General features: G+C 45.7%; 2 protein-coding genes and 1 long non-coding RNA gene across 4 annotated transcripts in view; 2 read left to right on the top strand and 1 right to left on the bottom strand.

Annotated features, from left to right (window-relative positions):
• Positions 1 to 22,673, top strand: part of slc8a1a (solute carrier family 8 member 1a) — a gene marked incomplete at its 3' end in the record, with an annotated part of 47,280 nt that extends 24,607 nt beyond the window's left edge. The window contains 6 exon segments of the mRNA XM_080721174.1: positions 8,599 to 8,667; positions 9,402 to 9,532; positions 9,790 to 9,889; positions 13,913 to 14,191; positions 18,024 to 18,166; positions 22,440 to 22,673. Coding sequence (XP_080577300.1) covers positions 8,599 to 8,667; positions 9,402 to 9,532; positions 9,790 to 9,889; positions 13,913 to 14,191; positions 18,024 to 18,166; positions 22,440 to 22,673 — 956 coding nt within the window.
• Positions 22,674 to 36,601: 13,928 nt separating this feature from the next.
• On the top strand, positions 36,602 to 69,176 carry LOC308281874 (uncharacterized protein). 2 transcript variants are annotated; one of them, XM_080722203.1, is made up of 8 exons: positions 36,609 to 36,886; positions 37,017 to 37,067; positions 57,733 to 57,852; positions 60,758 to 60,804; positions 66,888 to 67,053; positions 67,173 to 67,309; positions 68,461 to 68,576; positions 68,955 to 69,176. In XM_080722203.1, exons 1-8 carry the CDS (start codon positions 36,649 to 36,651, stop codon positions 69,082 to 69,084), a joined length of 1,005 nt encoding a protein of 334 aa, XP_080578329.1. In that variant the 5' UTR covers positions 36,609 to 36,648; the 3' UTR covers positions 69,085 to 69,176. The 2 variants fall into 2 exon arrangements, with proteins under 2 accessions (XP_080578330.1, XP_080578329.1); XM_080722204.1 differs by lacking the exon at positions 68,461 to 68,576 and having other exon boundaries at positions 36,602 to 36,886.
• LOC308281086 lies at positions 50,210 to 51,627 on the bottom strand. The gene is made up of 3 exons (XR_013961814.1): positions 51,533 to 51,627; positions 51,094 to 51,208; positions 50,210 to 50,280 (listed from the first exon to the last, which is right to left on the bottom strand). It is a non-coding gene; the product is annotated as an uncharacterized lncRNA (long non-coding RNA).
• Positions 69,177 to 72,089: the final 2,913 nt, after the last annotated feature.

The raw sequence follows: 72,089 nt of genomic DNA, 5'->3' as shown, positions 1-72,089 counted from the left end.
TGGTAGGTAGACTAAATCATGTCTTTTTCACCCTTTTAACGCATTCACGGGCCTCTCCAAGGTAGACAACATTATCAAAAGCGGGAAACAGGCGTGATTTAGTCTACTTACCAGCGAGTGAAAATGCCTGGGTTATAATGGGGGTGGACAAGGCTGAAGAGCAGCAAAGGCTCGCTAAGAATGAGAACAGGCTCCAGTAAGCTAGGCTAAGCTAGCTACTTCCACAGCTTTCCACGCTTACAATGAGAGTCGACGTAAGTGGCGTAACTCTCCATTCTACGGGTCTGGTAGTTCCTACTTCCTGTCACGTGTTTCCTGTCACCTGACCCCACAGGAAGCCAATCAGAGTGCGCGTTGTGGACCAGGGCTCGTACGACCGACACAACACCTTCTACATCCTGTTGCAGGAGCCAGGATGGAAGATCCTCAAAGGTCACCGACCTCCCTGACCTCTGACCTCCTGTCACCTTCCACACTCTGCTGTCTCGTCTTCTTCTAATTTTTCTCCTTCTTCTTCTTCTTCTACTTGTCTTCTCGTCGCCCCCAGCAGGCCTATATTATAAACTCTCCTATATATATATATATATATATATATATATATATATATATATATATATATATATATTTAAATTTTTATCCCACAATTTTGTAACATTTTTTCACCCAGTGCCAATTGTCTATGTAATCCTTGGCTCTGCTCTCCCTCTGCTGCGCCTGGGGAGACAACGGACTGACCTCATGCTTCCTTCTATGCATGATGAGGCCAAGTTGCTTCTTCTCACCTGACAGTGGGGATTTCCCCGGTGTGGACGTAGCGCGTGGAAGGAACACGTTATTCCAACCAGTTCCTTTCCCCTCCATCAGGCGCCCCGGCTGGCCAGGGGGAGGCATTGTTGAGACCAGGATTACTGCATGTTTTTGTGAGGGTATCAACCCTAGGAGACACGGGGAGAACATGCAAACTCCACACAGAAAGGCCCTATCGCCAACCCCACTCTCCTATATTGAAGTTGACCAGAAGCTTCTCATGCCGTAGATAATCCGGGATGTGCCGCCACCCAGCGGACCTCCGGCCGTTGTGCCTTCAGAGCCGGTGAAATTCAGACGGAACAACGTTCCAAGGGAAAGGGAGAGGCTGAGTTCCCCGACAGTCCACTAGGGGGATCCAAACCGCTGTGTACCGGAGGACTGGGGGATCCAAACCGCTGTGTACCGGAGGACTGGGGGGTCCGAACCACTGTGTACCAGAGGACTGGGGGGTCCAAACCACTGTGTACCGGAGGACTGGGGGGTCCAAACCACTGTGTACCAGAGGACTGGGGGGTCCAAACCACTGAGTACCAGAGGACTGGGGGGTCCAAACCACTGAGTACCAGAGGACTGGGGGGTCCAAACCACTGTGTACCGGAGGACTGGGGGATCCAAACCACTGAGTACCGGAGGACTGGGGGATCCAAACCACTGTGTACCGGAGGACTGGGGGGTCCAAACCACTGTGTACCGGAGGACTGGGGGGTCCAAACCACTGAGTACCAGAGGACTGGGGGGTCCAAACCACTGAGTACCAGAGGACTGGGGGGTCCAAACCACTGAGTACCAGAGGACTGGGGGGTCCAAACCACTGAGTACCAGAGGACTGGGGGGTCCAAACCACTGTGTACCGGAGGACTGGGGGATCCAAACCACTGAGTACCGGAGGACTGGGGGATCCAAACCACTGTGTACCGGAGGACTGGGGGGTCCAAACCACTGTGTACCGGAGGACTGGGGGGTCCAAACCACTGAGTACCAGAGGACTGGGGGGTCCAAACCACTGAGTACCAGAGGACTGGGGGGTCCAAACCACTGAGTACCAGAGGACTGGGGGGTCCAAACCACTGAGTACCAGAGGACTGGGGGATCCAAACCACTGTGTACCGGAGGACTGGGGGATCCAAACCACTGTGTACCAGAGGACTGGGGGGTCCAAACCACTGTGTACCGGAGGACTGGGGGGTCCAAACCACTGTGTACCAGAGGACTGGGGGGTCCTAACCGCTGTGTACCAGAGGACTGGGGGATCCAAACCACTGTGTACCAGAGGACTGGGGGGTCCAAACCGCTGAGTACCAGAGGACTGGGGGGTCCAAACCGCTGTGTACCGGAGGACTGGGGGATCCAAACCACTGTGTACCAGAGGACTGGGGGGTCCAAACCACTGAGTACCAGAGGACTGGGGGGTCCAAACCACTGTGTACCGGAGGACTGGGGGGTCCAAACCACTGTGTACCAGAGGACTGGGGGGTCCAAACCACTGAGTACCAGAGGACTGGGGGGTCCAAACCACTGAGTACCAGAGGACTGGGGGGTCCAAACCACTGTGTACCAGAGGACTGGGGGGTCCAAACCACTGTGTACCGGAGGACTGGGGGGTCCAAACCACTGTGTACCGGAGGACTGGGGGGTCCAAACCACTGAGTACCAGAGGACTGGGGGGTCCAAACCACTGAGTACCAGAGGACTGGGGGGTCCAAACCACTGTGTACCAGAGGACTGGGGGGTCCAAACCACTGTGTACCAGAGGACTGGGGGATCCAAACCGCTGTGTACCGGAGGACTGGGGGATCCAAACCACTGTGTACCAGAGGACTGGGGGGTCCAAACCACTGTGTACCAGAGGACTGGGGGATCCAAACCGCTGTGTACCGGAGGACTGGGGGATCCAAACCGCTGAGTACCAGAGGACTGGGGGGTCCAAACCACTGTGTACCGGAGGACTGGGGGGTCCAAACCACTGTGTACCAGAGGACTGGGGGGTCCAAACCACTGTGTACCAGAGGACTGGGGGGTCCAAACCACTGTGTACCGGAGGACTGGGGGGTCCAAACCACTGAGTACCAGAGGACTGGGGGGTCCAAACCACTGAGTACCAGAGGACTGGGGGGTCCAAACCACTGAGTACCAGAGGACTGGGGGGTCCAAACCACTGTGTACCAGAGGACTGGGGGGTCCAAACCACTGAGTACCAGAGGACTGGGGGGTCCAAACCACTGAGTACCAGAGGACTGGGGGGTCCAAACCACTGAGTACCAGAGGACTGGGGGGTCCAAACCACTGAGTACCAGAGGACTGGGGGGTCCAAACCACTGAGTACCAGAGGACTGGGGGGTCCAAACCACTGAGTACCAGAGGACTGGGGGGTCCAAACCACTGAGTACCAGAGGACTGGGGGGTCCAAACCACTGAGTACCAGAGGACTGGGGGGTCCAAACCACTGTGTACCAGAGGACTGGGGGGTCCAAACCACTGTGTACCAGAGGACTGGGGGGTCCAAACCACTGTGTACCAGAGGACTGGGGGATCCAAACCACTGTGTACCAGAGGACTGGGGGGTCCAAACCACTGTGTACCAGAGGACTGGGGGGTCCAAACCACTGAGTACCAGAGGACTGGGGGGTCCAAACCACTGAGTACCAGAGGACTGGGGGGTCCAAACCACTGTGTACCAGAGGACTGGGGGATCCAAACCGCTGAGTACCAGAGGACTGGGGGGTCCAAACCACTGTGTACCAGAGGACTGGGGGGTCCAAACCGCTGAGTACCAGAGGACTGGGGGGTCCAAACCGCTGAGTACCAGAGGACTGGGGGGTCCAAACCGCTGAGTACCGGAGGACTGGGGGGTCCAAACCACTGAGTACCAGAGGACTGGGGGGTCCAAACCGCTGAGTACCGGAGGACTGGGGGGTCCAAACCGCTGAGTACCAGAGGACTGGGGGGTCCAAACCGCTGAGTACCAGAGGACTGGGGGGTCCAAACCGCTGAGTACCGGAGGACTGGGGGGTCCAAACCACTGAGTACCAGAGGACTGGGGGGTCCAAACCGCTGAGTACCGGAGGACTGGGGGGTCCAAACCGCTGAGTACCGGAGGACTGGGGGGTCCAAACCGCTGAGTACCAGAGGACTGGGGGGTCCAAACCGCTGAGTACCGGAGGACTGGGGGGTCCAAACCGCTGAGTACCGGAGGACTGGGGGGTCCAAACCGCTGAGTACCAGAGGACTGGGGGGTCCAAACCGCTGTGTACCGGAGGACTGGGGGGTCCAAACCGCTGAGTACCAGAGGACTGGGGGGTCCAAACCGCTGAGTACCGGAGGACTGGGGGGTCCAAACCGCTGAGTACCAGAGGACTGGGGGGTCCAAACCGCTGAGTACCAGAGGACTGAGGGGTCCAAACCGCTGAGTACCAGAGGACTGGGGGGTCCAAACCGCTGAGTACCAGAGGACTGGGGGGTCCAAACCGCTGAGTACCAGAGGACTGGGGGGTCCAAACCGCTGAGTACCAGAGGACTGGGGGGTCCAAACCACTGAGTACCAGAGGACTGGGGGGTCCAAACCGCTGCCTCCATCCAGGAGGCTGAACGCAGGAAGAGAGACACAGTTCTGGACAGGGACGTGCAGAGAATGTTAGAGAGGCAGAGTCTGACATTTCTAAAAGGACCTTTCGGTGAAAAGATGTGGACTGTTCCCAAAAGGAAATGGACATTTTTGTTTGTTCCGTCCAGGAGGCATTTCAGGTCCGCCTCCGTCGCTGACAGAGAATTTTGTCCGCGTGCAGCTCACCGAAAAGTGTAGATATTTTACTAAGCCCACGTTTTCAGGAAGCCACTCCTTTCCAACGGTTTCAATAAGTACCATTATGTTCCATAGATCTAAAGTTAGAAGCCTCCTCCACCGCTGCAGTTCATTGGAGGCGGGACCTCCGGGAGTGCTGGAGACCACGCTGCCCGTCAAAGTGACTACTGGCCAATCACAGCGTGTCTGGCACGTCTCCATCCAGTTCCGAAGTTGCGCAGCTTCAGCTGTTCTTTTAGAGGCTGCGTACGAAAAGACCCGCCTCCCCCACCTGCCTCTGATTGGCCCACCAACGTCCCTAACCCTAACCTGTCTCCGGAAACAACCGGTCTCCGAGTTCCGCAATGCATAAATTATGCCCCAGAGCCGAAGGAGGCGTCTACCTTTCTATGTCTGTGGTTGTGTTTCTGCTGCTCTCCGTCGCCCCCTGCTGTGTGCTGTGTGTGTGTCATGTTAAAGCTGCTCAGTGGTTCTCAATCTGTGGGTCGGGTACCTATATTATTTTGGGGGGTCCCCAGATGATTAACTTAATGTGCAAAATTGTTTTCTCACTCAACAGTAAACAAACCAACATAAAGTTTAAGTGTATAGACTAGATAGATAGAGGGTACCTGCACATTTCTAAAGTGACATTTTAAGGACGTTTTAGCACCTCTAAAATGACAAATTAAACATTGGCCAAATTATCAAATATTAGGGGCAGAAATTGTGAAAATAGCAGATCTACATGCTCACAACGCCTCGTTGCGAGGCGTTGTGAGCATTTAGATCCGTATATAAAATTTAGAACCGTATATAAAATGCTCGTCAGGGTGCGGGGGTCCCCAGTTAAAATATGATTATTTTGGGGGGTTGCGGCCTGAAAAGGTTGAGAACCACGTCTCTATACTGCCCTCTGCTGTATGTTTCATTTCCTCTCTTCTCTTCTCTCCATCAGCTGTGTTGCTTCAGGAAGCTGGTAAGAATGCACTTGTCAATCATTCTGACAGCTGTCAATCACTCTGCTGTCAATCTCCATGTTTTAATTACTTACTTAATTACTCACTTTTTCTTTTCTCTGATTACAATCCAAAATATTAACCCTTGTTGTAAAAAAACAAAGTTGTCCTTTAAATGAAGGTGATCCTATTGTGCAGACGGTGTGCACTCATCACAGCTCTTCTGACAAAACCTCCTGACTCCATTGGATCCTCAAACTGTCAGTCAAAACATTCTGACTCAATTTGCGGAGAGAGTTGCTTTTTCCATCCTTGATTAGAACGGCCAAGTCATTAATGGTGGAAAACCTCCTAACTCCATTGAGCTGTATGTTGGTTAAGTGATGATAATGTGAAAACATCCTAACTCCATTGAGCTGTATGTGGGTAAAGTGATGATAATATAAAAACCTCCTATAACTCCATTGAGCTGTATGTGGGTAAAGTGATGATAATATAAAAACCTCCTAACTCCATTGAGCTGTATGTGGGTAAAGTGATGATAATATAAAAACCTCCTAACTCCATTGAGCTGTATGTGGGTAAAGTGACGATAATATGAAAACCTCCTAACTCCATTGAGCTGTATGTGGGTAAAGTGACGATAATATGAAAACCTCCTAACTCCATTGAGCTGTATGTGGGTAAAGTGATGATAATATAAAAACCTCCTAACTCCATTGAGCTGTATGTGGGTAAAGTGACAATAATTTAAGGATACACAAGTATCTGACCATGTATAAAGTAACCATAGCAACTTTGATGAGGCAGTGTTGTTTCAAGCTTGTTAGATTAATTTAAACATTAATCAATCAAATAATGCCTAATAAAATATAAGATAGTTGCAGCCTCATCGCAAAATATCTGTTAAGTTTCCACTAATTTGATTTCTTTCTCTTTTTTTAGGTGGATTTGTGAAAACAGGTATGCTTTATTTATTTTAATTTTTTAACAATGAATATAATTAGCTAATTAAAAAATAAATGTTTTCAGATGCATTAATCAACTGCTGCTCTTTGTTAATTCCTAATAGATACAAGACAGTATGGTAAGATATTGATCAATTGATTGATTGATTGATTGATTGATTGATTGATTGATTGATTGAGTTTGTATTATGATGCTTATGAGCAGTGGTTTTCTGACCCTTTTCATATCAAAGTCCATTATTTATTGGCCATTGGAGCCACAGATGTTTAACAATAATTTAGCACTTACACCTCAAGAGTTATAGATCTATTAGCAGCTCTCCATCATTGAGCTGGGGACCACCTGGAACCCCCTCAAGGACCACGGGTGGACCCCGGACCACTGGTTGAGAACCACTGCTTGTGAGGACACTAACACTTAGGATAGTGGTTATATGACTGACATGTTTGTGCCTTTTAGTTTTTGTATTCTAACCCTGAAAATCCAAAAATAACAGATCTCCAAGCTGGGACACGTTGGTGCACAACGCGTGTGTGCAAAGAAGTATAATCCTATAATATTATATTGATTAATATCAATCGATTAAAAGATGTAATCTTATTAATCGCATGATTGTCCATATAGTTAGGCCTAATGATTAATTGCAAATGAATTGCATATTTTGTATCTGTTCTAAATGTACCCTAAACAGATATTAATACTCATATCGACATGGGAGACAAATACTTGCTTTATGCAAATGCAGAATGTTTATTATTATTGGAACAATGACAAATACTGTCCTCAAGTAATGAACTTGAAACACAATATCTGTTTACATTAGAACAGATTTAAATAAACTTTTATACTTTTAATTGAATCACTTAAACCCCAGCATCAGTATTCTGTGGGGAACATTCACCAAAAATAGACAACCTACAAGCTCACAACAAGACGCATTGGTGAGCTTGTAACTCTGCTTTTTTTTGGTGAAGACTCAAGAGAGTTGGTGTATGGAAAAATTACTCAAGTACAGTGCAACTTTGTAAAACGCAAAGGTGTGTTTTACAAATTAAGCAGTCAGTGCAATCGGCCGAAGTCCCCATGCACTCCCCGTCAAAACAATGCAACGTAACCCAGAGGTAACTGTGATTACTGAGTGAAGTCCAAGTCACCAGTGAGCGCAACTCTGGTTGTCTGCCCCAAAGCCTCCACGACTTTGGCTGTCTCGTTGTTTACTACTATAGACCTTATTCACACCGCGGCCATCTTGGATCACATGACTTCCTGGGATAGCAGCCTGCATTACAAACCATTGGGAACAATGGAGCGATGGTCCCAAAATATGAGTTCTATTCAACCAATTTCTTTTTACCAAATTGACAAATGGGCAGATGACAACATCAACATCACCAAAATGATTAAATAGAAGGGCTACAGTAGATTGATTACATCCATGGTAACGATATTCAAGGTAAGTTAGGTTGCAACCTTACTGTGTACAAAGACTTGCTATCTTTGCAGTGCTTGCTCCACCATTATTAACTATTTGTTGTTAGATTGTTCCTGATTAATGTGCAAAAATCACGATACAGTAATATTAACTATATGATGGCAGAGCAAGCACTAGTCTGCACAGATACTGTAGCAAGTCTTTGTACAGAGTAACAGTGTAACCTAACTACCATGAATATTGTGGATGTACCCTTCTATTTAATCCTTTTGGGGATGTTGATGTTGTCATCTGCCCATTTCTCGATTTGGTCAAAAGAAAATGGTTGAATAGAACTCATATGTTGGGACCATCGCTCCATTGTTCCCAATGGTTTGTAATGCAGGCTGCTATCCCAGGAAGTCATGTGATCCAAGATGGCCGCGGTGTGAATAAGGTCTATAGCCATGCTATAGCGGCATCTCGCGTGTCGCTGCATTCGCTTCCTGATTGTCCAAACTACGGAGTGGACCAAGGTTCAAACATCACAGATATAATTGTGTGTCAAAAAAGGAGTTTCTCATATTCTACTATACCTGTATAGCGTGTCTCCATGTCTGTCTGTCTGTCTGTCTGTCTGTCTGTCTGTCTGTCTGTCTGTCTGTCTGTAGGTAAGGACATCTACAGGAAGATCCAAGGCAGAGAAAACCCTCCACCCTCCACAGTCATCAAGATCACAGGTAACTTAGAAACTATATGGATAGAAGTAGGGCTTTAACACTTATGTTGCTATGATTTTTTCTCTTCAATGTCCCACGTTGCCATGGTTACCACTTACCATAGACTTCCATGTAATTGCGCAATTGTGTAAAAAGTGCACGCCCATGCCTAGATGATGCACCACGTGTGTTCACACTGTTCACAGCTTTCAAACAAAAAAATCCGCTTGGAAATCCGTTCAGGCATTCATGATTTATCAGCCATTATGTTTTCTTCAGATGTAAACAAACATGGCTGCCATGTTTGAAAGAATGGGTTGGTATGGGGGTTAAACATGCAATTTCGCGATCGCAATTATGCCTAATACATTTCTGGAGGTCCAAAAAAGATTAACATTTTTTTTTTTTTTTTTTTTCAAAAACGGCCCAAACTCGGGAAACTCGGGGTTGGCACAGCACTAGTACCTTTTCAAACTCGGGAAACTCGGGGTTGGCACCAGATGTGAAACAAGTTAAATACTGAGATACTGAGCGGTTTCTGCCTTGACAGCAATGCAATGTGGCCCTCTAGTGGCCCTCTGGAGTGAGTGTGGAAATAAAGTGGCCCTCTGGAGTGAGTGTGGAAATATAGTGGTCCTCTGGAGTGAGTGTGGAAATATAGTGGCCCTCTGGAGTGAGTGTGGAAATATAGTGGTCCTCTGGAGTACGTGTGGAATTATTATTATCTTTTTCTCTCCTTTTGTTTGTGTCCTCAGAAGAGAGAGGGGGGGAGGAGGTTCTGAACCAGAAGGAGGAGGAGGAGAGGAGGATAGCAGAGTTAGGGCGACCCGCCCTGGGGGAGCACAGCAAGATGGAGGTGATCATAGAGGAGTCCTATGAGTTCAAGGTATCCTTACTTTACAATACAGTTACATATAACCTAGTTCAAGTTATCCTTACTTTACAATATATACAGTTACATAATATATAACCTAGTTCAAGTTATCCTTACTTTACAATATATACAGTTACATAATATATAACCTAGTTCAAGGTATCCTTACTTTACAATACAGTTACATAATATATAACCTAGTTCTTCGAGAGAGAGAGAGAGAGAGAGAGAGAGAGAGAGAGATTAATTTTCATATTTCTATATTTCAGAGTACCGTAGATAAACTCATCAAGAAGACTAATCTGGCTCTGCTGGTTGGAACCCATACCTGGAGAGAACAATTCATAGAAGCCATAACCGTCAACTCTGGTAATTATAGTTTTTGTTATTATTATTAGTAGTAGTTGTAGCATTATCAATAATCTAACTATTATTACTTTACGGAATGTCTATCCGTCCGCCATCTGTCGTATGTCTGCATGCTGACATCACTGATACTAAACAGTGTCGCCACCATGGTAACAGCCCCATGCTGAAACAATGGCCAGATTTGGAGACGAGTAACAGCCACATGCTGAAACAATGGCCAGATTTGGAGACGAGTAACAGCCACATGCTGAAACAATGGCCAGATTTGGACATGAGCATGCTGACATCACTGATACTAAACAGTGTCGTCACCATGGTAACAGCTGCATGCTGAAACAATGGCCAAATTTGGACATGAGCATGCTGACATCACTGATACTAAACAGTGTCGTCACCATGGTAACAGCTGCATGCTGAAACAATGGCCAGATTTGGAGACGAGTAACAGCCGGATGCTGAACCAATGGCCAGATTTGGAGACGAGTAACAGCCCCATGCTGAAACAATGGCCAGATTTGGAGATGAGCATGCTGACATCACTGATACTAAACAGTGTCGTCACCATGGTAACAGCTGCATGCTGAAACAATGGCCAAATTTGGACTTGAGCATGCTGACATCACTGACACTAAACAGTGTCGCCATCATGGTAACAGCCGCATGCTGTAACAATGGCCAGATTTGGAGACGAGTAACAGCCGTATGCTGAAACAATGGCCAGATTTGGCGATGAGCATGCTGACATCACTGACACCAAACAGTGTCGTCACCATGGTAACAGCCGCATGCTGTAACAATGCCCAAATTTGGAGATGACTGACATATCACTGATATGTCTGAGTTCTCCAACATTACTTCAAGGACTCCTAGATTCAATCCTTCATGCAGCACACACCCCGGGCACAAGGACTCCTAGATTCAATCCTTCATGCAGCACACACCCCGGGCACAAGGACTCCTAGATTCAATCCTTCATGCAGCACACACCCCGGGCACAAGGACTCCTAGATTCAATCCTTCATACAGCACACACCCCAGGCACAAGGACTCCTAGATTCAATCCTTCATACAGCACACACCCCAGGCACAAGGACTCCTAGATTCAATCCTTCATACAGCACACACCCCAGGCACAAGGACTCCTAGATTCAATCCTTCATGCAGCACACACCCCAGGCACAAGGACTCCTAGATTCAATCCTTCATGCAGCACACACCCCAGGCACAAGGACTCCTAGATTCAATCCTTCATGCAGCACACACCCCGGGCACAAGGACTCCTAGATTCAATCCTTCATACAGCACACACCCCGGGCACAAGGACTCCTAGATTCAATCCTTCATGCAGCACACACCCCGGGCACAAGGACTCCTAGATTCAATCCTTCATGCAGCACACACCCCGGGCACAAGGACTCCTAGATTCAATCCTTCACGCAGCACACACCCTAGATTCAATCCTTCATACAGCACACATCCCGGGCACAAGACTAGTTATTATTAGGGAAGGAGCTCAGAACCAGGGCCCGCTACAAACTTGATTACAAATGTATTGATTACCCGGTATCAATAAGCGTTGGGCTTATCAAGCCCTGTTATCGAGCATAGCGTCATTTTTAAACAATCAAGACAAGAGGCGACGAGAAATTATTACAGTACTATTCATAATATAAAGTAATGTAAGGGGCTAAATCAGAAATTAGCCTACAAAAACAAATATTTTGCTACATACTGTACATGTACTGTAGCCCCTCCCAAACAGCAAAATGTGTTCCCGGCCTGAATGGGTTAACACTTATTGCACACTAATGAATGATTGTTTTAATGATATTTAATGATAATATTTATAACTTTTGTCAATTGTCATATTCATAGATGGTGGTCAGCCACAACTAGTGGCCAATAAAAAAAGATACCAGCTCTGTTCAGAATTGATTGTCTTTGGCCGGGTTTCCCAAAGCAATTTTAGCCCATCGTAGCTCACACATGGTCGTAGAGACCAAGCCCCAACGGTCATGTTCCTGTGTTTACACTGGTTCGGGCAGAGCGACTTATTTAGCCCCCTACAACTACACCATCATTCAGATTTCACAAACAAAGTGCTTAATAAAATCTCACTTCTGTCTAAATACGGTATGGCTTTCTATAATTACCCGTATCCTCCGTGTTCTTTAATATGAAGCCTTTTTATCCGATCACTGTCTTTTTATCTCAATGGGGTTGTTGCGCATGGCTCTGCTGCCACTCGCGACTGTTATTCCGCAGACGTCAGAAAAGTCCGCGAATGGCCGAGAATCCAGAAATCCGCGGGTGGTCGCGAATTACGCATGAAATTCCGTATCGCAGAATCGCGGATGCCTAATTGTGGGCTCGCCTGGAAGGCGAGCACACGTATGTTATCTTCATTATTTATCTATCAGTCAGTCAGTCAGTCAGTCAGTATCTCCTCAAAACTTTGGCGCGCTTCATCTCTTAAACGCTTACACCTTTCAACACCATTCAAATTTTTATGTGTTCAGCTTACTGAGGACACGTGTGCTTGTACTTTTGGTTTTGAAATGTTTTGTAGTATAAATATAAAAAAATAAAAATGTTTAACTTTAAGCACCCAATGCATTTAGTGAGTGGGGACAGAGTGGAGAGAAGGATAATAGACCCATGTTTATGTTAAGGCGCTGTGGCTGCAGTGTTCACACTTCAGATATGCTATCTATATCATTGCGTTCACACAGGTCTGCTCTCTGATTTGATCCAAATGTCTAAGCTGTGTGATGTATAAAACTATAGTTATAGTTAAAACTATAAATAAATGTCCCTCTCCACTCTACTGATTACACAGCTGTGATCAAGAATCAAGTCCGGGCGATGGGATGTAAATCCCATAGCCATATATCCTAGAGCCCGCAGGGACAGTCAGCCATATTAGTGGTTGTTGTTGGTTGTCAGGGAGATATCAAAACCAATGCATTTCCAAGTCAGATCCACAAACACAATAAAAGCCATGCTCCACTCCTCAGTCTGGAGTGGCCACATAGAAGAACGCCTTGGTTATAGACATAGTGGAGGACAGATGTGATCTGGGATTGTTAGCCTACAGTATATGCACTCAATATACTCCACTACAGTTGGAGTCCATTTGACAGTTGCTGGTTCCCAAACACAGAATCAAAAATGTAGATCTAGAACACATAGAATATGTACAGTACAGTAAGGTTCAGTCCACTACAGTTGGAGTCCATTTGACAGTTGCTGGTTCCCAAACACAGAATCAAAAATGTAGATCTAGAACACATAGAATATGTACAGTACAGTAAGGTTCAGTAGAGTACAGTAAAAGTACAGTAAGGTTCAGTAGAGTACAGTAAAGTACAGTAAGGTACAGAAAGGTACAGTACAGAAAGGTACAGTAGAGTACAGTACAGTAAGGTACAGTAAAGTACAATACAGTACAGTAAGGTACAGTAGAGTACAGTAAAGTACAATAAAGTACAGTAAAGTAGAATAAAGTACAGTAAGGTACAGTGGAGTACAGTAAAGTACAGTAGAGTACAGTAAAGTACAGTATAGTAAGGTACAGTAGAGTACAGTACAGTAAGGTACAGTACGGTACAGTAGAGTACAGTATAGTATAGTACAGTACAGTAAGGTACAGTACAGTACAGTAAGGTACAGTAGAGTACAGTACAGTAAGGTACAGTAGAGTACAGTAAAGTACAGTAAGTTACAGTAGAATACAGTAAAGTACAGTACAGTAGAGTACAGTAAAGTACAGTAAGTTACAGTACAGTACAGTACAGTACAGTACAGTACAGTACAGTAAGGTGCAGTACAGTATAGTAAGGTACAGTACAATACTGTAAGGTACTGTACCTTACAGTACCTTAAAGTATCCTATTTGTTGGGTTGGAATCGAGCCCACACTGTTTCGAAGGAACAGTATTTCTAGTTATCAATAAAATGTTCGCGTTCCATCTCTGGTTATTATTGATCAATCAATCAATAAATCAATCAACATGTGTGCAGGTGATGAAGGTGAGGATGAGGAGGGCGGGGGGCGGGGCTCGTCCCCGTCAGGGTTCGACTACGTCATGCACTTCCTGACGGTGTTCTGGAAGCTGCTGTTTGCGCTGGTCCCGCCCACCGACTACTGGAGCGGCTGGGCGTGCTTCACCGTCTCCATCTCCGCCATCGGCCTGCTGACGGCCTTCATCGGGGACCTGGCGTCTCACTTCGGCTGCACCGTGGGCCTGAAGGACAGCGTGACCGCCGTGGTGTTTGTAGCGCTGGGGACGTCCGTCCCAGGTTGGTACCAGGGGCAGAGTTCCGCCGATTTAAAATGATTCCAATACGGAACTAAAACTTCCTATGGTTGGCCGCTAGTTGCGCTGTTTTCCCCCCCCGGCCGATCGCAAAAAAAATTGTTCTCCATTGGACCCCATTCATTTTCCCCTTTTGTTTTCTAACCTTAATTAACATTTTCATAAATACTTTATGGTTCCTATCGCTAGTTAAAAATTGCCTTTCAATTACCATGATGTGTGTTTTGTGAAAATACGGTCCCATTTATGTTAAAATTGATGATAAAGTTGCGGGGGGCGTGGCCAACTAAGCTGATACCAGCCGGCTGCGTTCTTCTTCGTGTGCTGTATTTCGGCAGAGCTCAACACATTCCTTGCGGTTGCACGTGACCTTTGGCAGCCAATAGCATCCTCTGATGCCTTTACAATCTATTATAGCAACGCCCATGCCAAGGACCCATATTGTGTAATTTGCGCTGCATAGAAACCAATGGCGTCGCTTTGTCCATTTCTTTTTACAGTCTATGGTTGGTACCAGTGGACAGTGGTGTAAAGTAACCAAGTACATCTACTTAGGTATCGTATTTAAGTACAACTTTGAGCTGGGAGGCTCTCTCCATTCTGACATGTCGCCACTCCGACATTGACTTCTTATTGTCGGAGTGGCAACACGTCCATAGAGGTTAAGGTTAGGGTAAGAGATAGGGTTAGTGTCTGTCGGAAAAGAGACATGTCGGAATGGAGAGATGCACCCCTTTGAGCTACCTGTACTTTACTTGAGTATTTACAATTTACAATACTTTTACTTCTACTCCACTACATCTCAGAACCAAATGTTGTACTTTTACTCCACTACATTTATTTGAAAACTTTAGTTACTATTACTAGTCTACAAGCTCACAACGCGTTGCCATGCGACGTGTTGTGAGCTTGTAGATCTGCTATTTTCAAACATGTTTTACTTTTACTTTTGGTAGTTCATTTTGATGCCAATACTTTCATACTTTTACTCAAGTACATTTTGAATTCTGGACTTTTACTTGTAACAGAGTATTTCTACATTGCTGTATTGATACTTTTACTTAAGTATAAAATGTGAGTACTTTTTACAACCCTGGTTGGTAAACACCTAAGGGTCATTCATATGCTCCACTTTTACAGCCTAATTTATTTGGGTTCGGCTCTGTCTTATGGCGTTATTCAGAGGATGGGGTGGGGGTAACGTTGTTAATTCGGCTCTGATTGACGCCATATCACTGTTTAGACAGAGCCGAACCGAAATAAATTAGGCTCTAAAAGTGGAGTATGAATCAACCCTTATACACACCCATTATAAACATGTACACCAGTAAGACTCCCTAATCGGGAGATAAGCGACAGTCAGGTCGCATGTATGTTGTCTGCAAAAAGCTACCTCATAGTGGCGCTAGAAGAGGGGCATGTGAGAAATCAGGGGCGGAGGTTGTGGTTTGCCAGCCAAAGAGTGTGTGGGCAGAGTTTGGCATGGATAGGGGCAACAGTAGGGCCAAAAGTCTCATTATACAGCTCTGGTACACACCAAATACACACCCTTTATAAACACTATATGTACACACTCACATAGACACTCATTATAAAGCTCTAGGGACGTACACACTATATTGCAGAGATTTCCATGAGTCTTTGAGGGTGGAGTCCGAGTGGAGTCTGGAGGCTTTGGCCACCGGTCCAAGTGGAGTCTGGAGGCTTTGGCCACCGGTCCAAGTGGAGTCTGGAGGCTTTGGCCACCGGTCCAAGTGGAGTCTGGAGGCTTTGGCCACCGGTCCAAGTGGAGTCTGGAGGCTTTGGCCACCGGTCCAAGTGGAGTCTGGAGGCTTTGGCCACCGGTCCAAGTGGAGTCTGGAGGCTTTGGCCACCGGTCCAAGTGGAGTCTGGAGGCTTTGGCCACCGGTCCAAGTGGAGTCTGGAGGCTTTGGCCACCGGTCCAAGTGGAGTCTGGAGGCTCATTTTAACTCAGACTTTAATATCCCACTGACGTCCAAATGCCATCAATTTTCAGTTTTTCTTTCCTTTTAAAGTAGTCACAGCGTATTTATCTCAACCGCTCACCGTTTGAAAGATATCTGCTAGTTTGTGCGCGTTTGGCCTGTTTTATGTTCTATGGACCATAACTTACACAAGGATAATCATGTTTTCTATGGACCATAACTTACACACAGATCATCATGTTTTCTATGGACCATAACTTACACACAGATCATCATGTTTTCTATGGATCATAACTTACACACAGATCATCATGTTTTCTATGGATCATAACTTACACACAGATCATCATGTTTTCTATGGATCATAACTTACACATGTGACAGATCATCATGTTTTCTATGGACCATAACTTACACACAGATCATCATGTTTTCTATGGATCATAACTTACACACAGATCATCATGTTTTCTATGGATCATAACTTACACATGTGACAGATCATCATGTTTTCTATGGACCATAACTTACACACAGATCATCATGTTTTCTATGGATCATAACTTACACACAGATCATCATGTTTTCTATGGATCATAACTTACACACAGATCATCATGTTTTCTATGGACCATAACTTACACACAGATCATCATGTTTTCTATGGATCATAACTTACACACAGATCATCATGTTTTCTATGGATCATAACTTACACACAGATCATCATGTTTTCTATGGATCATAACTTACACACAGATCATCATGTTTTCTATGGATCATAACTTACACATGTGACAGATCATCATGTTTTCTATGGACCATAACTTACACACAGATCATCATGTTTTCTATGGATCATAACTTACACACAGATCATCATGTTTTCTATGGACCATAACTTACACACAGATCATCATGTTTTCTATGGATCATAACTTACACACAGATCATCATGTTTTCTATGGATCATAACTTACACACAGATCATCATGTTTTCTATGGACCATAACTTACACACAGATCATCATGTTTTCTATGGATCATAACTTACACACAGATCATCATGTTTTCTATGGATCATAACTTACACACAGATCATCATGTTTTCTATGGATCATAACTTACACACAGATCATCATGTTTTCTATGGATCATAACTTACACATGTGACAGATCATCATGTTTTCTATGGACCATAACTTACACACAGATCATCATGTTTTCTATGGATCATAACTTACACACAGATCATCATGTTTTCTATGGATCATAACTTACACACAGATCATCATGTTTTCTATGGACCATAACTTACACACAGATCATCATGTTTTCTATGGATCATAACTTACACACAGATCATCATGTTTTCTATGGATCATAACTTACACACAGATCATCATGTTTTCTATGGACCATAACTTACACACAGATCATCATGTTTTCTATGGACCATAACTTACACACAGATCATCATGTTTTCTATGGACCATAACTTACACACAGATCATCATGTTTTCTATGGACCATAACTTACACACAGATCATCATGTTTTCTATGGACCATAACTTACACACAGATCATCATGTTTTCTATGGACCATAACTTACACAAGGATCATCGCGGTTGCATTTTTTCTTCACCGCGTGAAAGAAAAGACGTTCTAGACTCGACACAAGTCTCTCTCTCTCTCTCTCTCTCTCTCTCTCTCTCTCTCTCTCTCTCGCTCTCTCTCTCTCTCTCTCTCTCTCTCTCTCTCGCTCTCTCTCTCTCTCTCTCTCTCTCTCTCTCTCTCTCTCTCTCTCTCTCTCTCTCTCTCTCTCTCTCCCCCCAGTGTTAAAGTAGTGTCTCTCGCCCCCTCTCAGACACCTTTGCCAGCAAGGTGTCGGCCATCCAGGACCAATATGCCGACGCCTCCATCGGTAACGTGACAGGAAGCAACGCCGTCAACGTCTTCCTGGGGATAGGCGTGGCCTGGAGCATCGCCGCCATCTACCACCAATCACAGGTCAGTATACTGGAGCTTCATCATCTAACAACCAATCCCAGGTCAGTATTATATCTGACCTGTTCTGATATCACAATGATGACTCGACCAGCTCAGCGTTCTCAATGAGCCCGAAAAATTAAGGCCTGGCCCTAACATGGGCCCAAACTGGGCCCTAACATGGGCCCTAACTGGGCCCTAACTGGGTCCTGACATGGGCCCTAACTGGGTCCTAACATGGGCCCTAACATGGGCCCAAACTGGGCCCTAACTGGGTCCTAACTGGGTCCTGACATGGGCCCTAACTGGGCCCTAACATAGGCCTTAACTGAACTTTAACTGGGCCCTAACTGGGTCCTAACATGGGCCCTAACTGGGCCGGCCCGAGGCCCCTTCTGGCCTTACTAATTAGCTTACATTTTATGCCCTACCCGGCCCGAAAACATAATTTTTTTTCGCGAGTGCAAAGTCCTTAAAGATATTCCCCCCCCACCCCCCCCAAAACATGATGATCAGGTATTATGATTGATTATACTAGGAGGAAGATTTTATAGAAAGTGTGTATAGAAAGAGTTAAAATTGTGTTTTTATGTGTCCACACCCACCAGTTCATTAAGTATGCCTGGTTGTCATGGTGCGTGGTGACCACACCCACCAGTTCATTAACTCTTTTACTGCCACAGAATTGAACAAAAAGCTCCATCCACTGCCAGAATTGTCGCTCATCTTTGAAGGCCTACTGGAGAAATTTGGTTTCGACTATAAAGACAACAATTATATGGCAACGTAGAATAGAATGTCTACTTTGCAACAGAAAAAGATTTCGAGCTTTTATCTTGTTCTGTTCATTAGCTAGAAGCTGCAGAATGTGGCCTAAAAACAGCTCTTTGAGAACATAAAGCTGAGAAAAATGCATTTTTGTGAAGAATACATTTTCAGGCAGAAATCTCTCTTTAGCCTTTTATTGTTGGCTTCAGTAACATCACACCTATGATCAGTGGTTGTTTACAAACAAATTCAAAAAAATAAAAACAAGAAAAAGTGTCTTTTTACACACTTTTAGTGTGTAAGAGAAGTAAGAGCAGTAGTAAGAGCAGTGCAGAACATTGACACAGTGACATGAGCTTCAGCCTGAATCCTGCTTCAGCTTTCAGGGTTCTCTTTATCTCACTGTGACACTACATGTCTACAGAGTGTATATGTGTGTGTGCGTGCGTGCGTGCGTGCGTGCGTGCGTGCGTGCGTGCGTGTGTGTCATTCAGCCTGCACAGGGCCTGGGGCTCCATTCTGTTTCACTCCAGCCAGGCTCCTCCGGAAGGGCTCCACCGGGTCTGCTGAACTCGTACACGAGCCCATGGTCGATCTGTAAATTATACAAATACATAATTACTATAAAATACATGAAAAATAGTACACCTTCAAGCTCACAACGCGTCACAGCAGAATGCGTGACGCCCTCTCTCTCACACACACACACACACACACACACACACACACACACACACACACACATCCTTGTGTGACTCGTACACGAGCCCATGGTCGATCTGTAAATTATACAAATACATAATTACTATAAAATACATGAAAAATAGTAGGCTACACCTTCAAGCTCACAACGCGTCACAGCAGAATGCGTGGAGGTTGGGGGCCTACTATTTTCATCAAAAGGCCGTTTTAGAAATGTCAACCCCTGCCTCTCTAACATTCTATGCACTTCCTGCTTACCACACAAATATATATACCGGTATATATATATATATATATATATATATATATATAGTAATTATGTAAAAACAGCATTCATGGTCTGGAGAGGGCACTTTTTACAGATGGATAAAAGGGCAGGGGCTCAAGCCCCCTTTGATGTCTATGTGAGCATGTGCATGGTACTAAGTCTGATTTACAGAAAAAAGTTTGTTTTTTCTTTACCTATCCTTGTCCTTGGACGACCACGATGTGGAAATGAAGAAGTAGGCTCATCATCATCGTCGACTCATCATCTAAAATCATAGCCAGGAAAATATCAAATAGTTTATATCTAAACAAATCAATTTACAATTTTGACATTTAGCAAATGACTTACAATAAGTTCATATATAACATAAAATGCAGTTATAGTAAATAGTTACCATGCATTTACTGTCACAGTGAAATTCCCTTTATACCCTGTATACCTATATAAAATGTCACAATGCAACATAGCTCTGTTTACACAAAGCTGTACTCCCTCCAACTATGTTCCCCATTTTCAACAGTTTTTATTTGTAACACTTGCTTTGGCAATGTAAACGTATGTTTTCTCATGCCAATAAAGCTCCTTTGAATTGAACTGAAAAGCTACATCATCAGCTACTGATGATGATGATGATGATGACGATAAAAAGAAACCTCTCCCTCTCTCTCACACACACACACGCATCGTACGCACGCACACACAAACTAAGCCAATAAATCCTAAATTCCCATCAAATAATCTTAGTAGGCTGTGCAGTGCACGTACACTACACGCGGTACGTGCACGCGCGTGATAGGAACTCCACGTGTGTCCTGAGTAGCGACAAAAACAAACAAAGCACGTGGATCCTAACTGCTTGGATCAAGTTACTGATCCGGTCCGGATACGGAAACATTTCTTGCATGTATGTGTACGTGTAAATAGCCGGATGCAGTAGGCGGGCTCTAGACCGGATCCCAATGTCGGAGTGGCAACACGTCGCAATGGAAAACCGTTACCCACTGACCATCCCCCCATCCCAGGCTTCCAGTTCCACACGGATGCTCTGTTATCACACAGTATACAACTATATACAGTATACAACTATACAATACATACATGCACTGGATTGGAAGTCTTACTTTGGACAGTAGAATCGTGGCCTCTGTTCTCCGAGGGGTCTCTACGCGGAAGCCATTCTTCATTGGCCAAATCGCCCAGTTTGTCCGTCTTTTCGCGGCGGTACATGGGTCTCTGCTGCTGCGGCGATGTGAGCCCCCGGGCGGGGGGATCCATCCTACACGGGGGTCGAGCTCCGTCGGGATCGGTTTCCACAATATCACGAGGCTCTTGATCCATTTTTGGACCCCGGTTCTTCGCGACTGGCACCATCTTAGTCTGGGATCGCTTCCAATTTCGGGCTTTTGATCCGGTCGGGAGCGGATGACGTCCTACGTTCTTCAATCTTTTTATCTTCAATAACAATGGCTACAGTGATCTTTTTCTCTTCTTCATCATCATTATCATCATCATCATCATCGTCATCATCACGACCACCACCACCATGGGCGCTGGTCCTGGGTCACCAACACGGGTAGGTTGTGTAATCCTAATTCTAACAAAGTTTATTTCTATCGGTCAGGGGGGGTTGGGTCGCACTTCGGCGGAATGATACCAGCAAGTTGAGGCTGAGTTGGCCTAATACATCTCAATATTCTAGTACTGCTAAATACTACTACCTACTACAATTACTATACTACTAATACTATAAAACAACTGATTTCCGACAAAATGATCGCTTTTACCAACGTTTCTCTCTCTCTTTCTCTACTAACAGCCCGATGCATAAAACAATATAGTCCCTCAATGCTGCTAGCAGCTAGCAGTGGCGTCAGTTCAGAACAAGCTAAGGTATGGCAACATGACTGGTGTCTGGTGAAGACACCAGTCATGTTGCCATACCTTAGCAACAGGCACGATGAAAAGTACATTTTTATTATTTCCCCCTGTCAAGGTATGGCAGCTGCATACCCCTGCCATACCCAATTGACGCCCCTGGCAGCTAGTCGCTCTGGGCAGGCGGAGCCAGGACAGTCTGTTTACTTTTTTTTTTATGAAAGGTTTCCGGCTGTCCTCAAAATGACACAGACGACCAATTATGCATTCAAAAGTTGCGCAAGGACGACTTTTATCATAATCCATAAAAAACATCAAACGAACGAACGGGCGTATTGGCACAGACGTCCCTGGAGGATTGGGGCGAACAGGAACGTTCAAAGCAGTATAAGAGTTAAGTATGCCTGGTTGTCATGGTGCGTGGTGACCCAGCTGAGGTTAAATGTCGAAGATTATGGGGTCACATGTTTTCAAAAAGGCTGCATAATCGCATATTTCCGACCGCATATTTCAGAACTACCTGCATAAAATCACAAAAACCCTGCTTATTTCACATCTTTTCGCATATTTCACGACTTTCTGCATGTTACATATGCATGTATTGTATTCCAGGGTGTCCATTCCGGGTAGAACCGGGTACCCTGGCCTTCATATAATGTTATATTATGTATATTATTCCAGGGGCGTCCGTTCCGGGTAGACCCGGGTACCCTGGCCTTCTCCGTCACCGTGTTCTCCATCTTCGCGCTGGTCGCCGTGGCCGTGCTGATGTACCGCCGCCGGCCGTCCATCGGAGGGGAGCTGGGAGGTCCTAGAGTACCCAAGATTCTCACCACCACCTTCTTCTTCAGCCTCTGGATAATGTACATCGTCCTGTCCTCCCTGGAGGCCTACTGCCACATCAAAGGCTTTTAGATGTACCCTACTGTACCCTACTGTATCCTACTGTATCCTACTGTACCCTACTGTATCCTACTGTACCCTACTGTACCCTACTGTATCCTACTGTACCCTACTGCCACATCAAAGGCTTTTAGATGTACCCTACTGTATCCTACTGTATCCTACTGTACCCTACTGTATCCTACTGTACCCTACTGCCACATCAAAGGCTTTTAGATGTACCCTACTGTACCCTACTGCCACATCAAAGGCTTTTAGATGTACCCTACTGCCACATCAAAGGTTTTAAATCTACCCCACTGCCACATCTTTTTTAAATGTACCCTGCCACATCAAAGGCTTTTAAATGTACCCTACTGTATCCTACTGCCACATCAAAGGCTTTTAGATGTACCCTACTGTATCCTACTGCCACATCAAAGGCGTTTAAATGTACCCTACTGTATCCTACTGCCACATCAAAGGGTTTTAAATGTACCCTACTGTACCTTACTGTACCCTACTGCCACATCAAAGGCTTTTAGATGTACCCTACTGTACCCTACTGCCACATCAAAGGGTTTTAAATGTACCCTACTGTACCCTACTGCCACATCAAAGGCTTTTAAATGTACCCTACTGTACCCTACTGCCACATCAAAGGCTTTTAGATGTACCCTACTGTACCCTACTGCCACACCAAAGGGTTTTAAATGTACCCTACTGCCACATCAAAGGGTTTTAAATGTACCCTACTGTACCTTACTGACACATCAAAGGGTTTTAAATGTACCCTACTGTACCTTACTGTCACATCAAAGGGTTTTATGGTTTATTAATTATCCCGCTTCTGGTCACATAACCCACACAAAGCATGCTGGGAAGCATTTGTCTAGGTTTCCAGGGACATTTTTTAAGCTTTCGGGAGCTAAAAATTATAAATGTGTCAAATCCATGTGTCTGCCTTGGCAAGCTGACAGGCATATGTCAGAATTTGATTTGTTAGTATTTGAGCCTAAACCCTAACCCTAACTGCTAGGCTGGTAGTTTATGGTTGAGCTCCCTCCCCCAACATGTTTGAAAGAGAATAATCCGTAGTAACTCTGAGATTACGATGTTAATTTTCTCTAAACTATTTTGATTAGAGTATTTTCACCATTGTTGCATACATAATGATTATATTCACCCAATGTTAAATTGCTAGAACTTGGAACAAACCATAAAGGTTAGCATGATATGAGAGGCAAAACCTGAACATTTCAACCAATAGCTTGAGGCAAATGAACAACCCAGTGTATGGTTCACATTTAACCGAGCAATATAGTTAATTTCAATCACTATGTTGGGTCAAATGATCAACCCAGCACATGGGTTAAAGGGATCCAACCCAGCACATGGGCTGAGACAACCCAGTGCTGGGTGTGTCCCATAGTGACCCAGCAGCTGGGTTACCTACGGGGGGACTGCCCCATAGGTCGAACTCCCGTTGGGTCGAACAGCGTCGGCAGGTTAGATAATCACCCACGTCACGGTTACTGAGGTTAAGTTTAGGGTTAGGGTTAGAGTTAGGCATAGTTTTACTGAGGTTAGGATTAGGGTTTGGGTTAGAGTTTGGTGGTCGATATAAAGGGTGTTCGACCTAATGACATGTTACCGGGTTAGGGTTGGGTTATTTTTAAACCCAGCAGTTTTAAGTGTGTACCCTACTGTACCCTACTGCCACATCAAAGGGTTTTAAACGTACCCTACTGTACCCTACTGTATCCTACTGCCACATCAAAGGCTTCTAAATGTACCCTACAGCCACATCAAAGGTTTTAAACGTACCCTACTGCCACATCAAAGGGTTTTAAATGTATGTGTGTATAACTTATTGCCAAAGGTCCAGGCCGCCACCGACGACTTTGACGACTTATCGCTGTCCGCTAGCTTATGACTCATCACTTTGACGACCTATCGCTGTCCGCTAGCTTATGACTCATCACTTTGACGACTTATCGCTGTCCACTAGCTTATGACTCATCACTTTGACGACTTATCGCTGTCCACTAGCTTATGACTCATCACTTTGACGACCTATCGCTGTCCGCTAGCTCATGGCTCATCACTTTGACGACCTATCGCTGTCCGCTAGCTTATGACTCATCACTTTGACGACTTATCGCTGTCCGCTAGCTTATGACTCATCACTTTGACGACCTATCGCTGTCCGCTAGCTCATGGCTCACCACTTATTTCCGGGGTAACCAGGAGGTCACCGACCGGACACGTTCATGACAAACAGCTTTTCCCTTTTTATTGTAATGAAACTGAAAAAAGCCATCATGTGTACGGCTTTTATGAACGTATATGGGAGAGGGGCTTTATTGTCAGTTAGTTTGTAGATCGGCTGCTTTCACAACCAATACACAAGTGCCACGATTTGTTGACTACTTAACTATCTGCAACAACACTGGACTAGACCAGGGGTCTTCAACAGACCAGAGGGGGTCCTCAGAGTTACTTTTGTATTTAACTGGGGGTCCCCATGCAGTTAAAGTTTGTATTATTTTGGGGGTCGTGGCCTGAAAAGGTTGAACCACTGATCTATAAAATCTGTTGAAGACCCCTGCCCTTTATTTTACACATTTAGTGTAGTGTGTTGGATGTCTGTTTCTATGTATGTATGTGTGTGTGTGTGTGTGTGTGTGTGTGTGTGTGTGTGTGTGTGTGTGTGTGTGTGTGTGTGTGTGTGTGTGTGTGTGTGTGTGTGTGTGTGTGCGCGTGCGTGCGTGCGTGCGTGCGTGCGTGCGTGCGTGCGTGCACGCTGCATGTTTGATCTAAATTATTTCCTTTAATTTTGTCACCAGTTTGGTTTTATTCATAATAATGAGAGATGATGTCTCGTTTCACTTCATGGAATGATTTAATCATAAACATATAAACGTGTTGCTATTCTTCACACTTTGATCTGTTTGATAGAAATGATTTTTATCACGTTTTGGACGAACCGACGTCCTTTTGTGTGTTTAAGTTAGAGAATGTGACGGACGGTGTTTATTATTATTATTATGATTATTACAGTGTTTGTTCCACATGTATTTGTTGAAGTGAAATCACATTTTTATTGCGTTAAATTATTTTGCTGCTTTTGGGTGTTTATGTCTTTTTGTCTTTTTTATTTGTGCACCTCAGAAATAGAATGGTTGTTGCTACACACTCTCTGACACACATTTGTCTGAAAATAAAGCTTCAAATCCCCCCCCCCCCCCCCCCCCCCCCACACACACACACACACAAAATTAATTATTTTTATGTGTGGTTGCTGTAGCATAGGCAACCACAATATTCTTCTTTATGTCAGTGGTTCTCAACCTTTTCAGGCCGCGACCCCCAACATAATCATAATTTAACTGGGGACCCCCAACATAATCATAATTTAACTGGGGACCCCCAACATAATCATAATTTAACTGGGGACCCCCAAAATAATCATATTTGTACTGGGGACCCCCCACCAGCGGCGGCTCCAGAGAATTCACCCTTTGTCAAGTCCCGCCCATTGTCCTGCCCCTCTCCACACCCATTGGTTGCTGTGTCTTGGTGGGACATTCAGTGGGACATTCCATCCACTGCCATGTTAATTCAGTTGCTTCATATTGTTATTCTGTGTGCTCAATTCTAATTTCAAACTTTGTTTCAGTCAATTGGAGCTGCTCAGTGGCAGTATAGTGAATCAGCATGTTTTTAAATGTTTTTATTTTCTCCAAAAATTATGTATAAGCTAATTCAACATAAAAAAGGCGGAAACAGGGCGGGACAAGGCATATAGAGCCTGCTGGTTGGTCAGTCAGGGACCAACCAACCAGGAGGCTAACAAAGGGTGAATTGTGACTGGGGGGGGGGGGGGGGGGGGGGGGCTATGGGGGAGCTGTTTTTTTTTTTTAGAGCGGGGGCCAATTAATTTTGGCAACAAACAATAATGATTAGTACTAATATAACAAACGAGATTCTCTCGCTTATCGGATATCCGAGCAGTGGTGGCTGAGTGGTTAGTGTAGGACTCCGGAGGCCCCAGAGGTCGCAGGTACGATTCCCCACTCCAGCTACCACTGCTCCCCTTCCCCCTTGCGCTCCTTGTGGGCATCACTGGGTTGAGTTCAGCTGGGTTAAAGCTGATAAAAAAAAGCAGCTGGGTTGGGCTGCGATATCTGAATTTCCCCCGCGGGAGGAGTAGGTATTCATTATATTGATAACTGAACAGACCAGATAATTGATATTGATAACTGAACAGACCAGATCATTGATATTGATAACTGAACAGACCAGATCATTGATATTGATAACTGATCAGACCAGATCATTGATATTGATAACTGATCAGACCAGATCATTGGCAGTTTCCAGCTCCAAATCTGAGGACTGTCGGTGATCGGATCAGGTTCTTGTGAGGCTGAAGATGCTTTCCAGGTTAACCCTTCCAGTGCCAGCCCCAAGAGGGCGCCAAAGAATGCCAGGGTATCTCCCATAGGCGAGCGCATTAGCATCCGGGGACTCACGTTGCAGTGACGCGCGTGCTCACGTTCGTGCACGTCATGAAAAGGTCCCGGATGAAAATGGCTACAAAATAGCTATTAGCTTTTTCTCATTTAAAAGATCATTTTTCGGCGATTTCGCCGTAAATAAACCTTGCGCCGCCTCCCTAAAAACACAATCCAGAGATGGGGTCACTACCATCTTCATATTTCGGGACTCTGAAGCGTTCTAAAGCTTGTGTGCGAGACATACCTACTGGTATACAATTGTAATAACGTGTTGGTTTAGCTGTGGTACTCCAACTTCCTCTGTGTGCTTGAAACGTGTATTATTGTTTTAATTTGTTGTTGTTGTCTGTTTTTACTTTTATTATCATTTCATGTACTGTGTTTGTACTTGTATGTTTTGTGTAAAAATTCTGTAAAAAAATAATAAAAATACAAATCATAAAAAAAAAAAAAAAAACACAATCCAGAGAAAATGACCTTCAAAGATGTGGGTTTGCATTGGATTCGGCGGCGATTCGCGGCGACATTACTCGCTAAAATAGCAGATCTACATGCTCACAACGCCTCACAACGCGAGGCATTGTGAGCATGTAGATCGGCTATTTTCACAACTTCTGCCTCTAATATTTGCTAATTTGGCCAATGTTTAATTTGTTATTTTAGAGGTATTAAAAAGTCACTTTAGTCTTACATTGTCACTTTAGAAATGAGCAGATCCCCTCTATACACTTAAACCTTATGTTGGTTTGTTCACTGTTGAGTGAGAAAACAGTGTTACACATTAAGATAATCATCTGGAGTAACCCTTATTTCTGTTGTTTTGTGACCCCAAAGGTCCATGGAGTTCATGGACGATTTCTGTAACCTTTACTGAATCCCCTAAACTCCCAAAGACCCCTTTTTTGTCCCTTTCTGTCTCACACACACACACACGCACGCACGCACGCACGCACGCACGCACGCACGCGCACACACACACACACACACACACACACTTCAGACTCCATTTTAACCATGATAGATTCATCTAAAACACCAGAAAGGTATTGTCCTTCTAATGAGTGAGGGGGCCGTGTTTGTTCTCGCAGACTCGCACGCACGCACACGCTACGTGTCACGATATGAGGAAAGTGTCGGAGCGAAGTGCAGAACCACGCAGGCAGGAAGGCAGCTCAAGTTGATCAATAATGTTTATTTAACAAACTCAAAGGGCAGGAACACACCATGACAGCAACTAGAATCTGGCAAGGGTCCAGGGAACATCGAAGCAGTGTTGCCAACTCCCCAGTAACGGCAGTAGCTATAGTGGGGTGCACGCGAGCTGCGCGCACGTTCACACAAAAGTGCATGCACGTGAACAGATGCGCGTGCAGTGCACATTATTAGGGTAATAATTCAGTTTTTAGCATGTTTTTGTTTTTTTGTTGAGGAGAACTCAGTCAAACAGCAGTGAGTGAGGCAGTGTGTGTACTGGTGAAATGAGGTTCAATGCACTCTTTAGGCCTTTTAGTTCTTAAAGGAGTAGTTCACCCCCAAAGTGACTTTTTTTCCCCTATTGATTACTCATGACATGGAGACTTGAGTTCAATAATATATATATATATATATATATATATATATATATATATATATATATATATTTGTCATAAGACACAAATGTGATTATAGTGTTTATCCCCATTGATTCCGCATGGGGACCCGGATGCATGGCCCTGGATGGGGACCCAAATGAATGGCAGTGGATGGGGACCCAAATGAATGGCAGTGGATGGGGACCCAAATGAATGGCAGTGGATGGGGAAACCATCAGGGTATTTCTATGTATTATTTATTTATTCTTGTCTTAAAATGCAACAAAAACCAAAACATATTATTGAACTCATTTTGGCGGTGAACTACTCCTTTAACCCATCTGCCGCCGTTGACGGTGAGGATTGTCATTGAAAGGGTTAATACCATGGCGCCGTTGACGGTGAGGACTGTGAATCTTACTGTATATACAGTAAAGATATTATTACTTACTTAATGTCGCTCCGGTCCCGCTCGCATCGGTAATGTCGGCGATTTGTTTACAACGCACGTTGGGCGTGCACGCGAAGTGAAGCTCCTCAATGTTAAGTCAATGGCGAGGCCCATAAAGAAACTTCATTTAAACAAAATAGCCATTTTGAGACATTTTGCAGCAGATCTAAATGTAAACAAGGCAAAAGGCAGGGCGCAGCCATCTTCATCTTCTTGTCGCACACTGTCATGTGACTAGATGACGTAATCGTTGCCGTCAAGTGATAATCCAAAAAAACAAAAACAACCCCCTTCCGGCCCTTCAAAATAATAGCGGCGGCCGACGGAGGAAACGACGTGGCGCCGAGGCACCAAGCAACCTTCAGATTAAGAGGCAGTAGATGTGTTAAGTGTGACATGTTTGTGCAAAAAGGATTTGTTCTTTAAGTTTCTTTTAAATTCTACAGTTGTATAATATCCACCTGTTTCCCCAAGACTTTACTGTAGCATTATATCTGCGGGACACTTCCGGTTAACAGCAGACATACAAGCTCACGTCGCGTCGCAGATGCAACCGTTGTGAGCTTGTAGATCACACTCGGCTGCGACGCCGGAAATGCCGCTCGTCTTCCGCGCAATGCACGATGGGATGTTGGAAAGTTGTGGATAGGATTTAAATTACAATGACATTTTTATCATATCTTTAGAGCAGTGGTACCCAAAAGGTGGTCTGGGGTCCCGCATGTGGTCCTTCAGGAAGTTCCAGGGGGTCCACAGCAAAACAATGAACAGTTTTACAACTTTAACCCTATTTTATACTTTGTTTGAAAATAGCCGATCTACAAGCTCACAGCACATTATACCATTACAGCCCATTTTGAACATGTAGATCGGATATTTTTGAAACATTTTGTTAAATCTTGAAACATCTTCCCTGGCAGAAAATATTGTCAGGTGTGGGTCTGCAGAATGCCTGTCAATTTGGGGTCCTTGACAGCTACAGTCAGACATCAAGGATGTAAACAGAGGTACAGTTAGACCTTAAAGGAGCTATAGTCAACATTTTATTGAAAAACGGATGCTAAAATAAAAATAATGTTTCGAAAATATTTTATAAAAAAATAAGCTTCATATTCAAAAATGACCACAAAAAACGTAAAATAATGATAAAATAATCATTTTGGCCATTGTCAGACCGACACTTTGTTTACATTCTAGTCTATAGACTAGGATGTAAACAAAGTGTCGGCCCTACAATGAAAAAGTTTACTATAGCTCCTTTAAGGCTAAAAGGATAACACAATACTTTATTAGTCATAAATGTAAACGGTGGTAGAGTCAGACATTAAGACTAAAAGGTGTTCAGTATAAAGACATGTTTAACCACCTTGGGCAGGTCGTATAGAAAGAGTAATCTTTTGGTAAAATGAAATAACAAATCATAATTGCGACCGTAGGTCGCATTTACTACCAAAACCTGCACCGGCTGTCCGTGCGTCAGTCAGTCAGTCAGTCAGTCAGTGAGTTAGTCAGTGAGTCAGTCACACGTCACACTTTTGCCCTGCTCATATCTCCACAACCGTTGCCCCCATCCATGCCACATTTTGCACACACACTCCTTACCTGCCAAACTACAACCTCGAAGGACCCCCGGAGCTCCAGGGACCCCCAGGTCCCTGGGGGACCCCCAGGTGTAAAAAATGACCAAATGTGCAAAAACGACCAAATGACCACCCCAACGGAGCTGCTCACGGGGAATTCCTGGGGACCACCCACTCCTGCTGCTCCACAACGGATGCAAAAGTGGTGACGCCCCCAGTGGAGGACCTCCTCCACTGCAGCTCACATAAAATGCCGTAACTCGGGCTAGGAGCATATTTTTGGCCACTGCTCCTACAGTTTTGGCCCTAAAATCACGCAAATTGCGACCCTCATTTATCAACGTGGTGCAGATCAAAATTTGGGTGTACACCGAAATTTAGGGAAGTCTCGACATTTATCATTTCAACTTGACTTTGACTTTGGTCTAGGGTAGGATCAAATCTCACGTCAAGTCCTGAGGTGGTGTAGGAATCATCCTACACCACTTTGTTCCATTGTAGAGGTGCGGAGCAGCATTGTGTAACTATTTGACAGGCAATGGACACATGTATCCACTCGAAAATGTATATCCAACACAATAATAAATAATCCTGTGAAAATATAACATTTTATAAAAGTATATTATAGCCAGCTACATCATGGACATGCACGCCGATTTTATTTCCAAGTTACAATGACAAGCAATCAAAATCTAGCAACATGGAAGCAATCTACTGTTAAGTGCTTTAACAGTCTATATTTTAAGATTGCAGACCTGGCTCAGAACAAGCACATTATAGCCTACGAACGCATGCGAGACATTTCCGGGGACCAGCGCGGCGCCGCTGTGATCTACCGTGAGGCGTGAGCCTCCAATTTATACAGTGACGCGAGTCTTTTTAAATATGGATAAAACCCGAAGCGCCAAACCTGGCTGTGCCCAGCCCCGCGCACGCACGCTGTGGATGATTTATTTGGGGGTCCGCGGCCCACCTGGGAGAAGACCAGCCAGCGCAGGAATGGTACATGCTCGCTAGTTCAAGCACTCAAACATGAATTGCGCTCGTCGCCGAAATTGGGTTAAATTAATATCCAAAACGTAACCGTGGGGTCTCTCAATTTATACAGTAGATACTGTACACTATGCTGGAGTTAATGATGAAACCCGACGTGGCGAGCCTTGAGATCATGGCCATGGGGAATATGATTGCTTGTAACCAAATGAACGCGCTCACGGGTAGGCAATGGTTTAAATTTATATCCAAAAGTATTCATGGCAGTGACCAGTGACTTGTGTCATTCATGTCGGCTGCGGTGCTATAGCCTCCTTGTCAAAGATTGTACCGTTGGTTAATCCCACGTTTCCACTGTCAAAGATTGCTGTGTAAACCAAAATGCTGCTGTTCAAAGTAGCCTAGTTGCGTGTGTAGGTGTGTGCGTGCGTGCGTGCGTGCATGTGTGCGTGGTCTGTGTGGGACGCGGACATGGCTTTTCTTTGGTTGTTAGGTCGTATTCGGGTTGTTCTGGTCGTAAAATCGGGGCGTTTCGAGAATAATTAAGGGCGTGTTATTTAAATTTCAGCCTGCGCATTTATCAACGCTGGGATCAAATGTACGCCAGGTGTGTCTGTTTAGGAAGCATTGATAAATGCCGTGCACACGTTGCCCTACGCAAAATTTGGTGAAAAAAATAGACCATTTTTTACACTTCATTGATAAATGAGGGCTACACTCATCCCATCAACATGAATCTGTCCCATATAGCGCCACCTTCAGGCCGATTTTTAAAAACACATTTTTGGACACTGCTCCTATAGATTTTGCCCTAAAATCACGAAAATCACTACACAGTATGTCTACACTCATGTCATCAACATGGATCAGGAAGATTTTGGAAAAACAAATTTTTGCCCTATTTGTGGAGATAAGTGACCTACGGTCGCTTATCTCCCGATTAGGGAGTCTTACTGGTAATTGCGACCGTAGGTCGCATTTACTATAGCTAGCTCCACCAGGTGTCCGTCAGTCAGTCCGTCAGTCAGTCCGTCCGTCACACTTTTGCCCTGCTCATATCTCCACAACCGTTGCCCCGATCCATGCCAAAATTTCAACACAAACTCCTTGCCTGCCAAACTACAACCTCCAAGGACCCCCGGAGTTCCAGGGACCCCCAGGTCCCTGGGGGACCCCCAGGTGTAAAAAATGACCAAATGTGACAAAATGACCCGTCACACTTTTGCACGGCTCATATCTCCGCAACCGTTGCCCCGATCCATGCCAGATTTTGCACACACACTCCTTGCCTGCCAAACTACAACCTCCAAGGACCCCCGGAGCTCCAGGGACCCCCAGGTCCCTGGGGGACCCCCAGGTGTAAAAAATGACCAAATGTGCAAAAATGACCAAATGACCACCCCAACGGGGCTGCTCACGGGGAATTCCCGGGGACCACCGACTCCTGGTGCTCCAGAACGGATGCAAAAGTGGTGGCACCCCCAGTGGAGGACCCCCTGCCACTGCAGCGCACATAAAATGCCGTAACTTGGGCTAGGAGCCACCGGGAGAGCCGGGGCCGGTACCTATTCGTCCGCCTTGGCGGCGCGGAGACCCCACCCACTCACATGCAGGCCCTCCTCTAGAGCCACCATGAGGCCGATTCTTGCAAAACACATTTTTGCACACTGCTCCTACAATTTTGCCCCTGAAATCCCTCAAATCGGTACACAGTATGTCTACACTCATGTCATCAACATGGATGTATACATGTGACCTACGGTCGCTTATCTCCCGATTAGGGAGTATTACTGGTGAATATTATGTACAAAGTGTTTGTTTGTGTAGCGCACATCATCATTGCTGAGAAGTGATATGTTTGCTGCACAAACATACTCTTTGTACGCACACACACACACACACACACACACACACACACACACACACACACACACACACACACACACACACACACACACACACACACACACACACACATGCACTCGTCTACTGAACTAACAATGAGATGTTAGTTGTAATAAAGTTACGCAATATCTTCCGGGGTGCCCCCTGGCCTACTGATCCAGTTGCATACCACATAGGCATGGATGCCTGGCGCCGTCGCCGGTTCGATTCCCAATCCGGATGACCTTTGCTGCGTGTTCATAAAAACATTAAAATGACAGACAAATAAACACAGTGCTGTGCAAAACTATCATCATAAAACAAGAATAAAATGTACAGTAAAAAGGTCAGGGGGAGGTAAGGATATGCGTTGTATTTTTTAACAGTTTTGAGTTGCAGCCGCCTCTCAGTGTGTGTGTGTGTGTGTGTGTGTGTGTGTGTGTGTGTGTGTGTGTGTGTGTGTGTGTGTGTGTGTGTGTGTGTGTGTGTGTGTGTGTGTGTGTGTGCGTGCGTGCGTGCGTGCGTGCGTGCGTGCTTGTTTGCGTGTGTGCGTGCGTGCATATATGTGCATGTCTCATTTCAAACAAAAAGTGTCCATTGACGACACTTCAAACATTATTGTTCCACTGAACCAACAATAATAATAACTAGAAGTTCGTGGCCCTTCGGGCCGCTCACATCTAGAGATTGCGCCAGCTTTGCAGGCGCTCACAGCTGTGTTGCAGCAGTGATCCAACTGATATGGAGATCTGTATCTGTCAGTCCTTGCACACTTGCCCACATGTACCTAGTAGCCAGTTGTCCAGGTGCCCACCTCTCCAAGTACCACATGTCCCTAGTGCCCAGTGTTCCAGGTGCCCACCTCTCCAAGTGCACACATGCCCCTATTGCCCAGTTGTCTAGGTGCCCACATGTCTGTAGTGCCCAGTTGTCCAGGTGCCCGCCTCTCCAAGTGCCCACATGTCCCTGGTAGCACCGCACCTACAGGCCAAAAAGACCCTGAATGTGTGGGGCCCCAGGCAGCCACCTAAGCTGTACTGCCTACTGTGTGGTGCCCCAGTCCGGCCCGCCTGCACCTCCTACTGTGTGGTGCCCCAGTCCGGCCCTGCACCTCCTACTGTGTGGTGCCCCAGTCCGGCCCTGCACCTCCTACTGTGTGGGGCCCCAGTCCGGCCCGCCTGCACCTCCTACTGTGTGGGGCCCCAGTCCGGCCCTGCACCTCCTACTGTGTGGGGCCCCAGTCCAGCCCTGCCTGCACCGCCTACTGTGTGGTGCCCCAGTCCAGTCCGGCCCTGCACCACCTACTGTGTGGTGCCCCAGTCCAGTCCGGCCCTGCACCTCCTACTGTGTGGTGCCCCAGTCCGGCCCTGCACCTCCTACTGTGTGGTGCCCCAGTCCAGTCCGGCCCTGCACCTCCTACTGTGTGGTGCCCCAGTCCGGCCCTGCACCTCCTACTGTGTGGTGCCCCAGTCCGGCCCTGCACCTCCTACTGTATGGTGCCCCAGTCCGGCCCTGCACCTCCTACTGTGTGGGGCCCCAGTCCAGCCCTGCCTGCACCGCCTACTGTGTGGTGCCCCAGTCCAGTCCGGCCCTGCACCACCTACTGTGTGGTGCCCCAGTCCAGTCCGGCCCTGCACCTCCTACTGTGTGGTGCCCCAGTCCGGCCCTGCACCTCCTACTGTGTGGTGCCCCAGTCCAGTCCGGCCCTGCACCTCCTACTGTGTGGTGCCCCAGTCCGGCCCTGCACCTCCTACTGTGTGGTGCCCCAGTCCGGCCCTGCACCTCCTACTGTATGGTGCCCCAGTCCGGCCCTGCACCTCCTACTGTATGGTGCCCCAGTCCGGCCCTGCACCTCCTACTGTGTGGGGCCCCAGTCCGGCCCTGCACCTCCTACTGTGTGGGGCCCCAGTCCGGCCCTGCACCTCCTACTGTGTGGGGCCCCAGTCCGGCCCTGCACCTCCTACTGTGTGGGGCCCCAGCCCGGCCCTGCACCTCCTACTGTGTGGTGCCCCAGCCCGGCCCTGCACCTCCTACTGTGTGGTGCCCCAGTCCGGCCCGCCTGCACCTCCTACTGTGTGGGGCCCCAGTCCGGCCCTGCACCTCCTACTGTGTGGGGCCCCAGTCCGGCCCTGCACCTCCTACTGTGTGGGGCCCCAGTCCGGCCCTGCACCTCCTACTGTGTGGGGCCCCAGTCCGGCCCGCCTGCACCTCCTACTGTGAGGTGCCCCAGTCCAGTCCGGCCCTGCACCTCCTACTGTGTGGTGCCCCAGTCCGGCCCTGCACCTCCTACTGTGTGGGGGCCCAGTCCGGCCCTGCACAGCCTATTGTGTGGGGCCCCAGGCAGCCACCTATAGGCACTTGTTGCTGTGGTATACATTATGATTAGGTAATGAGATAATAGCTCTACATCAGACTTTATAGAGCACTTTTCAAAGTACCCAAAGCCGCTTTTCAAAAAATAAATAAAAAATAAATAAACAACTTTATTCAGGAGAGTAAAAGTTAAAAGGCTAAAAAAGCTAAACATTTTAGTAGGGACACAAAAACAAAGGGCTAAGATTAAAAGAGAAGAAATGGAGAGTAGAGTTAGGCAGGGAATACAAGTCTGAAGAGGTGGGTTTAGAGGGAGGTTTTAGAACATGGCAAGGGTGGGGGCTCTGATGTGAGGTGAGGTGAGGTGAGGTGAGGTGAGTTGAGGTGAGGTGAGGGTGAGGTGAGGTGAGGTGAGGTGAGGTGAGGTGAGGTGAGGTGAGGTGAGGTGAGGTGAGGTGGGGGTGAGCTCCAGAGGGTTCATGGGTGCTGTTGGCACCGCTGGTGTGTTTGTTTGCTTCCTGGGTGAATTCCCGGAGGTTGGCATCACCATGCAGACCTGAGGGGGCGAGAGACCAATCCATGTTAGCCGTAAACACACCGCCTCACACCAGCGTCCAATCAGAACAAGACAGCCTAGCAGCAACAACGAATAAATTGAGCTGAACGACACCTAACAGTCCAGATGTTTCCAGAATGAAGGCTGCTCCAGATGTTTCCAGAATGAAGGCTGCTCCAGATGTTTCCAGAATGAAGGCTGCTCCAGATGTTTCCAGAAAGACGGCTGCTCCGGTGCTGCTTGTGCTGCTGCTGTTGTGTGTGTGTGAGGTGGGGGTGGGGGGGGCTCAGGAGAGCCCTCCCTCCCAGAGCGATGTGATGAAGGAGGTCAAGGTGCTGAGAGGCATGATGGTTGACATGAGGGGGGACAACGCAGGTTGGTTCAATGCTGTTTCTCTGGGAAATTCACTCATTCACTCACACACACACACGTTCGTTCGTCCGTTCATTCGTTCATTCATTCATTCATTCATTCATTCATTCATTCATTCATTCTGTCTCCTCAGTAAATGCTGCCAGGTGCTCCTGCCAGAAGCAGCTGGACACTCTCCAATCCAGTGAGTGGATTTTCTATACATTTTTGAGAAACGAAAAACTAAGAATAAAATAAAATAGACTGCTCATTAATACAATCATTATTTAGTTTATCACTGTCTTACATTGATTCTATATTATCTGCAGTCAGTTTAGCAGGAGAGAGGGGGACATGCTCTCTCTCTCTCTCTCTCTCTCTCTCTCTCTCTCTCTCTCTCTATCTATCTCTCTCTCTCTCTCTCTCTCTCTCTATCTCTCTCTCTCTCTCTCTCTCTCTCTCTCTCTCTCTCTCTCTCTCAGCCAATCAGCATTGATGTTGTCCGGAGACAACTTTGATATTTGGCAATATACAGTACACAGTCAGTCGTGTTGACAATATATCCTCCGCAGTATTACTTCTCTAACTAATTTAAGATGTACAAGAAAACCTCTCAGACAGTTTTTATGGACATTAATTTCGTCCAAAACAACGAGTCTCAGTCTCTGCCGCAGCAGCGTGCAGAGACTGACACCCATGATGTGTGAGAGGGGGGAGGAAGGGACATAGCACAGCTGTTGTTCTTAAAGGACAACTTTGTTTTTTTTACAACAAGGGTTCATATTTTACATTGTAATTAGGGAAAAGTAAAGGTGAGAAATCAGCCTCTTGGTATAACAGGCCAATTTGTGTTTTTACCTTTAACTCTACTGATAAGTGGAAAACTTTGTATGCACACTCCCTAGAGGCTAAAGATAAACCTTTGCCCTGAATTTTTCGCATTTGCCTTGTATAGCGCCACCGGGAGGACAACCTACATAAAACAATATCTTTTGCTATTACTCCATCAGATTTCTATAGTCATGTGTTCAAGAGCGATCCGTCTGATATCACATTCCATCCTAATTGGCTAATATTGGCTTCCAAAGTTTGCAGGATTGCTCAGTTTTTGAACAAAATGCCTCAAATCATCAACGCAGCTTGCGATTACCGTGACATTTCCACACATATTCCCACTAGGTCAAGGAAGAAATGCTACCCTTTTTATATTGGCCTGTTATAGCGCCACCAGCAGGTAGACTTTAGCAAAACACGTTTTTGGAACACAATGCCTCAAATCATGCATGGAGTGTTCAATTGCCATGAAAGGTCTAAGATTGGCGAAGATCACATGCCACCCTTTTTACATTGGCCTATTATAACACCCCCAGGACACCCTCCCTAGTCAAAAACTCCTGGATTCTGATAGAAAAATCCTTTAGAAAATCCCATTAAGAATCCTATAAGAATCCTTTACAGTTTTGGAACAGATCCTATTGGATATTTTCTTATAGGATAATCCTATAAGAAAATATCCAATAGGATCTGTTCCAAAACTGTAAAGGATTCTTATAGGATTCTTAATGGGATTTTCTATCAGAATCCTAAAGGATATTTTGGCCAGATATCTAACATTTCTATGGTACTGTAATGCCTCAGGTGCCTTGCCTGGCTGCAAGCGTCAGACACTACACACTACCCACCAACAGGGGGTGGTGTTGTGCAGACTGATTTATCAGGCTATCAGTGTTTAGACATACAGTATTAGATTGTGACATTATCATTGACATTGTGAGTGAGATTCGTAATTACTACCTCTGGCGCATTGGTCGCAAGACATTTTTATATCCTTTAGGATTCTGATAGAAAATCCCATTAAGAATCCAATAGGAATCCTTTACAGTTTTGGAACAGATCCTATTGGATATTTTCTTATAGGATAATAATCCTATAAGAAAAATCCAATAGGATTTCCCCTAAACAAATCCTATTGGATTTTTTCTTATAGGATTATTATCCTATAAGAAAATATCCAATAGGATCTGTTCCGAAACTGTAAAGGATTCTTATAGGATTCTTAATGGGATATTTGGCAATATACAGTACACAGTCAGTCGTGTTGACAATATATCCTCCGCAGTATTACTTCTCTAACTAATTTAAGATGTACAAGAAAACCTCTCAGACAGTTTTTATGGACATTAATTTCGTCCAAAACAACGAGTCTCAGTCTCTGCCGCAGCAGCGTGCAGAGACTGACACCCATGATGTGTGAGAGGGGGGAGGAAGGGACATAGCACAGCTGTTGTTCTTAAAGGACAACTTTGTTTTTTTTACAACAAGGGTTCATATTTTACATTGTAATTAGGGAAAAGTAAAGGTGAGAGTTAAAATGTTTTCATTTGCTTTGTTCTATTGTTTTATTGCGTTTACCGTGCTAAAATGTGGGGCATTTGTACAAGTGGCTAAATATGTCTTTTTAGACACAATAAGCCAGCAGTTTCTTTATTGCTATTTACAGTAACACTTCTATCCCCCATAAGTCACATCCAACCATGAAAGGTTGCGTTGTATCTTGGGAATGGGCTTATTCTGTGTAAAATGACATATTTAGCCTCTTATACATGGCCCCAGCCACTGAAATAAGAATCTCTAAAACAATAGATAGAAGTAAATGAAAAAAATGGAACAGTCATCTTTTATATTCGTTAATTACTAAATAATAATCTAAAATATGACCCCTTGTTGTAAAAAAAACAAAGTTGTCCTTTAAAGAGACAGGCAGACTGGCTGCTTTGCAAGCACCAAAGCCTTGACGGGGCATATTATTATTGTGTCTTCAATTATTATTATTATTATTGTCTCCACCAGCCAAAGGCATGGGGGAGAGTATGTTTTTGCCACTGTCCGTCCGTCCGTCCGTCCCTGCTTGCGTCCGTTCCTGCGTCCGTTCCTGCGTGCGTCCGTGCTTCCGTCCGTCCGTCTGTTACCAGCTAATCTCCGGTGCCGTTGTCCCGGTCGCTGCCAAACTGAACACACACACACTCCCTGGATGCCAATCAAGAACCTCTGCCCCACATTTTTCACATGGCCCTGTTCTAGCGCCACCATGAGGCCGACACTACTCCTAGAGATTTTGTCTACAAATCAAGCAAATTGGTAGAAAGTATCATAGAGTCATGTGATCAATTTAGATCTGTTCGATTTTCCATATTCCATCCTGATTGGCTACAATTGGCTTCCAAAGTGTGCAAGATTACTTTGTTTTGAAAACAATGGCTCAAATCATGAACACAGCGTGCAATCTTGGTGAAATTGGGCACGCACGTTACCACTAGGCAGAGGAAGAAATGCCACTTAAACTTTCTCAAATCAGCCTCTTGGTATAACAGGCCAATTTGTGTTTTTACCTTTAACTCTACTGATAAGTGGAAAACTTTGTATGCACACTCCCTAGAGGCTAAAGATAAACCTTTGCCCTGAATTTTTCGCATTTGCCTTGTATAGCGCCACCGGGAGGACAACCTACATAAAACAATATCTTTTGCTATTACTCCATCAGATTTCTATAGTCATGTGTTCAAGAGCGATCCGTCTGATATCACATTCCATCCTAATTGGCTAATATTGGCTTCCAAAGTTTGCAGGATTGCTCAGTTTTTGAACAAAATGCCTCAAATCATCAACGCAGCTTGCGATTACCGTGACATTTCCACACATATTCCCACTAGGTCAAGGAAGAAATGCTACCCTTTTTATATTGGCCTGTTATAGCGCCACCAGCAGGTAGACTTTAGCAAAACACGTTTTTGGAACACAATGCCTCAAATCATGCATGGAGTGTTCAATTGCCATGAAAGGTCTAAGATTGGCGAAGATCACATGCCACCCTTTTTACATTGGCCTATTATAACACCCCCAGGACACCCTCCCTAGTCAAAAACTCCTGGATTCTGATAGAAAAATCCTTTAGAAAATCCCATTAAGAATCCTATAAGAATCCTTTACAGTTTTGGAACAGATCCTATTGGATATTTTCTTATAGGATAATCCTATAAGAAAATATCCAATAGGATCTGTTCCAAAACTGTAAAGGATTCTTATAGGATTCTTAATGGGATTTTCTATCAGAATCCTAAAGGATATTTTGGCCAGATATCTAACATTTCTATGGTACTGTAATGCCTCAGGTGCCTTGCCTGGCTGCAAGCGTCAGACACTACACACTACCCACCAACAGGGGGTGGTGTTGTGCAGACTGATTTATCAGGCTATCAGTGTTTAGACATACAGTATTAGATTGTGACATTATCATTGACATTGTGAGTGAGATTCGTAATTACTACCTCTGGCGCATTGGTCGCAAGACATTTTTATATCCTTTAGGATTCTGATAGAAAATCCCATTAAGAATCCAATAGGAATCCTTTACAGTTTTGGAACAGATCCTATTGGATATTTTCTTATAGGATAATAATCCTATAAGAAAAATCCAATAGGATTTCCCCTAAACAAATCCTATTGGATTTTTTCTTATAGGATTATTATCCTATAAGAAAATATCCAATAGGATCTGTTCCGAAACTGTAAAGGATTCTTATAGGATTCTTAATGGGATTTTCTAAAGGATTGTTATCCTATAAGACAATATCCAATAGGATCTGTTCCAAAACTGTAAAGGATTCTTTCTTAATGGGATTTTCTAATGGATTTCTCTATCAGAATCCTAAAGGATATTTTGGCCCTGTACAGACAGACATACATACACCTATATTTTCTAGGGTTATTAGTTGAATGGGCTACCTAATATCTATTTATTACCTTATTATGTTTAATCCTACAGGACCTTAAACAGGACCAAAAATAATTTGATATAGGTGAACATTGTATATGAATTTTAGAATCCTATTAAAAAGATTCTATTGGTACACTGGAAAATTATATCGGATTCTTAAAGGAATTAGTTGAATCTTCAAAGTTCCAATATAATCCTAGGGTTCTGTTGGTACCTTTGACATTTCTACGGGGTATATTGGAACTTTAAAAAAATCCTAAAGTTCCAATAAAATCCTATTGGAACTTTGAAAAATCCTATTGGATTGCCAAAGTTCGATATAACCTTATAGGATCCTATTGGAACTTTGCAAAATCCAATTGGATTTTGCAAAGTTCCAATAGAATCCTATTGGACTTTCCAAAGTAAGATATAACCCAATAGGATCCCAACTGACAGACTACAACTTGTTCAAAATGCGGCAGCCAGAGTTTTAACTAAAACTAAGATAAGAGAACATATTACTCCAGTCTTAGCGTCGCTACACTGGCTCCCGGTTGTTTTTAGGATTGATTTTAAAATACTTTTACTTGTTTATAAAGCTCTAAATGGTCTGGCACCTTCGTACCCCTATGACTGCCTGCATACACACAGAAAAAAAAAGGTTCCAACTGGAACCAAAAATGGTTCTTCAGAGCGATTCCATAGAAGAACCATTTTTGGTTCCACAAAGAACCTTTTTCACCAAGGTTCTTTAAAGAACCATTTATTCGAATGGTTCGATAAAGAACCATTAAAGGTGCTTCAAAGAACCATTAAAAAATGGTTCTTTGAGGAACCATTTCTGGTTCCTCAAAGAACCATTCCAAAAAAAGGTTCTCTGAAGAACCTTTTGGAAAATGAACTTTATAATGGTTCTTCAGCTAAAAAATGGTTCTTCAGCTAAAAAATGTTTTTTCAGCTAAAAAAGTGGTTCTTAAATGGGGTAATAAATGTTTCACTACACTTTAAAATATATCAGATTTGTAGGAAAAGATGAACACGAGATTAGTTATAAGTCTTTGAATTTAATCAAATCATCATTTAATCAAAATTCAACATCAGTACAACAGTTTCAAAACATTTAAATCTTTTAAGTGCTGTGCAAGTAAAAAAGAAGAATACAAAGCAAGTCCACCTCATACAGGCTCCAGCCGCATACTTGACAGAGTTCAAAACAATGTGTTTACTCTTCCAGAGCTTCTCATCAACAGCAATGGGTACCTCCAAGTTCTTAAAATGAGCCTGCAAGTTCACTGGAAGTTCTTGAAGGGACAAGTCACTGACTGTTGGTTTACTGTCAATATTCCAGGATGACCTCCCACTTGGGTAATGACGCCCCCTGGCGATCATTCAGAGAAACTACTTCAGCTCCCGTACTAACATAGGTAGGAAGGGCCTGTCACTCAAACCGGAGTGACCCGCCTCCAGGCTATATAAGCCCCCGGAGGCGGAAGTAACATCCTCTTTTCACTCTCTGCGATATCACATTCAGATAAGTTGAAACTCAGCCTTTGTATTATTATTCTTCGCGCATTAGCCTAAAGCGGTGGCATTGGAGTCGCCCACCGGCGAGTGTTGAATTAACCCGTACTTAAGAATACTTATTCTTGTCCCGTCCTAAAACGACGGTTATTTCCTTCTATAACAAAGGATTATTACTGCTTGTTCAGGCCTCCGCCGAAGCAAGCGTGGCATAGCATTAGCCGTTAGCTTGTTAGCTCGTCTGCTCTTTGTTAACGTTAGCTACACTGCTTACCGCTTGTTCAGGCCCTGCCCGAATCAAGCGTGGCCTAGCTTTAGCCGTTAGCTTGTTAGCTCGTCTGCTTCTTGTTAACTCTAGCTACAGTGCTTCGCCATGGATCCTCTGGCCTTCCTGCCGAGGCAATGTCCAGGCTGTCCAGGACTCTTCGACGGACAGGATCTTCACCCTCTCTGTGTCGGCTGCATGGGCGTTGCACACGCCTTCTCTGCACTGAGTCCTCAGGGGAGAGCAGGACCCTTCTGTAACTTCTGCGTGGCCTACGACCACGATGTACTGGTACACCGGTTCTACCTAGCCAGGGCAGGCCTCGGGGCCTGCGCTCCACCAGGTGGGTCCACTGCTCTCAACCCCACAGCCCAGTCTTTCCTTCCCCAGGCGGCCCGCACCGTTGGTCAAGGTGCGGCGCTGCCTTCCGGAGATCCGTTTGGCAAACAGCGCGCCATTCCAAGTCAAGATGGCGCCGTGCTACATGAGACACCGCCTGCCGCGCAACCGACCGCAGCTAGCTCCACTGTCACTGGAGCTGGCGGGTCTGGTGAAGTCGCCGCTAAGAAGGCGACCAAGAAGGCTAACATCCCTCCGGTAGCCTTTTCCCCTTCGGGCGCGGTGCCCAATAAGAAACGCTCGGATGTGACCGTCGGGGACGTTCCCCTCAACGTGAGCATCACCAAAACAGTCCAGACTTTCAGGCGCGAGTCGGACCTGAGCTCCTGTCAGAGCGAGGGTTCTGGTTCTGAATACTCTGGATACACGGCCGAGGAGGAGGAGGACTCCGTCGAGGACGAGGGTTCTCGACTCACGGTCACAGTGAAAGGTAATGCCCCTGCGGCTCCAGCACGTCAACTGGACGCCGCAGGGAGCTCCCAGTCCTCCTCAGGCACCACTGCCCCTCCACCCGCCAGTCAAGCGGGTGAAGCGGGAGCAGAGGACGTCGATTCTGCAGCAGAAATGCTGGATCATCTCACGGTCTACATGAGAGCTCTTGCCAGAGTTGGAGAGGAGTTGCCACCTCCTCTCCCCTCTGAAGAGGCCGAGGATGATGACGAAATGCCCGGGCAGGAGCCTTCGGTTCCCGCCCCGTATGTCCTCTCCAGGCTGCCGCTGGTGAAAGGATTCACCAAGGCCCTCCATTCCTCATGGAAGACACACAAAGACCCCAGGAAGCTGCCTTTTTCTGTGTTGGATGTGGTTGGCGGTGCGGAGGCAGGCATGTCCACCTGCCCTAACCTGGACCACCTGTTGGCACAATCCTTTCTGGGTTCCGTCAGACCCCAGTACAAGGATGTGGGCACGGCTAAAAACGGGCCGTTTGTCGGCCCCGTCGGCACCAACCCGCCGGGGTTCACTGTCCTGGAGGACAAGATGCAGTCGGACAGGGCTCGTAACGCCTACCGGTCCGCTGCTCTGGCTGCTAAGGACCTTAATCTTATCCAGCTCTTGCTAGCTTCCACCAAAGACCTGGTCAAAGGTCTGCCCACGGGGGAGCACACTGCGGAGCTAAACACCCTATTCGACATCATGCTGAAGGTCAATTGGCATGCGGTCAAGTGGATGGGCAGGTCCATGGATTATAACCTCCAAGCTGAGAGAGCCCGCTGGCTCGACTATGTCGACCTCGAGCCTAAGAGGGACGTGGGCGAGAAGCCTCTGGGTCCTCGCGGGGAGATGTATAAATCCCTCATCAACATGGAGAACAGTCCCACCACCCTCATGGGCGGCGGTTTGGAGCTGCTGCAGGGCAGAGTCACGTTCTTTAAGGCTGCTAAGGACATTGTCGAGTCCACCACAGTGCCACAGGAAGAACCGCAGCAAGCTAGGAGGGCGTCCCGCTCCTCCCGCGTCAAGGAAAGGGGCCGCTCTGCTTCTTTTAAGAAGCACTCGTCTTCCTCCAGGGGAGCCTCTGCAGCCAGGGCGCCTGACAGGCCCCGCAGCAAGGTTGTGGTTCCCGAGCGCGCTCAGCCGCGCCGCCCGTCCAAGGATGGCAGGCAGCCGTCTTCCTACCGCGGTGGCCGCGGTAGGGGACAGCGCAAATGACACTCGGAAGAGGGGGATTGTGCTGGGGCGGGGGTCCGAGGTGTCTCTCGGTCCCCCTCCCCCCAAACGAGGGCGTTTTTCTGTACCCCGTGTTGGGGAAATGAAAATGTTGAATTTGATGCCTCCTGTGTCAGCAATAAATATGTTGAAAGAGCAAAGTCTGTCTCTGTCCAACTCTCTCGCACTAGCACAGACGACCCCATCGTGCATGCCTCCTGTAGTAATGATGAAGTCCTGTCAGGACTCGATAATCAATCACAGGTTTTATCAGCAACCAGTAATGTTATTGTCAAACAATTATGTGGTTCCTCAAGCGCGCGAGTGGGATATCCCTCGCGTCGACAATATGACTCCTTTATGCATGCCTCCTGTAAGAATGATGAAGTCCCGTCAGGACTCTTTAATCAGTCACAGGTTTTATCAGCAACCAGTAATGTTAACGTCAAACAATTATGTGGTTCCTCATGCGCGCGAGTGGATTTTCCCTCGCGTGAGCGATGCTATGAATTTAACTTTGAGTCAGAAATTCTGTCGGCCTACTATGAGCCCGGGTCAAGGGACAAGCATAAAGGCCTTAGAGCAGGTGTTAAACGTAAAAGTTCCTCTCCTGTCAGGGGAGAATGCTTTAGTTGTGGGCGAGTCTGTTTATCAGTCGAATCGCTTTGCTCTTCCTGTTGCTCTATCGAGCGAAAACCGAACGCTTCCGGTTTCACCGGATACGGATTCGCTAGCTCCCCGCTTCCGGTCCGGCCGCAAAAAAGCTCCGCTAGTCAAGCGGTACAATCAGAAGGTGTTCCCGCCTTGCGGCCTATTGAACCCCTGCGCTCCGCATCCGGGTGTTCCGGATACGGATACGCAGGTTCCCCACTTCCGGTCCGGCCGCCAAAAAGCTCCGCCGTCACGGAAGCACAGTGGTGGGGTTTCTCTCGCTCAAAACACGCTAGCACGCTGCGCGCGCCAGTGGAAGTTATGCAACCCGAGCCATTGGGTATTTCGAACGATAACCAGGGGTTACAGGTTACAGTTCGCAGACATACCCCCGCTTTCGAGCAGGGTTATTCATACCAGGGCGCGTGGTTTAAAAGCAAGTCTTTTGAGAGAAGAGATCAGCTCCTTGCTAAGCAAGGGTGCTATAGTGGAGCTGGACAGGACCCAATCCCGCATGGGATTTTGGAGCCGTTATTTCCTGGTGCCCAAAAAGGGGGGGGGGCTACGTCCCATCCTGGACCTAAAGGCACTAAACGTGTACCTGAAGAAATACGTTTTCAGGATGCTAACTGTGCCCACCATGTTACGGTCGGTCAGGCAAGGGGATTTCCACTGTTCAGTGGATCTGAAGGATGCTTATCAGCACGTCCAGATTTATCCCCCACACAGGAAATTCCTACGGTTCGCCTTCGAGGGTCGCCTGTACGAGTATACAGTACTCCCTTTCGGTCTGTCACTGAGCCCGAGGGTTTTCGTGAAAGTGACCGAAGCAGCCATCGCCCCGCTGAGACAGCAGGGCGTCAGGTTGGCGACGTACATCGACGATTGGATGATTTCAGCGAGCTCCGCCCACGAAGTGGCGCGTCACACACAAGTGGTTTTGGCTCACCTGAAGGCCTTAGGTTTCATAGTCAACCACGGCAAGAGCATGCTGACTCCAGCAAGTCGTCTTACATTCATTGGGGTCCTTCTGGACTCATCCGACATGTCGGCCCGTCTCTCAGAGGAGAGGGTGGACAGGTTTCGGGAATGTCTCGACTTCTTTCAAGTGGGCCAGGAGGTCACTTACAGGAGTTGCATGGTACTGACGGGAATGATGGCTTCCGCAGTACATCTGTTGCGTTTGGGCAGGTTTCATATGAGACCTTTTCAAAGATGGATGTTATCCCTCGGGATCCCGCCCTCCTTGAAGTACAAGAAGGTTACGGTTTCCCCTTCCTGCGCGATCGCCCTGTCTCCGTGGCTGGTGGAGGGGTTCCTCACCAGCGGAGTCTTGATTGGCGAGGTGGTTTCCCGCAAGTCGATCACGACAGACGCCAGTCTCAGTGGATGGGGAGCCACTTTCGAGGGGCGCACAGCGCAGGGGCTTTGGCCTCTGGAGATGAGGGGTCGTCACATCAACTATTTGGAGTTGATGGCTATACTCCTGGCGCTCAAGCATTTCGAGCCTTGGATTTTGCATTGTCACGTCCTGGTCAGGACAGACAATACGACGGCCATGTTTTATGTCAACAAACAGGGGGGCCTGTCGTCGTTGCCACTGGACCGTCTGGCTCGAGAATTGACGGTTTGGTGCTTGTCGCGCCTCAAGTCGATCAGGGCCTTACACGTCCCAGGTCTCCTCAACAGCGGAGCAGATCTCCTGTCCAGGGGAGGTTCTCGCTACGAGGATTGGTCTCTCCACCCCAGGGTGGCGAGCCAGATTTTTCGCAAGTTCGGTCAGCCAGTGGCGGACCTGTTTGCGTCAGCGGAGAATACGAAGTGTCCGTTGTTCTTCGCGGTGAAGGGCAGTCCTCCCTTGGGGTTGGACGCCTTAGCGCACACGTGGCCGAGAGGTCTACTGTACGCGTTTCCCCCCTTCGACTTAATCCGACCCACTCTGGAGAGAGTCTGGAGGTTCGGTCTGGAGATGCTCCTGGTGGCTCCCTACAAGGGCACGTGGAGATCGGCGATCGCCCCTCTCCTTTGCGAACCGGGTTGGCAGCTGCCTCAGTGCAGGGATCTGTTGAGTCAGGCCAGGGGGGAGATCTTCCACCAAGACCTGCAGGTCCTAGACCTGTGGGTTTGGCACGTGAAAGGTTAAACCTGCTGGCGGCTGGTTTTTCTTCTGAAGTGGTTGCTACCATTCAGAGTGCTAAGGCGCCTTCTACGAGGGCGTCTTATGATGGAAGGTGGAATGCCTTTGAGGACTGGTGTGAGTCGCGTGTTCCACCGGTGGTGGCCCATGTGGCGTCAGCCCAGGAAATTCTGGAATTTATGCAGGACCGCTTGAGAAGTGGTCTTGCATTTTCTACCCTTAGGGGGTATTTGGCGGCTATTAATGCCTGTCACCTGGGGGTGGCGGGCAAGGCACCTTCTAAAGTCCCGGAGGTCATCAAGTTCATGCAAGGAGTTGAACGTTTGAGGCCGGTGACTAGGTCTTTGTTCCCAGTTTGGGATCTGCAGGTGGTTCTAGGGGGCCTATGTCGGGCTCCCTTTGAGCCGCTTGTAGGGATGCCTTTGAAACTTTTGAGTTTCAAGACGGCTCTTTTGCTGGCTTTGGCCACGGCTAAAAGAGTTGGTGACCTGCAAGCTCTCTCGGTGTCTGCGGAGTGCATGCAGTTTATGAACAATGATCTCAAGGTGTTGCTCAAGCCTCATCTTAAGTTTGTTCCTAAGAACATGGTGGTTCCTAAGGAGCCTGTTGTTCTTCTGGCTTTTCATCCTCCTCCGTTTGTCTCGGTGGAGGATGAACGGCTGAATTGCCTTTGTCCTGTCAGGGCATTGAAGGCCTACTGTGACAGGACTGCTGGTTCTAGAGCTTCTTCTCAGCTCTTCGTGGAAATGGGCAATGTTCTTGTCAGAAAGCCGGTGTCTAGACCCACTCTTTCGAGGTGGATTGTGGATGCTATTAGGCTGGCTTACTCTAGTGCGGGTGTGGAAGTGCCGGCGGCACTTAAAGCCCATAGCACTAGAGGTGTGGCTACTTCGTGGGCACTGGCAAAGGGAGTCTCCGTTCAGGAGATTTGTGTTTCGGCGAATTGGTCTTCGCCTTCTACCTTTGCAGCCTACTATCACCTGGATATCGAATCCTCTTCGCTAGCGCATTCGGTTCTGGGTGCAGTTGCCTCCTCTACGTCATAGAGGAGGCGGATCTTCCCCTCCCACAGGTGGGCATGTAGCCACCTGGGGTATTTTGGGGGGGACCCTGTGTTTTCCTTATATAGTGTGTCTTACTTATAAGGCGGACTTGTCCTTTTCATTTAGTTGAATGAGGCGGACTTCGGTCTGTCAGGGTCTCTCCTTATTTTCTCATGCCTTCACACCCAGGTCCGGTGGGCCTGGGACCTTCTGGGTGATGGGTCACGCCCGTTTGGGCTGTGCTCACCCGTATGAGGGGTGTGTGGGGGTATGAGAGTAGGTTGTGGCTTAGAGGGGAGTTTAAGAATCCCAAGTGGGAGGTCATCCTGGAATATTGACAGTAAACGGTAGGTTCTGTACGGAACCATTGTTTACTTAGATATGGAAGGATGACCTCCCACGTAATGCCCCTCTGTTTCACTGAATGTGGCAGAGAGTGGTATTAAGAGGATGTTACTTCCGCCTCCGGGGGCTTATATAGCCTGGAGGCGGGTCACTCCGGTTTGAGTGACAGGCCCTTCCTACCTACGTTAGTACGGGAGCTGAAGTAGTTTCTCTGAATGATCGCCAGGGGGCGTCATTACCCAAGTGGGAGGTCATCCTTCCATATCTAAGTAAACAATGGTTCCGTACGGAACCTACCGTTGTGCATCATCTTTGATGAGATTTCCAATCCCAACACTGCTGAAGCAGTGCGCGCTACATAGCTCTTGAAGTCGACGTGGGACTGCCGTCCTGCCTGGGCAGATCCACGTAGCCGGCGTCGTTCACGTACCCGCTCGTGCCGTGGCCAGTTTCGTTGGCGTCGTAAGCAGCGTCACAACTAGTGCAGCTGCTGTTTGCCGTGTGGTGATGGTGGTGGGGAATGCTGAGGTACAGGGCACCCAAGCTGCTGCAGGAGAAGCCAGCTGGGTGCACATCCTCCTAGGAGCCATGGGAGGACTTGATGAGTGGACGACTGGGACAGGCTGGAGCACAGGGGACACTGTCGTACGCGTTCTGAAGAAGGGGGAGGTTCAGTTAGTCACATTTAAGATAGTTTAAGGGGCACGCCACCACTTTTCAACCTGTGTTCATATAATTGGTCCTCACTCAAAAATAGCTTTTTTTCTTTTTTTTTTTTTCTCAGAGGAGGGCTGTGGGCAGGTCAGAAACCCATAGTCTTGTGACATCATCGATTGCCAATCCAGCTTATAGAAACTGCAGGCTTTCTATTCCTGAAAAGTTGTAATTTTAAAGTGGAAGCCATTGTTCTCACGATAATAAAAATCAAAATATTTTTTTCAAAAATATTGATACATTTTTTTTTTTGGGAAAATGATGATGTCACAAGACGATGGATTCTGAACTTCCCACAGCTCTCCTAGGAGACTTGGACCGAGTAGAAAAGAATTGTGATATTTTATCATGAACATTAGTGAGGACCTATTATATGAAGACAGGTTGAAAAGTGGTGAACCACTCCTTTAAGTCTATCCTTTTCATATAAAATGGAAAATGGTTAGCGGTAGGTTTGTGTGGATGATAGACGATAGGAATAACAGCACCTCCTAGTCTTTTACTGTTCTAAATGTTCAATTTCTCTTTCTGGGGCCAAAAAGATGTATGTGTGCATGCACAATTTGTGCATTTATTATCCTGTTAGTGTTTACACTTAGAATTACAATTGAGGAAACAGATTGCTCCAATCTGATTTCAATGCATCTAGTGCAGTTTCTCAGCCCTTTTGGGGTCTGTGTCCCATATCCAACATCCAATGTCATGATACAAATACTTTATATGATTCTGAAATTTTTACTTTTATGCCAATACCTTTTGTATACAGAACGTTGTAGTCGAGGTTGTTTTGTCTGATATCCTCCCAGCTCTCGTGCTCAGCAGGGACGACTGCCTTTCTGGTTCCATACGGTCACTGCTACCAATACTGCTGCAACACACAAATGCATACACACAATTATTGTGGGTAAAAGACAGTATGTGCAAAAGGATGATGCCTGCATGATTTTGGGGATAAACCAGAATAACAGCAGTTCAAAACCAAAGATGAGGATATTTCCAAGTACCTGGCTTTAATCTTTTACTGAAGAACTGGTGGTGCTGTGTTCAGAGCTATATATAGTCGATAGCGTAGCCTACTGAATGTGAGGGCCTTTGCTACTAGTTACTAGATACTAGCAGAACCTCTAGTTTGGTTACATTTGCAATACTGAGTAATTTCAGTGCGGACACAGTGACCCCTTCCTCCACTTACCATAGAATAGCAGCAGACACATGCTGATGGCGGTGGCCTGTCCCAGCTTACAGTGCTGACCTCAGAACCCTTCCTGGCAGCGGCAGCTACTCTTGAAATGATTTAAAAAAAGAAAAAATGCTGCATTCATTCTTTTAAAATGTAAATTAAATTGACTTCAGAATTGTATATACTGTTACCTTTTAAGTCATCTTATACTGCATAAACCTTAATTACCACTTTTGATGATGATGACCCACTTCTCAACCCATCTTCATTAATGCTCGCAATTGTGTCTCTACTCTGTGTCTCATAGGAGGGCTGTGGGCAGTTCAGAAATCCATCTACCAATGACATCGTTTGGAAGATTCTTTTTTTTAATATTTTAAATATTTTTATTATAGTGAAAACAATGGCTTCCATTATAACATTGCAACTTTTCAAGAATAGAAAGCCTAGTTTCTATTTGTTTTGATTCCCCATCGATGATGTCACTGGTAGACGGAGTTCTATGAATTTTGCTATTTTATCATGAACATTAGTGAGGACCAATTAAATTAAGATATAGGTTGAAAAGTGGTGAAGTTTAATGTACAGTAGGGTCAACAAAATGTTTATATTTAACATTAGTCCAATACTTGTCAAACATCGATTTCACCATTGATATTTAATTATAATCTAAAAACACTGAATTTTCCATATTACTGACATTTAATTATTTTGTGCCATTATCTTGTGTGGATGTGTCATTGCACACATGCAATTGTCTCTCTCACAAACACACACACACACACACACACACACACACACACACACACACACACACACACACACACACACACACACACACACACACACACACATTCCACAGGATAACTTACTTTGCTTTCTCACAGCCCATCTTGTCTTCATTTGCTGCCAGCAAATCCTTTCACACGTTCTGGATACAGAGAAATACAGAGCTCAACTGAGTCAATTTCCCCCTCTTTTTAAACACATTGACCTGTCATTTAATAACACAGACCACACATTACTCAAAATGCCTTCAACAACTTTACTAAACTTGACTTTTAAGCTAGTTTACATCAAATGTTCAACTACATGGCTTCTTAGCTTTCAGCTAACAGTCAATTGAATTAGCAGCTGCAGCTAACAGCTAATCAACAGTAATGTTGTCTCTTCCCTCTGCCCTGGCTCCAGGCTGTAACAACACATGTAACTACTGCTCGTTATGATGGCAGTGGAACATTCTAACGTCAACTAAAACATGTTCAAAGTCGAAAAAACCTTACCTTACTTCCAGAATGAAGGAAATGTTGAAGAATGGAGGTGACAAACTTACTTAACTCCAGTTTCAATGGAGATGTGACGCAGCACTTATTTCCTTCTCTATCCTGAGAGGAGGAAAAGGTGGGCGGGGCCGACATAATGCCGGCCCGCTTGTTGTGTGCGTGTGTGTGTGTGTGTGTGTGTGTGTGTGTGTGTGTGTGTGTGTGTGTGTGTGTGTGTGTGTGTGTGTGTGTGTGTGTGTGTGCAGAGAGAGAGAGAGAGAGAGAGAGAGAGAGAGAGAGAGAGAGAGAATAACATGTAATGCCATGCCCAAAGGGACAACAGGTTTATATCAGTCGCCTAGTTTGGTCATGATTCAAGGCCTATTTGAAAAATTATGTTATATATGATATACAATTATATTAGCCTACAGATTTAATAAATAAACATTTTTGGTGTTTTTCAAATATGTTTTGACAGAATAAGATGTTTTATGGTCATGATTCACCAGGACTGGATGTCTTGGTTCCAGATTTATAATAATTTATATGCATATTTTCAGAAATCTTTATGACAGCAAAATGCCCGCCACTGCTGTGCCCCACATAATATGGTTTGGGCATGCTCACACTTACGTTGCCAACTGATATGCCCATATATGGAGATCTCTGTATCTGTCAGTCCCTTTTATATCCCTGATGTCATCAGTATATATCCATATATGGGCATGCTACCTTTTGTACCCATAGGCTATATGGAGCAGACTGATTTGTTTGCACCTGATGCCATGACAACACATTTAGGTTAGATACACTTCATATTTGGGTGTAGTTCCATGGTTATGGCTGAGTCAGTGACATCAGAGATAAGCCTGCCGGCTGGCTAAAATTGTTTTAAAGGAGGACCCTTTAAAACAATTTTAATATAGGATATTGTTTTTTATAAATCTTTCCATCTCTGCATCTGCAATTGTAATTGTTTTAATATGTAGGTTATATTTTACATTTGCAAAATACATACTGTAACCTCCATAAAGGCCTAAGAACCTTTTAAATCCCAAAGAACCATATGAGGAATCTGAAGAACCATTTGCTAAATAAAATGGTTCTTTAGTAGGTGATGGTTCTTCAAAGAACCATATAGCCTTTTAAAGAACCATTTAAGAACCATTATTTTTCTGTGTGTAGATATGTTCCAACCCGCCCACTCAGGTCCTCTAGTGCAGACCTACTTGAGGCGCCAACAATGAAATATAAAAAATATGGTGAAGCAGCTTTCTGCTTCTACGGACCGACAGCTTGGAATAAACTCCCACTACACCTAAGACAGGCAGCCTCTGTGGATAGCTTTAAAGCACAGCTCAAGACCTATTTCTTTACTCTTGCTTTTAGCTAAATTTTTAAATCTCTGTGCTGCTAATTGACGTCCGCACTGTTCTGAAATTGTTATTTCTCTGCTTAATTGTAATAATTTTAATTATTTCTTTTTATTCTGTATTCTTTATTTTATTTTACTGTTTCTCTGTTAAGCACTTGTGCTTCATTTTCTGCTCTGTAAAGCGCTTTGAGCTGCATTTCATGTCATGAAAGGTGCTATACAAATAAAGTTTTATTATTATTATTATTATTATTATTACCCTTATTGGAAATTTGCAAAAATCCAATTGGATTTGGCAAAGTTCCAATAGAATCCTATTGGACTTTCCAAAGTTAGATATAACCCAATAGGATCCTATTGGAAATTTGCAAAATCCAATTGGGTTTTGCAAAGTTCCAATAGAATCCTATTGGACTTTCCAAAGTTAGATATAACCCAATAGGACTGTATTGGAAATTTGTAAATTTCCAATATGATCCTATAGGATTTTCAAAATCCTATAGGATCATATTGGAAATTTCGAAGATCCTATAGGATTTTTTGGCTAGGGCTGTGCTTGGAAGAGCACTGCTTCTAGTTGAGACATCAGTTCGATACCGATTTATGGCTTTTATTGGCCCTTGCCGATATGTTACAGATATAATCATGCATCCATATGGACGGGTTTCTTGTTTACAAACATTGAGACTAAATGCACAGCTGAATGTATCATGTAATCAGTTCCCACCGGTTTCATTGGCTAATTTTGGTACCGACGTCTGCGCACGCATCTACTTCTATCAGTGTGACGTGGACCAGAAACCCGTCTATATACAGTAGCGCTTTGGGGGCCGGACGCGACCGGACGCCGTGTGGCCGGTAATATTTCCCCACATGCACGCGCACGGACGGCACCGAACGGAACGGTGCACGAGCGTGTAAACGTGTGCATACCCCCCCGCGAGAGCCGCGAGCCCGCGACAACCCCCCACCCCGCGAATCCGCGATAACTACAAGCAATACTTTAAACAGGTTCCTAGTGGTGAATTTGTGAGCGTCCTCAAGCCCCCTCTATTCATATGGATATATAGCCTACTATAACACCTAGGTTTCCAGCTGTGACTGCATGTGCATGTGTCGATGTGTGTGTCCTCATAGGCAAACTTTGTTTCTCTAGCCTACTGCAGCGCTGTATTTTCTAAATTAATTAAAAGAAAGTAGAACATAAAATCACTGGAGTCAAGCCATCCGACTTGAGTCATAAAATCTTAAGTAACAATGCAAATGTAATTAAGACTAGAAAACTATTGTTTTCCCACCATTAGATCTGCTGACATCCTTTCTATCTAAATAGCCTCTAGAGGCGCGTGCACGCGCGTGCACGCGCGTGCACGTGACGTCAATAAATGACCGTCCGCCCGAAAAAAAAAATCCCAAAGAACCACTGCATATATATATTAAGGCTGGGACTTTAACTGATTAATTGCGATTAATTAATTACAGAAAATTAACTCACTTATAGCGCCGATCGACTTCTAAATCGACATTGTTATTATGGACGTCCCTGCCGATCGACTCTCAAATCGACTTTTATATAAAAGCAATTTTTTAGCAATTTTTTCGATGTATTAGTGGCGCAAACGGTTTCCATTACCTTGTACTGGCTGTGACGATAGACTGTGGAAAAAAAAGGATGAGTCGATGACATCACTGGTATTCAGTCCTTGTCTGTGTAAGATGGCAGCCCCCAGCCGTTAGCCTGCTAACATACTGTCCATATCCATAACGCTGCTTCAGTAGGTCGGACTTTCATTCAGATTTTTTTGTGTGGCGTCTGCATCCGACCATTTGCCCGGACGATAGGTCAATGTGAACGAAATGCCACGAATCGTTTAGCTCCAGCGCGTTCTGTACTCCGGTCCGCAGCCATTTTAAAACCCATAGAGGAGGGGCTGGGAGGGGCTCTTCACCCAGCTCCACACGGAGACCTGTGATGTTTACAGTGTTACGATGGCGCGCTCTGGTGGTGTTTTTGGGGGTTGTTTGTTCAAACTCGGACAATTGATCACATTCAAATATTAATATTTCCTGGCGTTATTAGCGCACATCCATATTCTAAGTTGGCTGGGAATGGGTTAACGCATTTTAATCACACTTAGTTTTTGCAGCACAGGACCTTCAGTTTCGGGCATACCGATCATAGCGATGCACCAACCAAGAAGAGACAACAAACGCAATGGGAGAAGTAGACGATCAGAGTGCTTTGCTTGGCCCAGTGGATGCGAAATTTAGATTGAAAAAACTCACTTGTTGATTCACTCGTACAACAAAATGTGTTTTACTTGAAAAGAAATGCTTCTCAGGTCAAATATCGATGTGTGAGCCTGTAATTATTAGATAAAAAATGTAATCGCATCCCAGCCCTAATATATATATATATATATATATATATGAAAAAAAAAACATCACAAGGATGCAACTGGGACATATCATCAGTGATGTAGCCTGGGGTCGACGGGTGTTTCGGGTCTCGCAACATCATACACCCTCGCCCAGGTGACCCAGCCGGGGTTGATCAAGTCCCGACTTACGTCCCAGTAGCTATCCACGATCAGTCCTATTAGGGAAAGACCAGGGTCACTCAATGTGCTGCACCAGAACTACTCTGCCGGGATTGGGGGCAGCGCCACTCTGGCGCATGGAAGAACTAGGCTCTATGGGTTGACTCCTGGCCGGGCTCCTCCTACGTCTCACCAGGTCCTCTCCTGCTCTCACCAGGTTCAGAACCTGTGCGTTGCACCAGACTCCCGATCCAAACATTCCATTCAGCTGCTGCAGGTGGTTGGGCCACAAGGGTTGGCCAGTGGTAGTACTGCAAGCTCCACTTGGGCAAGGTGGTGCTGCAGGCTCCGCTTGTGGCTTGAATGGCCCTCCTAAAGGCCTCACCGTGGATTTGTTGGGCTTCTTCCTCACGGAAGACACAGGCTGGGGCGCTAACCCAACCTGCTCCCGGGTGCCGTCTACATTCCGGCCGTCAACCGACTCTCCGGTGGTCACCAAACTATTCCTGGTTGTCACATAGTCTATTCCTATGAGTCACTATAAATAGAACTATGAAAAAAAAAACATCACAAGGATGCAACTGGGACATATCATCAGTGATATATACGTATATATATATATATATATATATATTAAGGCTGGGACTTTAACTGATTAATTGCGATTAATTAATTACAGAAAATGACCGTATTTTAATCGCACTTAGTTTTTGCACTACAGAACCTTCAGTTTCGGGCATTCCGATCATAGCGATGCACCAACCAAGAAGAGACAACAAACGCAAAGGGAGAAGTAGCCGATCAGAGCGCTTCGCTTGGCCCAGTGGATGCAAAATTTTGATTGAAAAAACTCACTCGTTTTTCTAAAAATGCTTCTCAGGTCATATGCGATTAAAATATGATTAATTGTGATTAATTAATCTGTAATTAATTAGATTAAAACATGTAATAGCATCCCAGCCCTAATATATATATATATATATATATATATATATATAATTATTATTATTTATTTATTTTTTCCTTTTTTTTCAGATATGTCTTCCAGATTGTCTGCGGGTGAAGCCAAGATGGGAGAAGTTATTGAAGCCAAGATGGGAGAAGTTATTGAAGCCAAGATGGGAGAAGTTATTGAGAAGCTGCAGAAACACAAAGGTATTGAGGAAAACAAAAAGAAAGTCTGAACTGATGCTGTCAAGACTGACATTCCTCAGATACACATAAAACCGTGCACAAGAAGCAAGGAAACTTGACTTCGGTCCATTATAACTCTTCTTTAATAATACCAATCGGTATTGTGATTTATATAATTTTTATCGTTGACTAGTCACCTTTACAACGAGGTACAGCATGTGAGCATCGGGCATTCGTGGAATGAGCAATACAGCCAAATGTGTGGGTATAGCTCCGCCCCTGTAATACTGTATTCACCTTTGTTGCTTGGAGCATTGAACATTGCACTCTCCCACAGTAATACGGAAAATAAAAACAACACATATTGGCCATGTATACACTTTATTAATTTTACACTCAAGTGTCAGGGTCCCAACAGCTTGGCACTCCTCCTCATGCTGGTCACTAACCTAGCCACATTTTTCTGCGGGATGGAATCCCATTCCTCAACCAGGATTTGTCACAAGTCAGCCAACGTGGTTCTGTTGGTCACTCTAGCATGTACAGTTCGCCCAAGCTGATCCCACAAGTGTTCAACTGGGTTGAGGTCTGGACTCACGGCAGGCCATTCCATCCTCTCCACTCCCACATTCTGGAGGTTCTCTCTGATGATCCTGGCTCTGTGGGGGCGAGCGTTGTCATCCTGGAGGATAGCATTAGTGTTGCTCTTTCCCCGAATGCCTGATGCTTACAAGCTGTACGTCTGTTAGATAAATTAATTAAGTTAAATACATATGGATATGGATGAAATCCATAACCAAAATAAGACAGAGACGAGCCAAAGGACAATCAATAAATTGCTGTATTTGAAGAGAGTCAGACAAAGAGACAAAACAGTGAGCATACCATCCTAGTGGCAGCTTGGTAATTCTCTCTTCAAAAGATGTAATACAGTATATAAAGAATACAGTATATGACAGTTAGATCGTGGGGCTCATTGATTGGTCCCCATATCATAACAAGAAGACAGAGATACAGTATAACCAAAACATGATCTCGTAGTCAGGGTAACCACAGTCACCATGACCTGTAATCCACTAGCCTGAACTTACAGTACAACCAAAACATGGTCTCCTATACTCAGTTCAGACAGTAGTTCATATAATATAACCTTATATGGTCATATGAGCCTCATACACACATCATACAATTATGTATCATAATTCATATCTATCAACGTTGTTGCAGCTGTTTTTCGTATAATTCAAAATAGTGAGAGATCTATAGGTCTAAGGTCAAAAGTTTAAAAAAAAAACTAAAGTTGGTCAGCATGAGGATATGTATGGAGTTTTCATGGCTGGAGGTCAAACAGGGCATGGGTTATACCTGTTCAAAGTTTGGATTTTCAATTGATCGCTACAGCGCCACCTTTTGGCCAATGGTTGTGGGCTTTGTGTCAACGACCCTTGACTTGTATAGAGTTTATACTGCGTATTAATATATAATAATGTGTTATATGTAGATATAGAGTTATAGAATCTATAATGTGTTATATGTAGATATAGAGTTATAGAATCTATAATGTGTTATATGTAGATATAGAGTTATAGAATCTATAATGTGTTATATGTAGATATAGAGTTATAGAATCTATAATGTGTTATATGTAGATATAGAGTTATAGAATCTATAATGTGTTATATGTAGATATAGAGTTATAGAATCTATAATGTGTTATATGTAGATATAGAGTTATAGAATCTAGAATGTGTTATATGTAGATATAGAGTTATAGAGTCTATAATGTGTTATATGTAGATATAGAGTTATAGAGTCTATAATGTGTTATATGTAGATATAGAGTTATAGAGTCTATAATGTGTTATATGTAGATATAGAGTTATAGAGTCTATAATGTGTTATATGTAGATATAGAGTTATAGAGTCTATAATGTGTTATATGTAGATATAGAGTTATAGAGTCTAGAATGTGTTATATGTATATAGAGTTATAGAGTCAAGAATGTGTTATATGTAGATATAAAGTTATAGAGTCAAGAATGTGTTATATGTAGATATAGATATAGAGTTATAGAGTCTAGAATGTGTTATATGTAGAGTTATAGAGTCTAGAATGTGTTATATGTAGATATAGAGTTATAGAGTCTATAGAGTCTATAATGTGTTATATGTAGATATAGAGTTATAGTGTCTATAATGTGTTATATGTAGTTATAGAGTTATAGTGTCTATAATGTGTTATATGTAGATATAGGGTTATAGTGTCTATAATGTGTTATATGTAGTTATAGAGTTATAGAGTCTATAATGTGAATTGTCTGGGTCAAACCCAGTGTATTGCTGGATGGTTTATGATTGCTTCGCTGCCCTCCATGCCCTCTGTGCCAAATTATTTAATTAATTACCTAAAAAGAGTGAGCAACTCTCACGGTCATAACACTAGAGGGAGCTCAAATAAGGATCTGGTGCCACCCATTTTTAAAACAAATATGGGTAAATTCACCTTCCACAACACTGCCACTCAGGTGTGGAATGCTCTCCCCCCTTCCCTCAAAAGAAACAATTCACTGGCTTCATTCAAAACTGCCTTGAAAGTTCACCTGTTAGCTGGTCATATGAAGAGGTAAGCCTCCTATGACAGGATGTCCATCATAACTTCAAATTGTCCATAGACCTCGAGTATATAAATGTTTTAGTTGTTTTATATATTTATATTTTTTTGTTGTTGTTGATGATTCTTTATTATATCAATGTGTTCTGTTCTTGTGAATGAATGCAATAGGACCTGAATGGAAACAAGACCACATGGTCTTTCTTCAGTGAATATCCTTTTTGGACCAAAGTGCTTGTACTGTATGCATCTTTTATGTCTAAATCAATCAATCAATCAATCAATCAATCAATCAATTGCTTCTCCTTCTTACAGAAAATGAATTGGTGAAAGACAACCTGGCCAAACTGACTGAACGCTATTGTAGCGTCCGAGACGGCGGTGTATTATATGTGTAAGCTTAATGATCTCTTTATAAAGACAAGATGACCAGGAGGTAACTCTTTGGAACGCCAACTCGGCTAAACCATTTATTATCACTCTGCACACATGTGTCTCTCTCCAACACCACAGAACAACAACGTCCCCATCTTATGACATCATCCTTTAGGCATAACCAAACAATCCCAGAGTGTACAATGGAAACCCTACATACGTCCCCCCTTACAAAAAGAAATGTCCTCATTTCCATGTGTCTTTCCTTCCTCTTTTTTTTTTTTTAACACATTCAACAAGAGAGGACCAAATGGAACAATGTAGAGAAAAAAATAAAACAAAAAGATAAAGTACACAAGTGCATAAACCCAACATCAAGGCACTGTAAACACACATTATTCAAAATTCCACATGACCCAGTGAGACATGTAAATAAGGCTCAAAAAGTATTACAACCTTATAACCTCACTGAATGAACTCTTCAGAACACAACAAAAACAGAAAATACTGCAGCATGCACCCATCACATCACATAATCCCCAAAACGTATAGGGGCCCGCACAGGCCTCCCAACCCGAGAAACCCTAGGCGGGGCAGGCGTGTGAACAGGGGACTCGAGGGAGCCATCCCCCACTCCAGGATCACAGCCCACCTCCGCAGGAGGCGGAGAATAGCCTGTACGGTCGTTCCGAGGGACAGCCTCTCCATGCTCCACAGTAGGCGAGGGAAAGGGAAAGATACCCTTCACAGGGCCCGCCAAAGGATATGTTACAGGTAGGTTGTAGGGACGCAGCCTGTCATAATGCACGACTTGCAACGGGGCCTCATCGCCAAACGGGCTACTAATCTGGTAAGTGACCCCGACCACGTCCTCGCGGTCCATCCTGCGCCGCACCATGTAAGGCCCTTTCCAGTGCGGAGCCAATTTACGACGACTCTCTGTGGGATCATTCAACCACACAAGGTCCCCAGGCACATAAGGCTTGTGCCTCATCCTCCTGTCATAATAGCGCTTTTGACCTCTGCTTGCTGCAAGGCTGTTTTCTCTAGCTCTGCTGAACGCGGTCTCCAAGGACCCGAGGAGAGAACCGGCAAAGTCCCCTGGGGGACCACATACAGTGTTGCCCTGCACTCGCGGACCCAGCAGCACATCCACAGGCATCCGGGCCTCCCTGCCGTGTGTGAGGAAGAAAGGCGTGAACTCTGTACTGTCATGCACACTTGTGTTGTATGCAAAAGCGACCTGAGACAGGAAAGAGTCCCACTCCCCCTCGTAAGACAGGAGAGTCTTCGCCAACTGATCAATAAGTGTGCGATTGAAGCGTTCCACCATTCCATCAGACTTGGGATTGTACGGCGTGGTTCGCGTTTTCTTCACCCCCAACATCTCGCAGAGGTGCCTCACCACTTCAGACTCAAACTGAGCCCCCTGATCCGTGTGCAGGGCCTCCATCACCCCATGTTCCAGGACGTAATCCCCGAACAGGTGTTTGGCGACCGTGTTGGCCCTCTGATCAGGCATGGCATACAAATTCACAAACTTGGAGAAATAGTCCTCCACAACCAAAACATACCTGTTGCCTCTGGTCGTGACCGGCAACTCAAGTATGTCAGCAGCAACACGCTGGAAGGGTCTCTCCATCTGGGTGGTCCTCATAGGAGCATGATGGCGGGGCACTGGGGACTTTCGTCTTTGACAAGCATAGCACTGCTCACAGTATTTCCTAATGTCCCTTGCCATGTCCGGCCAATAACACAGCACCTTTGCGCGTGCCATCACTCTAGCAAAAGCCAGATGCGCCGTCAACGGGCCTCCATGTAGATGCCCCAGAACCTCCGGTACCAGCACAGCAGGTACAACAACTACTGATAGCTCGCTGCCATCCGGCAACCGTACGAGCCTGCACAACAGTCCATCGACCAACATCAGCTCTTCAAACACACGCCACAGGGCTCTTAGAGTATCACCTCTCACTCTCCATGGAGGAGGTTTCCGTCCATCCTCCAACCAGGCCAGGACCTGCCTTATGTCTGTGTCCTCCCCCTGAAGCTCCTTCACATTGGAACCATCATGTGAAAGTGTATAAATTGAGGCCAGGTCTGCAGGCTCCTGGCGCTCCGGGGGAGAAGGACTGGAGCTGACATCCACAGAGGGGGTTGTGGCAGAGGCCGCTGCCGGACTCTCTATGACGCACACAGCACCGGGGCCTTCCTCCATCGCCACCTGGGTACCCGCGTCCACAAGAGATGTTTCATTTTCAGGGGTTGTACTGCCCATCACCTCTGCTTCGGGCCTGCGTGAAAGGGCATCAGCATTCGTATGCTGAGCCCCACTCTTGTGAACGATGACCCACTCGTACGGATCCAACTCTAGGGCCCATCTGCTACGACGCCCTGTACGGTCATTGTCGATAGTGAGCCGCCGTAAGCCTACCAGCGGCCGGTGATCCGTGACAATTGTGAATGGGAGAACACCCAAATAGTGTCTGAAGTTACGAACAGCCCATACAATTGCCCACAACTCCCTGTCGAATGTGGACCACCGACGTTCGACACCGGTGAGGGAGCGGCTAGCATAAGCCACTACCCTCTCCAGGCCATCCACTTCTTGTGCCAACACGGCCCCCACTGCAATCTGAGACGCGTCGGTGTACAGTGTAAACGACTGTTCAAAGTCTGGGTGACACACAATAGGCTCAGTACATAGTGAGTCTCGCAAGAATTCAAACGCCTCCTGGCATTGCGCTGTCCACTGAAACTGAACATCCTTCTCTGTAAGACGGTGGAGGGGTCCTGCGCGTTGTGCAAAGGACTTAACGAACCTCCTATAGTATGAACAGAGGCCCAGGAATGCACGGGTCTCAGTGGCAGACCGTGGTACAGGCCAAGATCTCACCTTTTCGGTGTTCCGGGGGTCGGGGCAAAGCCCCTCAGCAGAAATCACGTGGCCCAGGAAGACCACGTGATTGCGGGCCAGATGACATTTCTTGGCATTCAGACGTAGGCCAGCAGCCCCAATGCGAGTCAAGACCTCCCGCAGGGCTGAGAGATGTTCCTCAAATGATCTGCTGTATACCAAAATGTCATCGAGGTACACCATGCAAATGTGCCATGGCAGCCCCCTCAACACCAGCTCCATGATCCGCTGGAAGGTGGCTGGCGCGTTGGTCAGGCCCATGGGCATTGCCTTGAACTGGTAGAGGCCCTGGCCAGTGTTGAACGCGGTTTTCTCTCGGTCTTCCTGCGCCACCTCAACCTGCCAGTACCCATCCGAAAAGTCCAGGGTGCTGAAACAGGTGGCCCCAGCCAGTGCATCCAGAGTGTCATCCACTCGCGGAAGTGGATGAGAGTCCTTCACTGTTACCGAGTTGAGGCCCCGGTAGTCCACACAGAACCGCCACGACTTGTCCTTCTTTTTTACGAGCACCACAGGAGAGGACCATGGGCTACAGCTCTCCTCAATGATGTCCTCTCCCAACAGGCGCTTCACCTGGCGATCTATCTCCCTCCGCTTCTCGGGGGAGGCGCGGTAGGCCCGTCGCCTCACTGGGGGGTGGTCACCTGTCTGTATGCGGTGTTTGACGAGATCGGGGTTCACCGCGCCGCTCCGTCCGGTGCGGAACACCACCTGCTTCTCCTCCAGGAGAGCCTGCAGTTGCCGCTTCTGTTCCGCAGGCAACGGACAGTCACTTAAATCTGGCAGTGAGACAGCATCCTGTGTAGAAGCGACGACCTTTGCAGTGTTAAGTACATCACAATCATTAACATGGTATACTACACCAAGGCATGAACCAGGATACAGTTTGAGCTCACTGTCTGTTGGGTTGAGCAACCGCGCGACTGTGCACCCATCTTTTACTTGCGCCACCGTACGTGCGACCACCAGACCTAGAGTATCGCGCACCTCAGGCTCCAAGTAGCCCAGATAAGAACTTGTGTGTGGCCCAGCAAGGCGGGGTGGCTCAACCCGAACAGGTACAATCATTTCGCTAAAAGGCGGGACAGTAGCATTGTCAGACACAGTTATGTTACAACACTCTGGTATGAAATCATTTGCATGCATGAGAGGCACTTCAACATCACCGAGGTGCAGCAGTCCCTGGCCAGTATCCAAAACAGCATGGTTTAGCAGCATGAAATCAAACCCCAACAGAACAGCTTGTGTTGCCCCCCGTACTACATGAACAACCTGCTCCCAGTGTCCACCCCCCAACCGTATGGGCAGTGTCATGGTACCCACAGTGTCCAACAATTGTCCGTTAACTGCGCGGGCAAAGCTGTACTGCTTACTCAACACACGCCTACTCAGGCTTGGAATGGACATTTTGAAATCTTCTGAAATCAGTGACACACTCGAACCAGAGTCAATAAGCACAGTCATGTCAACACCCTCTACGACCCCTCTGACATAGGCCGTACACTTGGACTCACCCACAGCACATGAATCCGTCTGACCTGGAACTGTCGTCGCTGAGCTGTCACTTTGACCCTGGTGTGGTGAAGCTGGCATCTGGGCCCCGATGCCAGCTACTCGAAGTTTCCCTGCTGCCGTCCACGTGGGGATGGAGATGGTGAACGCCTGGAGGGAGACAGGAAACTCACTGCACGCCTCGGCTGCCGATCCTCCGTGACGCGTCGCTCCCGATGATCCATGTCATCTGATCGGCGTGGCGAGAAGTCCGCTCGGGTCCCCCGCTCTCGTGGAGACCACTCCCTGGCGCTGTAACCCCTCTGCGGCTCACGTTGTGGAGAACGGCCCCTCTGATGGCTCCCGACCGTAGACCTGCAGCCAAACCTGCCACATTCACAGTGACAGGCACCTCGTTGTCCTCCGCGCTCCCCTGCATCCTGCAGCCAATCTTCGCGGGGCAGGGAGCCTCGCCTGCCGTCCTCGCCCTTGCGGCCACGCACTCTCAGCTCCTGCACCTCAGTCTGTAAGTTGTCCACCTTCAAGGAGAGGCGTTCCACAACATGGATGAGCTTCTCTGCCGCGTTAGCATTACAGTCCACAACAGTTGCCGGTGCCGGTGAATTGAGATGAGCCACAACAGCCGGATGTGGGCCACAATAGGGTGACACAGGTGGCGCGCCAGCCCCCAGCATAGCCTGTCGCGCACGCTCACAGCGGCTTGCTATTATCAGAGCCTCTTCCATGTCAGTTGCTCCCTGTTCATGGCACTTGGACTGAAGAACAGGGTCCAGGCCGGCAAGAAAACGCCTGAATTTCTCACCATTCTGTGCAACCCAGTCATATTCGGGAAATGCCTCCGCCACGAGCCTGGAAATATCCGCTGCATACACCTCCAAGCACTCGTTTGCCTGGCGGGGACGCGCATTCACGCAGGTCTGGAAGTACAGCAGGTATTGCTTCATCCCAAAAGCCTCATTCAGCCTCTCCTTCACACGTCCATAATCCCACTGTACAGTTCCAGGCAGACTGTCCCACAACAGGAACGCTGCCCCGTCCAGCCTGGTAGGCAGAATGTTGGCCAGAGTATCATTGTAGCCCGCGGACGACGCCCCCCTCGTCTGAGCGCGGACCGCGGCTTCAAACTGCTTTATCCATGTAGCAAACGGCTTCTGTCCGTCACCACGGAACGGCGGCGGGAGCTCCACTTTGAAGCCACTCACAGCATAATTCCCCGCACGTCCGTAATCTTCTCTCTCTCCGTCCATATCCCACGTCGTGCTCTCTTTCTTACAGTCCTCACTCTTACGTCCACCAAGCATAGTGCTCGAGTCCAGCGTAAACAAAGACAAAGTAGAAACTCCAAGTAACTGTCCACGGAGAGAAAACAGTCATAAAACTCCACACTCCAACTACCGCTGCCACCAATGTAGCGTCCGAGACGGCGGTGTATTATATGTGTAAGCTTAATGATCTCTTTATAAAGACAAGATGACCAGGAGGTAACTCTTTGGAACGCCAACTCGGCTAAACCATTTATTATCACTCTGCACACATGTGTCTCTCTCCAACACCACAGAACAACAACGTCCCCATCTTATGACATCATCCTTTAGGCATAACCAAACAATCCCAGAGTGTACAATGGAAACCCTACACTATGGTGACTTGGAGTCCAGTAACCATCAGCTTCAGACCCAGTTTGATCAGCTTCAGGCCAGATACAATGAGACAATTGAACAGAAAGATCAGCTTCAGTCCAGTTATCAACAGTTGAACTCCACATGCAACCCAGTCCCAGTCCCTAAGAGGCTGAAGAGGCTGTGTGGTCAGTGAGACATCAGTGTTTTTATTCTCTGTTACATCATGTTAATCATTTATCATTAATCTGAGCAAATGGAGAGAAGAAAACGCTGGCGTGACTGACTTTATTATGTTTGTTTTTAGAGTCTGATGGCTTTAAATGGGATGGTGGAGTGTGTTACTACTACTCTTCTACTGAGAGTAAAACCTGGGATCAAAGCAGAGGATTCTGTCTAGACAGACAAGCTGACCTGATCATCATCAACAGCCAAGAGAAAAAGGTGTGTGTGTGTGTGTGTGTGTGTGTGTGTGTGTGTGTGTGTGTGTGTGTGTGTGTGTGTGTGTGTGTGTGTGTGTGCGCGCGCGGTGCGTGGTGTTGATTTTGACATCAAATTTTAGTATTAGTTTATATTAGTTTAGTTTTATTTGACAAAAATGACAATATATTTAGTCTATGTTTTAGTCATTATAGCTTGGTTTTTAGTTGGTTATTTTCTGTTCGTCGGTGAAAAATCAACACTGTGTGTAAAGATCTGGAACTTATTTTGTGAGTAAAATGTTTTATTAAAATGTATCTGTATAGAAGAATAAATCCAACTATCACATCTGTATGGTATTGGTACAGTATGTTACAGTACATGTACAGTAATGTGTATGGTACAGTATGTTACAGTACATGTAAAGTAATGTGTATGGTACAGTATGTTACAGTACATGTACAGTAATGTGTATGTTACAGTACATGTACAGTAATGTGTATGTTACAGTACATGTACAGTAATGTGTATGGTACAGTATGTTACAGTACATGTACAGTAATGTGTATGGTACAGTACATGTACAGTAATGTGTATGGTACAGTATGTTACAGTACATGTACAGTAATGTGTATGGTACAGTATGTTACAGTACATGTACAGTAATGTGTATGGTACAGTATGTTACAGTACATGTACAGTAATGTGTATGGTACATTATGTTACAGTACATGTACAGTAATGTGTATGGTACAGTATGTTACAGTACATGTAAAGTAATGTGTATGGTACAGTATGTTACAGTACATGTACAGTAATATGTATGGTACATTATGTTACAGTACATGTACAGTAATGTGTATGGTACAGTATGTTACAGTACATGTACAGTAATGTGTATGGTACAGTATGTTACAGTACATGTACAGTGGTTGGAGGTGGTCTCACTACACTACCTACTCAACCTACTGGTTGACCAGTAGCCCTGTCTGAAGCTCTTCAGTTCAGTATCTCTCCTACTAAAGGGCAGATTCCCCCTTGGTTGAGCGGCTAAGGTTTGGTTACCCACACGGCAGACCTGGGTTCAAATCCTGTGTTCTAGTTGAGACCTCTGTCTGGAGAAGACATGAAACTTACTGATTGTAGCTTTAAGTAACCAGAAGCTTTTCTTCCAGGACCTTGTTGACAGAGTTGTTGTTCCCAGTGGCACCTATGTGTGGATTGGTTTTAGTGACAGAGAGACAGAAGGATCCTATACATGGGTTGATAGAAAACCTCTGAGCTCACCAACGTAAGACTTTACCTTCATTAATAATAATAATAATAATAGTGTTACACAGGTACACACAAACGCACACGCACACGCATACGCACACGCACACACACACACACACACACACACACACACACACACACACACACACACACACACACACACACACACACACACACACACACACTTAGTTGGCGTACAGACAGACAGCTGTACAGACATGAAGTTACACAAACAGTTAATGTACACAGACAATTAGATCATCTATCTATAATCTACAATATGTTCATCTATAGTAACATGCCCCAGGGTTTAAGGGGTTAAAAACTAAACATTTAGAGATCAAATAAATAATTTTAAATGTATTGTAATCAATGATGTTGTTTATTTCTACAGGTTCTGGTGGCCTGATTACGGTACACCTAGAGAAGCCAAGGACTGTGGTGCCTATTCTCCTCCAACAGGATGGTGGGACGGTACATGTTCTAACCCTTACCAGTGGATGTGTGAAAGAGTTGTTCAGTGAATTCCTCCTGGTCACTGTATCACCTCTGTACTGAAACATGGATTAATATCATTGTTAAATCAACACTGAGGTCAAATAAATGTTTTACAGTTTTCAAGCGTTAAGTGTTCAATTAATCATTATTGTAACATTATTACCATGTATAATTTATGTACATCATTGGTTGTCTAAATGGGGTCCAGGGACCTCTTTTGGTCCCCAGCTAAATTGGTTAACAGCCACGTCACAATCATTTTCAGTTTCAAAGTTTACTTTAAAACATAGCAGATCTACAAGCTCGCAGCGCGGCACTCAGTGCCGCACTGCAAGCTTGTAGATCTGCTAGTTTGACCCCTGGGGGTCAACCGGTGGGGTCCTCGCATGCTAGTCTGGCACAAAATTACGCGCTATGAGCTTGTAGATCTGCTATTTTTTTTACAGCCAAAAGACAGCCGAATGTTTAAAGTGGATAAAATGTTGCATTAACCACCTGGTAAGCCCCCGTGGGGGTCCCTGGCTCCTGCACACTACTCTGGCACGTGATGACGCGTTGTGAGCTTGTGGATCTGCTATTTTTGAATAGCCAATAGCAGGCAACGAGTGCCACGCTATGAGCTTGTAGATCTGCCATGTTTCTTAAATCCAGAATGTGTGACTTGATGTAATGATGCCCAGGAAACTATTTAAAGCAGGGGTCTTCAACAGGGGGTCCGGGACCCCTTGGGGGTCCTCAGAGTTACTACAGGGGGGGGCCGCCAAATCTTTGTGTGATAGGATAATGCTTTTAAATTAACAACTTGAACCCTCGCATCCCAAATCTGAGGAGAACTTTAGCCAAAAATAGCTCACAACGCCTCGCAGCGTCAGATATTTCCGGCAAATAGTTTGGGTTTAGAGGTCATCACGCATTATGTTTTTGTTCAGAGTTAAGATTTAGCCTTTTATGGACTTTTGATATAAAATACACAAAAAATGTTTATTTTCAATTTGTTTGGTAGTGTTAGTGATGCCCATATGATTACCACGGATAAGCTCTAAAAGGTGTGAAAAGGGTATTTTTAATTTCACTCTTTAAACTCCAATCTATTGAACAGGTCATTAGTGGTTCTCTATATGGGGTCTGGGGACCCCAAAGGGGCCCTTGGAGGGGGTTCCAGGGGGTCCCCAGCCACAATGGTTAATACAGCTTCACGATCATTTTCACCAGGTTTATTTTGGATGTTGTCTATTAAAACATTGCAGACGTACTTGCCCCATAAAGAACCTCACCCGTCGCTGCATACTGTTGTGCTCTGAGATGAGGTCCTATAAAGGTATCCCAGGGCTGCTGTGGAACGCCTCCACGGTGAGGTAGAAAACTTGTATCCAAACAGTAAAGGTAGTTCCATGCTCCCAGACTATGGTTTCCCATCCCAGGGTACATAAAGTAAAGGTAGTTCCATGCTCCCAGACTATGGTTTCCCATCCCAGGGTACATAAAGTAAAGGTAGTTCCACATACGCTTCCAGACTATGGTTTCCCATCCCAGGGTACATAAAGTAAAGGTAGTTCCATGCTCCCAGACTATGGTTTCCCATCCCAGGGTACATAAAGTAAAGGTAGTTCCACATACGCTTCCAGACTATGGTTTCTCATCCCAGGGTACATAAAGTAAAGGTAGTTCCACATACACTCCCAGACTATGGTTTCCCATCCCAGGGTACATAAAGTAAAGGTAGTTCCACATACACTCCCAGACTATGGTTTCCCATCCCAGGGTACATAAAGTAAAGGTAGTTCCACATACGCTTCCAGACTATGGTTTCCCATCCCAGGGTACATAAAAGGTGCACCATAAAACATGCAGTATGCAGCGTCGGGTGAGGTTCTAGATGGACATGATCACAGCCGTGAGCTTGCATCTCTATTTTATCAACTTATTAAAATGTCTTAAAAATCTCTAGGGGGTCCCTGGAAGAAGATTGTCATATGTGGTTCTGTGGCCAACTGGACATACATATGTGCATTTATAGAAACATAAATATACACATTTGGGGTCCTTGACATAAATGGTTTGAGAACGACTGTCTCAGGGTTCCTTGAAAGGGTTCCAAATGGACCCTTAGAGCAGGGCTTTTCAAAGTGGGTGACGGGGCACCCTGGGGTGACGGGGCACCCTGGGGTGACCGGGCACCCTGGGGTGACGGGGCACCCTGGGTTGACGGGGCACCCTGGGGTGACGGGGCACCCTGGGGTGCCGCGACGGCAGTCCAGGGGTGCCGCAAGATCATTTGATAATATTTGGAATTTATTTGGTAAATAAAAAAATATTTAGTATCATTTTAAACTACAAAGTTATTTTCATTCAGTTCTAACCAAAATGGCTGTTATCTCAATGTTTTCCTTGCAACATAATCACTAAAATATCATCACTGTCAGGCAGAAACCTCGTATCTCCAAGTTTCAAACGTGTACGTATTTTGGTAAAGCAAAGCCCTGCTTCATCATACAAGACTGTCCTGCAAAACTAGTGAAAACAGCTAATCTACAAGCACACAATGCCTCGCTATGCGAGGCGTTGTGTGCTTGTAGATCTGCTGTTTTGGACATACAAGGTTTCCACCCGACAACGTCGATATGCTATAAATATAAGGTGCTGGAAGTGAAAATTATAATATAGGGGTGCCTCAGATTAAAAAAAAAAACTATTTATGAGGTGCCCTGAGACAAAAAACGTTTGGGAACCCCTGCCTTAGAGGTCTGTACTCTGAGAGTGTACAAATGGAACCAAATGGACCCTTACAGGTCTGTAACTCTGAGAGTGTACAAATGGAAAATGGACCCTTATGGGTCTGTAACTCTGAGAGTGTACACATGGAACATTAGGTCTGTAAATCTGAGTGTAGCCTACAAATGGAACCAAATAGTGTATGCCTACATCAGGAGTCATTTAATGTGTATTTTATTTGATATGAAGATCATCAAAATACAGTCCAATGACAACAGAATGTACAGATATTGTATCTCATGCTATTCTCTCTATAATC

Source organism: Nannobrachium achirus (genome assembly GCF_963921795.1).
Source record: "Nannobrachium achirus genome assembly, chromosome: 3".
NCBI classification, from domain to species: domain Eukaryota; kingdom Metazoa; phylum Chordata; class Actinopteri; order Myctophiformes; family Myctophidae; genus Nannobrachium; species Nannobrachium achirus.
The sequence above is the reverse complement of the archived record's forward strand: the minus strand, read 5'-3'. Positions and strand labels throughout refer to the sequence as shown.

Excerpts from the sequence above, each read along its gene's own strand:
- LOC308281874 (XM_080722203.1), top strand. The coding sequence starts at position 36,649 with ATGAAGGCTGCTCCAGATGTTTCCAGAATGAAGGCTGCTCCAGATGTT. Across the intron at positions 37,068-57,732 it reads GCTGGACACTCTCCAATCCA|ATATGTCTTCCAGATTGTCT; the intron begins GTGAGTGGATTT and ends CTTTTTTTTCAG. Across the intron at positions 67,310-68,460 it reads TCAACAGCCAAGAGAAAAAG|GACCTTGTTGACAGAGTTGT; the intron begins GTGTGTGTGTGT and ends CTTTTCTTCCAG.